Source organism: Patella vulgata, chromosome 9 (genome assembly GCF_932274485.2).
Source record: "Patella vulgata chromosome 9, xgPatVulg1.2, whole genome shotgun sequence".
NCBI classification, from domain to species: domain Eukaryota; kingdom Metazoa; phylum Mollusca; class Gastropoda; family Patellidae; genus Patella; species Patella vulgata.
The window spans coordinates 17,672,334-17,744,422 of record NC_065887.2 but is presented as its reverse complement, the minus strand read 5'-3'; the positions used below and the strand labels follow the sequence as shown (position 1 = coordinate 17,744,422).

Below are 72,089 nucleotides of genomic sequence, written 5' to 3'. Positions count from 1 at the left end.
AATTCGAAATAAGAATAGGCTATAACACACTATATGGCATATGGTCATTTTCAATAGCCCGGTCGGTGCAGAACAGCAGGGCGTCAAACCCCTATTTTATTTTATTTGTCCAGGAAGGAATAAGGAGACATCGCGTCGTACACGACAACCCCGCCACTATGGATCTGAATACCCCCCCCCCCCCGTGTGGAAATTTAATATGGGCTTTATTCGACATCACGAAAGCAAGGATCGTCTCGAAGCACTGTATATTATAACATCTATTTTTGTGATACGAGGGTGCCATGGTGACTCAGCGAGTTTGGCGTTGGCTCACTCAACAGGAGGTCCTAGGTATTTTTCAGCGTCATTTCCCGTTGGCAGGACGGAGAACCTTGCAAGGAGCAGCGTCGATGTCCGGGCAAAATGTCCCTCCTAATACATTGCATGTCGCATGCCCGTCTTCATTAGCCCGGTTAGTGCAGAAAAGTAGGGTGTCGAACCCTATTTCATTTCTCGTATACAGATACCCCACAGTTATAGAACATAAGGCGATTAAAATTGTTTTATTGTTATATGTGTCCAGAAAACATTTAATAGTTTCAACTGAAAATGAAATGCATAGAAACTTTCGAAAATGATTTATGAAAGACTTCTCTGGTCACAATAAATGAAAGTGCTGTAGTTCCTTATTTTATGAAGTATATCACCTTCAAGTAGCTAAAAAAATCTAGTCTTAAAAGTAATTTTCATATTGTGACGGTGCACTAATTTCATTCGATAATCACCAATTCAGCTGCCAGGTGATGTCTTTGAATTATGATAGGTTATCGCTATACCTATATTAACAACGGCGCTATAGAACAATGGTCGCCTTTTGCAAAATCGTCACACTATATACTTCATAGTTAACATCTTTGTAATATATTTTTATTTCACTAAACGCTGGACTACAATGGCTTGTCTTTCATCGTATTGCTCAATAGTCTTAAACTAGAGACGTCCTTCTACCTGATTAAAATACAGATCTATATTTCGTTTCGTTTTTTATACTTTCGATGGCCTACACTACATGAAGATCTAAATGGAAGGTCGCGTCGGGGGTCGTACGAGCGGCTTTTGACCCTATGACGCCAGATATTGATTAATCAATCAGCGTTGTCGTTTCTAGTGGTTTACCCAGAGTTCCGTGCATGGCACGCCAAGAACTCGCCGTGACAGACCGTTTCATTGGCTAATCCCTCACTTCAACCAGAACGCCGGTAATATAACAACTCTTCCAGATCCTAGTGTAGTAAAGACAAATAAAACGAAATTTTGAACTATAAAAAACGAAACGAAATAAGATCCGTGTTTTAATCAGATTGAGTCTTAAACTTAGGTATCGAAGTTTTAATCAAATATTCAGATTTCACCAATAAGATGGTGCTTAGTAAGAATCATAAGTACATTAAAGTTAGATAGATGCCCCATGGGTGAACTGTATATAAATAATATGTGAACATTAATCTGATGCCTCATCGGTGAACTGTATATAATATGTGAATCTGCGTCTACATATATTTTGTCTGCGACATCATCCATACGAATGAACGAAAGCCTACATATCGAACATGATCTAATTACGGAATATTTCGAGGAATGTGATTAGTCCTATCATCGTACGTACAATCACATTTCGCCGATGTCTTTGGTATTTATATAATATAATTTCCATGTCGAATGTAAAGAACTTGCTAAACTGTATTGGCCTGTTCAGATGCCAGTTGATACAGGGGTTGACTGGGAACGGTAGCCACTCCTAGATGGCTTGTATAATCTTCCTACAATTTCTTCTATAGTTCTACTTTTTGGAAGACCGCTCACTAACGGTAATTTTCTTTGAAATTCAAATTCGGATTCCGCAGAGACAAAAGGTGAACGGGGACAATTAACTTTTCCGCGGGATCTCGCAATGGTCGTTTTACTCATTCTGTCGATCAAAAAGTCGATTTCTTCCGGCGGAGCACACGATGTATAAACATATTCGTAGTCATGATTATTATAATTGTCACCCGTGTACTTGTCGCGATCGAAGGATTTGCAACTGCTGGCTGTAGTCGGGCGACACAAATCACTTAAAGATTTTGTTCGTTCTTCGGCAGTTCTTGGACGCGTGGAAGCACTATTCATTCGGGTCGGCTCTGTTGTATCAGTGTCATAATCCACTCGGCTTACACGAGAACTAACGGTAGGTTTTCTCAAACGTCTAATCATTCGGGTAAACTCTCTATCAGTGAATCGACGAGAATGTTTCGAATTATCCAATACAGAAGCAGTAGCTGGACGTTTTCGACAGGATGTTGGTGGTCGTTGTCGGGCATTTTCTCTCAGATTGATATAATTATAAAGACGTTTCTGTTCACGAATCAAGCTGCTACTGTATGTTGGTCGTGTCACTCGCTCTGTTATCTGATTCAATTCGTTTTGTTCCACCTTTTTGTTTCCGTACACTTTAGCTTCCTTTTTCTCCTGGGGAATTTTGTAATAGTAGAAACTCATCTTTTTACTGAAAATATCCAAATGGAAATGATACAACACAATACAAGAACTTTTTAAAATTAGAAATAAACCCCCGAATAATAATGTATCCAAAGTATAACATAGATTGCTGTATAGATAAACGTCTTGATATCAGTAGAGGTAACAGAAAGGTTAAGATAATGGCCTACCGATATCAGTATGATTTTCAGGTCGGTGTAGTTTCTTTAAACGCAGACACCCTAACATTAATCGTGAGCGAATTTCATTTGTCACAAACATTACGCGTACTCGTAACCATCTCCTTTGTGTGGTGTTTATTATTTCGTATAATGAACGTAGATTATGAATTATTAAATATAATAATCTGCTTAATATTTGGTTAAATCTAAATGGTTAGATTAATACCCATTGATCAGATATAATCATACAATTATTGGATAATCTGGAACCATATTAAAAGGATTATGCATATAACGAGTTCAGCTTACTGAGATATATTTATACCCGTAACCTTAGGGTTTAAGGTCACCTGAATAATCAAACACACTTTCATTGTTACTCTCGTAAGAGAAAGATAAGATTATTTTTCAATAAGCACACAATTAAATTTTATTTCAATAATATAAAGATTACCTTTTACAGAGTCCGTATTCAAAGATATTCTTAAAGTTAAGTAAAAATACTAAATTTTTCACTTAACTAAGCGTATTACTTAAACTTACCTTTGGATACCACTAAAAGACTAACACGTAAACGTTAAGGCAGCTTAATTTTAAGGGAAAATTTGATACTTAACATTTAAGAGACTATCTTAGACTTATGCTATCCTTTGAATATGGACCCAGGTCTACCGTTCTGCACCATTGATAGAATGAAATGATATGAAATGGGGTTCAAGGTCCTACTGTTTTGCTCCGACTGGGCTTATGAAGATAGACAAACGCAATACAGGGTGTTATGAGGGAAATTTTGACTGGACAGCGGCACTATGGCTATACCCTTTTTCGAATTCCATTTGCCAAAGGATCTTTGGCGTACACGGGACCTCGGGTTTTTGTTCCATTCGATTGACTACACGCGGTCCCTCGCCAGGCCCTCTGCCCTGCATCACTGACAAGGGGGGACTACGCCGGAAAATTCCGGATGAACTTTCTCGGCCAACGCAGGGATCGAACACTGACAAGATGAATTCCGTTTGAATCAAATCTTGTAAATGACTCCCTTTGTATTTGTATAAACATCACATCCCAGGTAACGTACTCTAATAATAATAAACATACCTTGCATGGCACCGATCACTATTTAATTATAGCTAATTGGAGCGAGGTGGGCGTGGTTCCTGAAGTTCAGGAGACTGGGCCGATTCGTTTTAAGATAAGCTCGTGGACTCTTTGCTCAAATGATAGATTTTGGAATCTTTTGGCTCGAATCACGGGTGCAGATTTTACAATTTTATTATTAGACTAAAATGATTAACGAAAATGAAGCAACAATGGAAGTGAGCTGACCTTGTTGGATGTTCAATTATTGCATTAAGATTTATATATGATTCACCTTATTGTTAAACTCTATTAATCTCATTTACCCGATCGGTTCAAACAACATGGTAACTATTTGTTTTATTCACGTAATCTTCGGTGAAGATAAGATTAACGATAGGCGGATTGTCGAACATATAAAAGGTTTACCTTCATTTCGACTACATAGACTAAACCTAGTAACTGCATTAACTAAATTTTATAACGCTCTAAAATCCCGTCCCCTGTAATCAGTATTGTTAAAAGAGCGTATTCATTATATATGTCGTTCCATGTTATACAACGGTCGAGTTCAAATTCGCTAAGATCCCTTGTATCGTTCATACCAGGATGACGTATACAATTAAACCTAGAACATAATGGTAAACAAATAATTCTAGTTTTATTTCAATGAAAATTTAAAATGCGAAAAAGATTTTATGATTAAGTATCATGTTCAATGAAAAAACTGAACATGACTTGTTTTATGAATTAATAACAACTTTGTTACTTTAATCAAAATAAGATATTTTTTTTCATATTAAAATATTATTTCTTTGTATGTTATTACGGCTATCCGGTTTACCCGTTATCCATTTGTATGCTATCTCTTGGTAGCCAACTCTGTTAAATAACATGTTTATTTGTATTAAGATTATATTCATATAAACGTGTGTCGTTACCTAGTGTATACTAAGTAAATACTCTTTATTAATATGACATGTTTATATGTTGAATTGTCCAGAGTTTTATATACTGTATGAACAATGAATTTATCTCTAGTAGACCATTAACTTACCAATATCAAGGTATTGCGACATTGATAAGAATCAAATATTGGCAATCAAAAAAGATATTAATTATTTTATGTACAGGGACTATATTCTGCAACACTAATGGTGTAAAGGGGTGGGGGTAGTGATTCCCATAACAAAGTCTTGCGACATTGGTTACACGTATGTGTAGATGGCCCGTGGCAATCAAGTATTGATTATTTCACTTATACAAATCATATTCTGTAACAGCAGTGGGGTAGTGGATCGTGATGCCAATATTGGTTAGACTACGATATAATATAGGAATATTGTGAAAATGGCCCGTGGCAATCAACTTTTGATTATGTTGCAAACACAATGGGGTGCGGGTGATGCCCGTATAATTATTTTGGTATGTTTATTCCTTTGAAATAGAGGGTAAACGTGGTCTGGCCCTTCTAGGTAAACTAAACCCCTATCTCTACTACATCCAGTAGTAAGGGTTGTGGTAAAGTTTTCATTCTAGGTACCAAATCCCCCAATTAACTTACCATGTGGACTATAACATTACACTATCCAGTACGAAGTATGGTAACTTAACCTTCTGAAATACATGAGAAGTAGAAGAGTGAGAATCCCATGTGTCGTTTGCATAGACATTTCTGATAATTAACTGAAAGTTTGCATAGACATTTCTGACAGTTAGTTGAACGTTTGCACAGACATTTCTGACATTTAGTCGAACGTTTGCATACAAGTAAACTGGAGTTATATATATACCCCGCTTACCCGAACATATGAATGAAAGTAATTTTTTAAAAGACTATACCTTACCATGAACCTTACTGTTATAAATCACAGTTTCTGTCGCACCACAACTTCTCAGCATTCGTCTAATCTTATTAATTTCCAGCTGTAATTTAGAACTATGCCATATATCGTCTGCTCTTCATGTACTGACCAACAATATAGTTCTCGCCCTAAGACTTGATATTCTTGTCCAAGTCCCAACCCTTGTTTATGAATAAAATAGAAAGGAAATGTAAGTGACTGGTCAGTAGAAGTCTACAGCTATTGTATATTTCCTTTGTGATACAGTCGTTAAGGATAACATAAAGAGGATTTATGAATGGCCGTTATCAGCTCAGAAAGGCCCATTCGCACCAAACTCAGCGAATGACTTACACGGCTTTTACAGTATGCATTTAACGCAAATAAATGGAAGGTGGCATAGTTTTTAGTTTTCTTGCTCTTTCTGAGACTGACATACAGTTATATTTACTATAATTATTTAATGTTCATGAAATCATCAACGAGAATATTTTTTTTCCCAAATATCGGCTTTTCAGCCAGATATTCATTAAAACCCACACTGGACTGCCATCTGTCTACTATGCTTAAGGCAAAAGGTCGTGTGGTGTGAATTCAGCTTCATGCAATTTGTAAATAATCGGTGTAAAGCACTTAGATCAACAGACGTTGCAGTAATAATATTCAGGAAAAGTTAATAATAGTTCGACTGAGCAATAATGCTTATATTTATTATACGACCTAAAGTGAGCGAAGCATGATGAGCTGAAGTAGTTCTTTAGAAAAAAATAATCTCTAACACTGGGTAGCCCTTATAACAGAAATCCCTTATTGTATATTTATATATCTATGATAACAGTAAGGCACTTGTAATGTAGAACAAACAACAAAAACAGCGGCGAATCAAGTCAACCTCGAATATCTTTATTATAAGCATCAAACTAGTCTACCAAATTAAGAAAACACCAGGTTTATCCGGTTAAAAACTGCTCCAAATAGTCATTTTAACTCACAAAAGGGAAACGGGTATGAATGCTAGATCAAAATGTTTCCTTCAAAACTCTTTAATACCTTTCAGTTTGACTGTTCATAATTTTTAGAAAATATTTACCCCCCCCCACACACACACACACACACAAACCCCGGCCCGCAACAATACAGACAGAACAAATAACAATAGAAAATGAAACTATAAACAGACCCTTACATATCTCTCTAAAGTATTTTTCTTGATTGCGAAATTTATTGACAACTTAGTGATCCTTACATTAACCTCTAGATTCGCCCATATAAGTAATAAAATCAGCCCGCGATGGCAGGTTATTCGTCTATGTTAATAAAACATGTTTACAAGCCACTAGTCGTTCGTTAGAAGAGAAAATAGGCAACTAGGATATTTTTAGGGCTTTCGAAAGGCCATGCTTCCTAATGGTTTGTTTTACAAGTCTAGATAGAGCTAAAGTCTTTTTTAATGTAATTGTGCGTGTTTGCATTTTTCTAACATGTACTCAAATTGATTATCTAACGTTTATCAAGAAAGCAAAATCAAAATATCAACGATAGATAATCACCCGCATTAATCGGATTAAAACAGATGGAGGCGGGGCTTGTTACATAGAGAGCTGCATAGATCAGTGGAATTTCAATTGATCACCATCTCTTTGTAAATACAGATCGGAATCGAACCATTTTAGAACTGATATTCTTATTACAGATTTAACTTTTATTATGGAGTCAATCTAATTAAAATGTAGCTCTATATTTCATTTATTTTTTATACTTTCGATGGCCTACACTACATGCAAGTGTAGTAAAGACAAGTAAAATCGAAATTTTGAACTATAAAAACGAAACGAAATTGGATCTGTGTTTTAATCAGATTGATTATGTAGTTTGCAAGGTATTCCTGTATCGCTCAAATCACGATCAGAAACTTTAACGTTTGTTTTCTCTAGTTTTAAAAGCAATTCCGGAAATCCGGCCGCTCATAGAGCGCGCTACAACTTGCAAAAAGTCAAATAGACCTACATTGCGCACACAAAGGAATATCTTAAGTTCAATAACAACACTATATGCACCCTTGTCTCTTCTGCAGACAATTTTGTCTGACGTGAGAGTTCGTCCAAGAGAGAAACTCCTTTTTGAAATATTGAATCGCGAATGAGAGTTATCAAAATTTACTTTGTGTTAACATCTGACTTTTCTGCACCAACCTGGACAGAAGAGTACTTGAGATATCTGTAATAAAAGATGGCTGATAAATTGTTTTTGGGCTAAGATAATAATAAAAAAATAATATCGGCCACTCAACATCAACTGGGTCATGTTTGCATGCACGCAGAGCCTTAGAGTGCATGGGAGGAACCCGGAAAAAACACGAGGTTGGACAGGTGATCCATCTTCATGGAACGTTCAAACTGGGAATCAAGACCACACCACTTGACTATATGCCAGACCATAATCTAACGCATACGCGTCAGACACCCCGCCCCCTTCATTTGAATGCAATAGGGACTTTTGGTGCACTTTCGCGAACAAAGGCCTCTACACTCAGCAATTCAGATTGTTATTTGGGCAAGTGTTAGCTGTAAATATGTCAGAGCGTATCTTCACCCAATGTTTAGCTTGTTTATACTGGAGTCCTGTCATCAGGTAACCGTCTAGTTTTCATCCTCTGAATAAATATTCTTAATAAGCTGGAAGCACGGTGGCTCAGTAATTAAGACGTTGGCTTGTTAACCTAGAGGTCCCGTTTTCGATGCCAGTCCGAGGGCTTGGCAAGAGACAGCGTAGCGACGTTAATAAAGATGGGATGAAAAATCGAAGTCACATGTATACCTTGGCGTGCACGTAACACAACTCTTTGGAAGTTAGATTTCGATATAAGAGTAGGCCATAGCGCCACTTTACGGACAAAATCTCCCTCTTGGCACACTGCATGGCGCATGTCCGTCTTCATTAACCCAGTGGGGGCAGTAGAACGGTAAGCCCCATTTCATTTCTTTTAATAATACTTATGGTACAAAACTACGACGGAACGATTTACCCAATACTACCCTTAAACCACTACATAGTACCCAAAACTACAACATTATGATGCAAAACGGACATATTACTTGAATTGATGTAATTCAGACTGTTTAGTCTGGAGACGTACATTCAGTGCAGTACATTATTAACCTATGGTTTTGATGATTTATTGTGCCGACAGTGAGGTGTAGGTTGGGGCGATTCCCCAATACTGCAACACAATGATGCAAAAGGCTATGACACCGGATCAAGTGGATCGTATACAGGTTTAACAGATCGACGTGTGAACGCGATAGAGGCTCCATTTTTTTTGACGGATTCTTTTTAAATTTTGTAAAGTATTAAAGTAATTGGAGAACGAACCCTATCTATATTTAAACTTGATGTTCATTAGGCGAATGTCTTGACTGAGTTAAATGATCAACATTTCCCGCTAAAGCTAAGCAGAGCTACGCAATTTCATTGGTCGATGATTTCGGACAAGATAACTGATGGAGAGTGATGACACTTAGTGTATAGTTTCACTACCAGTACCAGGTACATGTACTTCAAAACCTTGACTGAGTTCAACCGTGAACATTTTCTACTTAGACTATGTATAGATAGTTTGACTGCTCGATACTTTTCAAAAAGATAAATGAGCAATTCATTAATATGTGTCATCTATTTATTTGGGGATTTATTTCATTGTTTTGTTTAAAATGTATGCCACCTGATGCTCTTTATAATTGGTTTTATTTTATGATCAGTAGTGGAATACCGCGTTTTATCAGTGAAATAAAAGTGTTATTCCACTGGCTAGCAGTAGTCCATGTTGTTTTTACCTTAAATTGATTGTAAAATCATAAAATAAATAGAACATTTGTCGTTTTGTCGTGAATAACATATTTTATTTCATCTCTAAGCAAGAAAACGTTTATATTTTCACTCATGCTACGCATTCGTGAAAATATAAGTTTTCTTGCTTCTCGATGAAATAAAATATGTTATTCACTCTAAAACGACAAATATCCTCTATATATGTGTTGTATAAATGTAGGTAACAAAGTCAATATGAGAACATTAGTGGAAAATGATTATTATGTTAGCAAATAATATATCAGAACATTCACCACACGTGTGCGGTATATTTGGTTGTCCTTACAAAACAACCATACCAATAATGATTATAACACAAATATTTATAATCTCTTTTACGTATGACATCCTGTATGCTGCGTTATTTGCTGTGGAAATAATTGGCTACTCTTTTTATTTGACAGAGGAAATGAAACTAATGAGTATGAAACTAGCTTTTTAATTGTTGAGTAAACAAAAATCGGTCTCTTGCTAAGTAAGACCACATTTTTTCGCAATTTCAATTCTCTAACATGTTTATCTTCATTTGTATACGTCCGCATTTAATTTATGCCGCCCCTATCAACAATTAGCTTGTTAATGCGAACGAGGCAAAGGTGTTTAAAGAATCTTTTTCAAATTTAAGTGTGGATGGATGGTAGTCAGGAAAAGACGTATCCTTCCGATATCTAGAGTTACCCCCCTTTGCTGAAAACCTTATGTGGCGCTAGGCTACAGTTGTTAACGAATTTGTTTCAAATGTAGGGTGAAGCATTGGAATCCTATCGATATTTAAAGTTGATGCCCATCCCCATTTTCATCTGGACGTATATTTTCGTCGCTCTTGTCCGCCCTTCCTTGTATATGTTTACATTTTGTTTGTGGACACTCTACAGGTCACAATTTTTTGATTTTGACATGCATGGGACCGTAACGTCTTGGATTATGGCCCCTGGTTGTATGAAAAATCATGGTTTTAGTTTGTGGACACTCTAGTTTTTGTTTTATTGAATTTTCAGGAAACATAAAATATATGTTTATAACCCAAAGATCTCGCTTCGTTTCGATATTGGCGCATTTCGGACCATGGGCGTCCCCACCAATATTTTTAGTGACGAACTAAACATCCTATTTTTTTAGCTCAGGCCTTATATGCCTAATACAAACAGAAGGTAAATTATAAATATTACAGGAACATTTGATTTTATAATTCAAGAGAAAGATTCGCTTATTTATTGTATATATTGTGGCGCTGACATCTTCGGATCTTGAAAAACTTATGATCTAAGCGGAACACGTACGGACAACTTTACTTCCGAATACCGACATGTTGTGCCAATTTCCGGTTACGTGGGAATTTTACAGACTGTGCGAATTACTTGATCCGCTACCAATCCCACCAATCAACAAACACGATCATAGAATGGGTTTGGATAAAATTTCCCAATGAAGGCGATATCCGGGACGTCATATCCTTTAAAGATTTAAAAGAATCGCCAAATCAGCCTCCAGATATAGGTGACGAAATCATTGTAAATTGGAAGGATGAAAAGAGAAAAAAAAATAAAATAAATCAAGTACCAGCAGTCATCGCGCGATTTGCAGGTTAAATCTATTTTTATTTTGTTTACTCTTTTATTAGATCTATAAAGTGTAATCACAAGTAACACACATACGTAATTAAGGTCTTTAACAGCATCAATAATGAATGGGATAATCAAAAAGTGTATACAATAGCCGACTGCAGGCCTTACATCTATCCTAGTTTTATACCTTGCAAAGGGTGATAGGTGAGATCGTGTTGTAAATGTTTCAAGGCCAATAGTTTCATTCCGAATACAGTTTTTTTTCCTTGTATCTTTCTGGTTAGTTTTTAAAATGTTCTGTTTGAACACTTAAACATGGATACGTAACTAACTTAAAAGGCTACATTTAAAGGTGTGAATGTTCGTCAAACCCAAAAATTATTTTTCGGCACCATGAAATGGACGCTGTGGGACTGCAATGGCACAAACGCTAGAAATAGCACCAATTTTCTTTCTCCGAGGTTGACAGGTCTATAGGGATCGGGGATTCAGGGTTTCAATTACAATTCAAGCAAAAAAATAAAAGGAAGGGAGGAGATTCAAAATTAAGTAAGTTGATATTTAAATATCAAATTATTCGGCCTTCCTCTTAATAAAACAACCGCATGCCAAATAAATGACCAGGGATTTGTAATCTTAATGCAATACTGATGCAAGTTAACTTGTGTAGCCTCTACTTACAAGACAATACGACAGTAACACTGTAAGCACTTAGTTTTAATTTAAATGCAATTCAATATAAAGTTCTTTTCAAACGTCCAACTATAAACACATGTATGTATCCTAGTTCAGTATTGTTTGGGAATTTCATCGTTTTTGTCTTTCAGATTGATTGAAAGTAATACCATCATGAGAGAGAAATGGGGTTTAACGTCCACTCGATACAAACTAGGTCATTTCGGGACTAACATATGGTTTAAATTTTTTATTTCAATAATTCGCTTGCGCGTATGGGTCTTTAGCAGTGGGATGAAACCGGAGGAACCGGAGAAGACCCACGAGATTGGACAGGCGACCCTACTCCTTGTCACGTACAACCGGGGATTCGAAACCACGCCAGACGTGGCTAAATTAAAACCAGGTCTTTGTGAAGATTTAATTGGTAGGTATTCCTGCTTTTTGTAAATTTTGTCTTGAAAAAAGAAATCCATTTATTGGCTGACCCATGATTTCACAGAATTAATGGGATGGGAGTGGTTTGGGATCGAATGATCTAACGCATTCACATTAGATCATTATGATCTCCCATTAATGCAAGTGGGGTGGTTTCGATGCCAAGCATTACAACTACCCCAACAAGCAAGCAACTTATTAAAATGAAATTGTAGCATATGTTAGTCCCTAAATGACTGAGTTTGTTTTAACCCCGCTCCCCTTCTCACACAGAATATCTTTAAGTTTTTATATACTCACTTTTCAAAAATGGGGGAGTATATAATGTCGGCATATAATGTTCACAATTTTCCAGGAAGCCAGTTATTGACCGATCTTTATGAAACTGGCAGTTGCTAGCTCCGGAAAGGAATGTTTTCTGCAGAAATTGGCGAAATAAAGCCAAGAGCTAAGGAAAATTAATGAATAAATGAAATTATATTGCAATGAACAACAATTTTCTTATCTATATTGGTCTGTCATAATGTGGAACACTAACGTCACTGAACGTCATTTAAGGGATGGTGATATCCCTTGCAAACTTAAATATTGAATCTTTAAAATGGATATATGTCCAAATATGGTTCAGTTCGGTTCAGTATCTACAAAGATATAATAATTTGAAAACGGCATACGGTCAAAAGTGCCATCTATGACCTCCACAAAATTCTTTTGATGGACCTCATTTTAATCGGATTGAATCTAAGCTGGGACCAATAATTGAAAGTTTTGTACTACAGCACACTGCTTTATCCATGTTAGTCACCCGAACCACAAATTGTTAGTCTGGTTATTGCCGAAGAGAAATCGGGATACTTGTACGGTCATGATATAAGTTTCCGGAAAATTTCATAAAAACCTGATTACCACTGTTGTACTGACGGGAAGTGATTCCAATACACACCTGCATCATCATATGTGCGTATAATAAAGTATAATAGTATAGGGTTTATTTTAGTTCTAAGAAAGGTGTTCTGTTTAATACAGGAAATCTTTACCTACATGATGTGTGACGAAAACTAGGGTAAAAAAGTTGCTTGCATTATTCTACTACTATCTTAGACTTACTTACCGACAGTTATGTCAGTATCCATTGCTGGAAGCAGGGTACTGTCGTCCAGTCATCTCGTGTACAGATTAGTACAATTAACTAGAATAGTGTTGACATAAAACGGTGCCCATACGAAACACTAACCCAAACATGGTAATTGTCCCACCCTAATAGCTGACGAATTTACTTTCTATATAAGAAAGAGAGAGTTTTATTTCACTTCAGACATCATAGTGCAGTCCGAGAGGGGAACATCATACCCACAGCCGCCTTGGCGGAGAGGCTGGGAAATAGACATCATATGGACATCCTTTAAACACCACTTGGATTAGACCGCCGGGTTAAATTGTAGGAAACTTATATGATGTTGCGGGTCTCCGTCAGCTTGTCCTACGAAATGGTGGGGTCGAGAGGTTGAGAGAATGATGTTAATAGTAATCTATGCTTGTAATTTATGTATCCAACCCGACATAAAAATGTAGAAACGAATTGTGGTATTGTTATTCCTGAACATAACCTTTGTAGTTTGCTGTATTCGATATATAAACATAGCAACAACATAAACAGCGTTTCAGACTTAAATGATCATTGGAAATAGTTATCACAACGTGAAGTCATAGACGATAATGTCACAGCTAATTCATTTTTTGTGCCGTGACGAAGGATATTCACATCTGTCCCAAAAGTGTCACAAATGCCCTGGTTTTAAAAACTACAGACAATCCAAAATATTCCGAATGATAAAATCAGATCCTAAAATCTTTACATTGGCGCCAAATTTACTTTTGGTCTATAAAAAGTAGAAATACAAATGAGGATCTTTACTATTATTCAGATTTCCGTCCACAATACGAAAATTTAAAACAAAATAGTCCCTTGTATAAATGCTGTGTAAACATGATGACAAAGATTAGAATTTTTTTCAATAAGGAGAAGGTTGTTACTGGACGACCTTAATTGTCGACGAGGTTCATAAAAACATACACGATTACTAAGATAAGTAGGTGCAGTGGTATTTATACATTTAAAAACCAGGCTAATAATAAAATTTTATATACAATTCTAAAAATCCTGGGAAGCTAGCGTAGTTCATATAGAATGGGTGTGATATGATCGGCTGTATAATGTTCTAGAAATAAGGCGAGCAGTTGATATTTTTATCGTTTGTAATTTTTCGAGTTTACAGGCCAGAATTAGTTCGTTCGTTTCTGGAGTTTTACGTAAACTTCGACCAAGGGTGATATCGTAGACAAAAGCCAGAATTTAAAAGAATCCATTCTTTTATAATATACTTGTGATAAATGAAGCCACGAGAATATCAAAGACCTTAAAGATACATTATGGGAGATTAAAGATAAAGAGCTCGTAGTACTCACTATAATAGTTAAAAACTAGATAATGTAAAGGGAATTTGCTAATAATGTCAGTCAAATTAATCACTCTGAACCGAGATTTTAGCGATTGAATTTTGGGTCTAGCCCCGATCATCATTACTAAAGTCTGTACGATAAAGACAAAGTCTTGATTATCCATTTTCTGATTTAATTATCAATGAGCATTAAGCAGGAGATAGTAGTCTAATCCAGAAAATATCGCATCCTAGCGATGCCATCGAGAGTTGGTAACGGTCGGGATAAGTTAATTAATGTCTAATTAATAATTTAGATAAAGTTTCAGGTCTAAAGAACGACCTGCAATAGGCAGATTTAGCTCCTGCATAATGTATGTTTAATCTGCCTTTCGAGGTGAATTGACAATTTCAGGCCAATCATCAATTTGTATGGTTTCCACAGATCGTACGTGACTATCATTGAAAAAAACAACGGCAACAAATCACGAAGTATCAATTTTAGGCCAATCAACTTAGATCCGTTGATCGTGTAACCACTGGTCACTCAGCTAATCACGATAACAAGTATTTTTACTAATGACAAAACTTCAGCTTAACAGGCTTTGGAATACTTTTTCCTGAACTGATCAGTGATCCAGAATCATCTCACACCACCGGAAGTAGATATAACTTCGTTGTTATTGCAACAGTTTCGGACATGCGCAAGTGGCTAGGAGCAAACACACACTGGGAGTCAATTCAAACTGTCACATCGGTCTAAAAGACGTGAATTAACATTAAAGTCAACGGAGAAATCATTATTGATCTGTGGCCATCAATTATTACAATTAGTGGGGAGTTATATCCCTTGATTCCAAAAATAGTTTATTGTTCCAGAATAAAATGAAAGTAGCAAATACGGTTTAGCACAAAAACATTTTAAGATTAAAATATGATTTCTCATCGGGCTTTAATCATGCTTTTAGTGCTATAATATTATTATTATTGTAAATCGATATTTCAAATAATTATTTAGTTTGGACGATTCCACGAAGATAAATAGGAGAATTGATGATGCCATTAAAATCTGTGCATTTAATCGTAGATCTCCGTTACGGTTTTGTGTATATTTGACTTCCACTTAGAAGGATACCTAACGCATTTTGTAGAAACAGTGTGAGCTGCATTCAGTCATACCTAAAGAGATAAACCTGTATGTCGGTTGTGTTGATAGGAAAATTTAAATATGAATAGATGTATCTTGTTTTTGTTTCTGATTTCCGGAACTTTAAATAGCAAACCCTTTTTCATTTCCAAAACAATTTGGTCAAGTCACACAGCTGGATTCATACGAGAGGTCCTGGAAGTTTTAAAATGGGAAGAAATGACGGTCATTTATAACGATGTTGATCCATCAATGGCTTTGTTTATAGAAGATCTGCTAGAGATGTTGGATACCGTTAACATCAAAAGAACAGTTTACAAAATGGAAGCCGTCAATCTTATTACTTCTCTCTATAAAATACACAAAACACAGTTTCCTACTGTTCAGATTTTGTATGTAACCACGGATAACCCAGAAACGGAGTCTCACGTGATGAAGACTGTAAATGATTTTGATTTTAATTCAAATAGGACAACTGACTTCAGAATAAAATCAAAATGGCTATTACTGACGTATCCGGTTGTAATCAAAGCTTTAGATGAAATATTAACAGACTTATGTCACGTGACAGTAATCCACCAATCTGTAGATGGATGTTTTGGAGTAAATACTCTTATAAAGAAAAAAAATGGAAACTTCTGGACTTCCGTTCCTAACCTTTCGAAAGTTCAGGATATTTTTCCAAATGTTAAGTATCATTTCAACGGAAGGCGGTTGTTAATAGGATCATTGCCTTACCAACTTATACGAAAGAAAGTTATAAATGGTACATCAATGTATACCGGATGGATGTTTGATTTGCTAGAGGACATGGCTGCAGATTTAAATTTCACCTACCAAATAACAGAACCAAAAGACGGTAATTGGGGAGTCAAAGAAGACGGTAATGACTCTTGGGATGGGTTGATTGGTCAAGTACAGCGCCGTGAAATTGATATATTATATGGTGAGTACTTGATTACTGCAGAACGAAGCCGAATCATGGATTTTATATTACCTCCCCTTTTAACATCATCTGTATGCATAGTCTACAAGAACACCGGCGAAGAAGAAGAAACATGGACATCTTTATTGAAGCCATTAAACACCACTGTTTACATCCTATTATTCGTTTCGTTTATCCTATTTTCAATTTTGTATATAGCAACTGAGACTTTTCCTGTGCTTGATTTAGCCCTGGAACAAAATAGGGAATATCCGAAGTCTTGGCAAATAATTTTTGACATATTAGGATGTCTTTTTCTCGAGGCAGGCCATATTCACCCACGGACACGTAAAGGTCGAAACTTGTATGCGTCATGGTTAATATTTTGTGTCGTATTTGCGGCTGTTTATACCGCAAATCTAACATCTTCCCTTCTGGTGAAAGAACCTAAAATACCCTTTACTTCACTGGGAGAACTGGCTGAACAGAAAACATGGGGATATGGTATATTGAAAAATTCCGCCCTCCAAAATACTATAAAATATTCAACAGACGAAGAGTATAGAAAAATTTGGAAAGGAATTGTCAGACAAAATAAAACCGACCCCTCTGTTTTATCTGACGATATAGATGTTCTTATGCACAAAGTAATGAGTGAAAAGTTCGCGTTGATGTCTGTCGGTATTATAAAGCATTTCGTGCCTAAAAATGACTGTCTATTGTCAATCATTGACAACATTGTAACAGCACAGCATTCAAGCTTTGCTGTTCCATTAAATTCTCCCTTGAAGAATGATATAGACCAGTATGTGATACGACGATTTGAAGCAGGGTTAAATTTGGATGTTTATAAACTAAAGCAATCATCAACTTGCTCCAATGCAAACCTGTATGGGCAGGTGAAACCCTTTTCTATAGACAACATTAAAGGATCTTTAGCGGTACTTGGAATCGGTTTACTTGTATCTTTCTTGGGACTTTTGTTAGAATATTCACTTAAATTTGGAAAAGGACTGAATCGTTGAGACAGCGAGATGATAGTGCGCGTAGCTGCCGGGCACGATATAACGCACGTCACGGACTTAGCGTAACTATTACACATGGCATCCATAAAAATTTAGTCTAATATTTCAACTAAAAAACACTAGACGCTATCGAATAATTATTACAATGCGTTTACACAGGAATCTCGGTGAATGTGGCTGGTTTACAGATAATATATGGAATGGGGTTTAACGCCCTACTGTTCTGCGCCGACTGGGCTAATGAAGTTAGACATAAGCCATACAGTGTGCTACGGGGGTCATTTTGAATTATATCGAACATGTTGCACCAGATTAAATACAGCTTCGAGACCATATTAAATAACTGTCTATGCATATAACACCTTACTGCAATCAGTTTTGCGCACAAAAGAACATATGCCACTTAAAATTACTGCGGAAAGATATTTTCTGGATAACAATAGAGACAAATGAACTAATATGGGTCAAATGGTCGTGTTCAGAGAAAATAGTTTTTGGTTGAAGGATTTAAGGATACTAAATGCTTCTGGTTTTTGATTCGGTCGAATAGTGCCAGTCAGCCAACCGTGCTTTGCATGCATGCAGCCTGCTTGTTTTGTTACGGTAATTCGCAACTAATGTATTTCCCTGTTTTACATGCCAGTCAAATGTCAGAGCAAACTGTTACTGTAGTTTTGTAATTTTGACCGAACTTGCATCGGTCTAACATTGTGCCAACGTTGATACAATACAATTTACGTGTTGGCCAAATTACAATTAAGCCCCTCGAACTTATCTTCCCAAATGATCTCCACCGCCGCCTTGCTTATGTAAAACTTATAAGGGCTATATAAAAGTTTAGAACCTCCCATGCACTACTTATATCAATGTTTTTGTATATTTTTCATATTCAGAAAGACAAGTTAATTTAATTATCCACTGATGTAAAAGATCTTCAACTCTAACACCTACAAGGACCACATGATTTAGATTAATAATTACTACCCCAAACCTATGTTTAAAATTGGAAATTTATTCTATTAATTTTGTCGTTTTAATCAAAGAAATTTTGGCTAATATTGTAAAATTATGGTTTTAAATATATGAAATGGATTTGACTTCGAACAGTTGCAATTCCAAACTCAGAATGTACATGTATACCTAAAAGGGACTTTGACGGGCTTGCTCTCTCCCTCACTTCCAAAACTGTACCGAAGCCAAGACTTAACCCGCTTCTCGGAAGTGGTCTCGGTCATCTGCAGTTTTAAACTTTAATTTAGAAATAAAGGGCACATCTCTTAGAATGTAATGACGACTATTTAAAATAAATTGTTTACTTGACAGATAGGGTTAATTTCATCATCTAAGGTTCTAACATTTAATTCATACCAGTTCGGTGTTGTTCATAATAAATGGAGTAAATGTGACGTTTAATCCTTAAATTTAGGTTTAAAAGGTCCACAACTTTAGTTTGAGGTGTGAATGGTAAGGGGAGTAGCTTGCAGTATGGCTGATAAGGGGGTAAAACACAACATTCAACAGCTATCCCGAAAGGATGATGTCTAGAAATGGCACACTGTTTTACAGCGAAATAATTCATGATTGATCATATATTTTTGGATCCTCCCCTTTAGTGTTTTCGATATGAAAAAGTATCATATATAATTCTTGCTGATTAATCGAACCACACATAACATTTAAAAAGAGCTGACCGAGCGCAGAGCCCTTTGACATTGTCCCTCATAAGGATTGGTTGTCCTAGTAGCCGCCTCGGCTCCGGGGAAAGCTTTGGATCTTGCACTGTTAGTGCCTGAACAGTCATGTGGAGCTTAAGACTTGTAGTTTCTTGTATTATGGTTCTATATGAAATGAAATGGAGTTTAACGTCCTACTGTTCTGCTCCGACTGGGCTAATGAAGATGGGCATACGCCATACAGTGTGCTACGAGGGAAATTTTTGCACCATGGCCTACTCTTATATCGAATTCCAACTGCAAACGGATCTTTTACGTGCACGCCAAATTACCCGATGACCTGTCTCGACCAGCCCAAAGATTGAACACGGGACCGCCGGATTAGCGAGCCAACGTCCTACTCACTGAGCCACCAAAGTTCTAGAAAATACACTTTTCCATTGTTTCATTCGTAATTATAAAAGTACAGAGCGTGAAGTCAAAGAAATTAAAGAAAATGACACAGAGGCCCCTTCTAGCTAGCCTCATTTTACTGCGCATGTCCAGACATGCACCTTCCAACATTGTTTGTATGTATGGGTCACAACACTTGCTCGATACAAAGTTTATTTTTGCGCACATGATAAATCCTGTGCATTCTAGTATAAAGCTGTGTAATATACTATTCAAAAAAAGTAGGGGATATTTGATTTTTAAGTGTTATTAAAGTCACCTAATGAAACTGACGAAGAAACAAATGACAAAATGAAATGAAGTTCACATTCATCGATTTATTCCAAATGATCGTTAGACTAAGTAAGGCACAGACTGACCATTATAAGGGTAAAATGATACCCGGGGTCAAACAGCAAAGTTACCACAGCATCACAACCAAGTCAGTAACGGGTAAATCCTCCTCTGTTTGCCAAACAAGCATTGATCCGACGTGGCATACTCCTAATGAGACGTCTAAGGTCATTTTGGTCCAGATTGTCCCATTCCTGTTGCAACGCAGCAGCAAGTTCTTGGACATTGGCAGGACGTTGTTGACGTTGACGTAACCTCTGTCCAAGCATGTCCCAGACATGCTCGATGGGGGAGAGGTCGGGACTCAGTGCTGGCCAAGGTAATGTGGTGATGTTCTGTTGTTGGAGGTAACCTGTAACGATCCTGGCCCTGTGACATCTTGCGTTGTCATCCTGGAAGATGAAACGGCGGCCATGACGTCGTGCGAACGGCACAACATGGACTGCCAAGATGTTGTCCCGGTAGTACTGGCCTGTAACACGCCCTACAACAACATGTAAAGCCGTTCTTCCAGCACACCATAACAGAACCACCCCCAAATCGATCATGTCTGATGACGTTAACGTCTTGGAAGCGCTCGTTTCGACGACGCCACACCCTCCTACGTCTGTCCAAAAAATCAACAGTGAACCTTGACTCATCTGAAAACATCACATTGCTCCAGCGTCGATTATCCCAGTGTTGACGATCCCTACACCAACGACGTCTTGCCTGAATGTGATGATCTCTCAAACAAGGGATCACGCGAGGACGTCGGGCGCGAAGGTGACCCCTATGCAGTCGATTCCGAATCGTCTGGCCACTCACTCTCACACCAGTGTCTGTTTGAAGACGAGCGATAATCTGATTTGCTGTGATGACACGATTTCTCAAGGCCAAGGTACGGATAAATCGATCCTGGGCTTGAGTTGTCGCCCTGAGCGTGGACTGTCCTGTACAGATTGTGTATCACGGTATCTGGACCATAGCCTGCTTATGATAGACTGAGAAACATTCATCGTCCGCGCCACAACCGCCTGTGTTGTGCCGATCTGTAGCATGCCAAGGGCACGTAACCTTTCATTTTGGGTAAGCCGACGCATATCAAAATTTGTTTTCTGGTCACTAAAACAATTAAACTGATGTTTCCACCCTGGAATTCAATGCCACAATGACTGTAACATTCAAAGTCAGAGTCGTGCAAATCTTGGGTTGGACCCCCATGATGATCCCAAGCATCACCTGCATTCCATGCGGTAGCTATTGGTGCGTTTGGGCATCACATGTAACTGGAAATGTTTCTTCTATTAGGTTCTATAGTGACTTTTTTCGTAGTCATTTGCATATTTTAGTATTATGCCCCCAAAATCAAATATCCCCTACTTTTTTTGAATAGTATATATACAAATCCAACTTAACACCAACCCAAGTCTATCGTATGCTACTTATAAGTTTCATTCATGACTTGTCATAATCGTTCAGTCAGGAATGAGAGAAAAGGCGTGTTGTTTTTCTAAGATTTCTATGCTCTACCTACCGATCTCCGCTATGATCTCGTTCTGCTGAAAACGTACCTTCCCGCTAGTTTATTAAGTGACTTGGCGTCATCTTCCCACTGGGCGGAAGTCTCGCTAACGATACTCAAAAAGTAAACAAACACAGTATTAAAGAAAACAAATAACACTTGGATTTATAAACAACGATCGATTGATGATTGAATAGAAAATTAATGAGATGAAGGGTGATTATTGACGGTAGCCGTTTGCAATGTGAAAAAGTAAGCCACCCGTTTAAATTTAGGATTTAGAAGGGGAATTAACCTAAAGACGATCGAAATTTTCGGTCATCACATTACCCACGCCTCCGTCCAATGCGTCCCGAATTGCAGCTATGTAAAGAAAGGCTGGTGAAAATAATAAATAAATAAATCACAGTTAATTATACATAGTTTGCTTCACGTGCAAAAACTCCATTGCTTTGAATCCGTCTCCCACTCCTCATCGATAACCACTCTTCTAACCTTCCCATCTGTCAACCTTTCTTCCGTCGTGGTGATTCTCATTACTATCCCAGTCAGCGGCCTTTTCTCGTGGGGCTCCTCCACCAGCATACTCGCAACTTTCTTGGCCTCCTCTTTAACAGTCTCCCCGTGTTCCTCTTCTCTGAGCTAACGCCGGAATACAGTTTAATTTCAGTTCATCTCCATAGTCGCTGCCTTTTTCCTGTACGGTGACCGGATTTACGTTCATCTGTTGTGAGGCCACCTCTGGCTGCCTTCCACTGGCCTCGCATTACAATTTCTTTACTGCCATGGACTTCTCCTTTTCCCCTACCGTACCTTGCTGCTCCCTCTTTTCCTTCTCCAGTTCCAAATCTATTAGTTTATGGGGTTTCGAAATACAGAGGTTCTCATATTTTAATTTTCTTTTAAACACGGTGTCCTTACAGATGAGGCACATTCCATCCATGAAAGAGATAACATTCAAACTGCCCCCCCCCCCTTGTCACAGTGTATTTGGCGTGGTATACCAAACCAAAGCAAAAACTTTTCTGCCAGGACTTTTGCGAAAGTTTGAGCCTCAATGTTCTTAACTGGAAAAGCATCTGCAAATTTCGTAACTAATGTAGATCTCTCCCAGAACACTGGAATCCAATAGAAGTTTAGAGGTACCACCACAACTAATTCTTATTGTCGCCCCCCCCCCCCCATAGCTACAATGTATATACATTGCAATCTACAAACATGACCAATTTGTCATTTTATGACATATTTGATTATATTTTGTGTTATGAAATAGCTGAATAATACCTATTAAATATTATCCCTAATTTAACGTTTTTAGCCTTATCCGAAATTCTATCTAGATTATAGCCCTTACTATTGTTAGGATTTGTCGACGTTCTAACTTACGACGTCAAGTTGGAGACGACCGCCATCAATACTAGTCGCATATTTCTGTGTGCTTCCATTTATCCAGTACTAGGTTTTCCCTGTTTTAAGAAATATCGACTTGTGCCCGATCTTTGTATTTGATACACTTACAGTTTTTAACCGGGATATACGGGTTTGATCCCTATTGTGGCCACTATTTAAAGTTACAATTTCATATTTTCTAAGAAAGTCAAAACACAATTATTTCTATGTCTTTTGCTCAATAGGTTGTTAACTCACTATTATACGATCATAGGTGTCATTCTCACACTTAAAACTCATTTACACCATAAAATAATAACACAATTACCTCCCAATTACCTCCCTTGTGTTCTATTCTCCACCATGGAGTAGCTATCTTCAAACGTTTGAATTTGAAGAAGAAAATGATATTTTTGCCAATTTCTCAACTGGCAATAGTGAATTATAGGATTAATAGGATTATTCTTTAACAAGGTAGGACTGTTTATAGATACCATCTATTTTCAGGCTTTATTTTAATAAATTTTAAAAATGTAACTTAAAAATATGAAATCGCCACTTTAAAACCATTAAATTTTACTTTACATTTTACTACATTTCACGCAACTAGTTATTTATAAACGTTTGTTTATTTCAATGTGCTGACAGTGAGATGTCTTATAGCATATAGCACTGGCTAATCATGATTACCCAGAACATTCTTAGACCACCCGCCCCCCGGTATAATTATCAACTAAACCTGAACCAATCTCTCCACTTTTTGAACTTGTATTCCCCACATTCTCCCCAAAACTTAAGCTACCCCCACCCCAAAAGGTTGTAGGCCCAAAACGGACACTGACCCCAAATTAAATTCGGATGTAGCATTTCATTGTATGGAATTTTAAACATGTCTCCAACATTTCTCCCAGTTCCTCGTCGAACACCTCATTCACAGTCCTTTCTAGCAGATTATCTAACGCCGTTTCCAGCACCTCTAACTCCCTGCAGCTCCAACGCCAATAACGACTTCAACCAATCTGATTAAAATACAGATCTATATTTCGTTTCGTTTTTTTATACTTTCGATGGCCTACACTACATGAAGATCTGACAAGTTATAGCCATAGGTCACGTCAGGGGTCAAAAGACCGATTTATGACCCTATGACGTCAGACATTTGATTAACCAATCAGCATTGATGTTACTAGTGGATTACCCACAGTTCCGTGCAAAGCACGCCTAAAGCTCGCCGTAACAGACCGTTTCATTGGCTTATCCCTGGCACCATTCAAAACACGAGTTAAATAACAACTTTTCCAGATCCAAGTGTAGTAAAGACAAGTAAAACGAAATTTTGAACTATAAAAGCGAGACGAAATATAGGATCTGTGTATTAACCAGATTGGACTTCAACATCGATTCCTGCACCCCCTGCTCTTAAAACCTGTCCTACGTCTCCTTCATCAGGTGTCACCATCAATAACTAGTACATCTAGATCCGTTTGTTACTGATAAAACGACTCTATCAACAGTTCCGACATAATAACTTCGATTGGATGTAGAACTTCAGATTCAGAAGAAAAGGCAGCGCAAAATTTAAATTCATTTTTTCCAATTTTGTAAGGGTCAAAAACATGTTCTAATATCAAACTCTATACATCTGGTACAGCTGGCTGCATCATTGTTGTCTACTTAATGGATGTCAACCGTACAGTCTTTATCATGGTTGTCTAAGGAATGGTTGTCTATAGAATGGATGTGTTTTAGACTTGTCTCCCGCAGGTTTCCAGGTGAACGTGCAATTATGGCAAGTGTGTACGCACTTGGCTGTGTTTTGTTTTCATTAATTCATTATAAATATAAAATATGAATCAAATCAGGTCGGGCCTTATAATTAACAAATGACAGGCATTGAAATGATTATATTCTTTAATTCGGAATGACCAGTCATTCTAGTCGCTTCTAAGTGTCGGATAGTTCACAATTCGACGAAAGGTGCTCTCGTAACGGGGGCGATAATGATAAAATCGGACATTAAACCCCATTACGAAGAAACATTGCACGACTGAACACTGCAGCATTAACTTTCAAAAACTAAAAAGAGGTAATTAAATGTAGTTGTCTCCCTTCACCATGTTTGCTATAATGATAAATCACAATTATTTCCTCATTGACTTCAATGTAAATTCCATTTCATACGTCAACAGTCCATGGATTTTACTATGTATTTATACGTCCACTTTGTGGCGTGATTTACCACGCAGGAGTGTCTAGTAAGGAATGACCCTAGTCGGTACGATATTACGAAAACCCAAACTGTCATGTGTACACTTAGAATAACCCATAACAGGTGGAATTCAAGAGCTGTCCGGAAAAATATCCCTCATAGTACACTGAATACCATATGTCCTACTTCATCAACCCAGTGGGTGCTGATAATTGTCTACGATCTACAAAGTGTGTTAATTTAACATTAATTTAAAAATTATGTCTTGTGCCATAACAGACTTTTATTTGTATTGTGGAATGGTTAAAATTACCACTGCACGGTCAAAATTATTGTTCTTCCTCGCGTTGAACATATAACCATAGTATTACGGAATGGTTGAAATTACCACTGCACGGGCAAAATTATTGTTCTTCCTCGCGTTGAACATATAACCATAGTATTACGGAATGGTTGAAATTACCACTGTACGGGCAAAATTATTGTTCTTCCTCGCATTGTAAATATAATCATAGTGATAACAGTTACTAGCTCCAAATTAATCGTATGGTGTTGAAAAGAGGTTATTGATCATTTTCTTATTTATTTCTTTTAGTCATCAACATGACAATATCATTCACAGGTCATCAATATTCGATTATATTGCTGGTGACAGATCTTTAATTAACCATAAGGCATGAACTAGCGGATATCTGTCATCTCGTCAAACGTCTATTATTTGCGTATATTGTATTTATTTTATACACCGCAGTTAAAAAAAACCCATAAATAATAAATAAACTCCATGAGAAGTAATATTATGATGTATAGAATGGCTGGAATAAGTTTGACTCCTTCCCACCTCTAACCCCCTTAGTTATGGGGTCAGATAACAGTATACTTCGGTCATTTTGAGATTTTGAGACTAGATGCTTTTATATATTATTTCTATAGTTACATGTGCAATACCGTGGGTGGGGGATTTCCCTGGCTGTGTCGTTTCTGCCTACTATTTTTCTAATGGAATTTTCCGACGTGGTTTCCCCTTGTCAGTGGTGCAGAACGGAGGGTCAGACAAGGACAGCTGTCTAGTCCTTCGGATGAGACGAAAAACCGAGGTCCCGTGTCTATATTCGAATGCACGTAAAAGATCCCCTGGCAGTTGGAATTCGACATAAGAGTAGGCGATAGTGCCGCTGCCCGGGCAAAATTTCCCTCATAGCACACTGTATGGCTTATGCCCGTCTTCATTAGCCCAGTATAGGAGCAGAACAGTAGGACGTTAAACCCCATTTCATTTCATTTTTACTAATGGAACTGCCAAGGGATATTTTAGGCCTGTGGGGCACTACCCATACGAACACATGGCTTCGGGTTTTCGCCCCAATCCAAACAACACCTCTAACAACTACTTCTCGATACTGACGGGATAAAAAGTATTTCTTGATAATAACTCGTTATTAAGGAGACAGGGACTAAGGTTCTAATTTTATTATAAACTAACTAGTGTACAGGTTATATTTAATACACACCACGCCCCATCGAAATTCATTGTGTGCTCTTTTTTTTTTAAATCGGATAAAAATTGTGACGTCTAGAGGGACCATATTCCAGGAAGTTGCGTTCCGATATGCACGAATATCGAAAGAAACCCAAATCTTTGAGATATAAACATATATTTTAACTTTCATCATAATCTGATAAAAATTATGACCTCCAGAGGAGTGTTGAATACTTTACACTATTTGCGTACAAGAAGCGGCCATTTTGTCAGGCAGTTTCGGTCCGATTTTCACGAAATTCGAACTCAATCATCATTTTGGTGTAACGATGATATAGAGGGACCACAAGCTAAAAACGCGATTTTTCGTACACACAAGGGCCATAATCCAGGAGGTTGCGGTTCGAAATGCACGGGTATCGAACGGAAACGAGATCTTTGGGTTATAAACATACATTTCAAGTTTCATCTAAATCGGATATAAAACTGTGACATATATAGTGTCCACAAGCTAAAAACGTGATTTTTTCGTACAATCAAGGGGCCATAATCCATGAAGTTTCGATAGGATGCATGCCAATATCGACAGGAACTGGCATCTTTTTGAGATAAACCTATATTGCAAGTGTCCACAAACAAATTGTGGACGGACGGAAGTCCAGATGTCCGGACAGGGGCGACGACAATATACGTCTTATAAAAAGGGCTTTGAAGTGGAGTCGGAATATGTAACCACTGATAGGAAACTATATTGGAACTACGGAGAAAATTGTATTTTACTTTATAGTCGACAGTTTCATTAAAATCTCATCTCAAAATACGTGCTTCATGATTAAGGCTTTGTGTGCATTGGTAACGTCTAATATGTTGACTGCTGAATTCCACGCTTCTAAGATTACTATAGAGTAAGAATATAGGGGTATTATCAAACACGAAGAGTATCAAGCTTATCCGAGTTAATCCTGCTTGTGATTGGATATGAGACGAGTTCCAGAATATTGATGCCGCGATGTCCTTCAACTAATGTGAACTACGGATATCCTGAATATAAATAAAGCATTCGTAAATTGATAAATAACAAAATAGGTTTGTAACCACATTATTACACGATCAAGTGGCGTAGAATCGCCAGTCCAATCTTATGGGTTTCTCCGGGCCTTCCGTTCCTCACGGTACCATAAGTCAGTCCGAAATGACGTAGTTTGTGTTGAGTGAACGTTAAACCATTTAACACAATTACATGTTGACAATTTGCCAAGCTAAATCATACAGACACTTCTTACCTGTCAATCTAGGAAAAGGACCCAAACTCCCTGATTAAAATTCACTAATCCTCCCAATGACAGAAAGTCTCCCACACACAGCGTCAGACTGAGGTTTCTCTTAAGTTGCTTGTGTGGATTCAGCACAATTAAAACTAATAAAGAAATTTTATGGATGCATTAGGTAAGAGCTAAATCGGCCAATTGTAGGTCATTTTTTCTAGTTTCAAATGTATTATAAATCACAATTTAAACATTTATTCACATGACAAGCCCTTAATCAATCCTCTAGGACATCGGATGGCCACGATTTTAAATAGATTAAATGGATTGGAACACAATCCCCATCTAATTATCTAACGTTAACATGGATAATCGAGACTGTGTTATTATCGCACCAGTGGAACTTGATTATCAAGACTACGTTATATCTTGTCAAAACTTCAAACACTAATAACTTCGCTCTGAATTAAGTAATATGACTGAAGGTTTTAATATATTCATTTCCATTACCTATTTTTGAACTATTATAGCAAGAACCGTCAGCTATTTATCTAAATCTTACATAATGCATATTGAAGAATGATAGATTTTTTACGGAGAAGCCATAACCAGTGTATAATGCAGTCTAATCTTCCGAGGACCAGGAATAATCAGAACAAATATGGATAATATGCTCGTACTTATTTATTAAAGGACAATATTGGTGCCAGTCATTATCACATATGTGATAGAGCTGGTTAAACACATTCCAAATATAATTTTAACACAGAGATCATTGCTACGATAGCTGAGTAATACAAATTAACCGAATCGGAAGTGGCTGATGTGACGAGTGATAACGGATATACGGGCGAATGTCTGCTCACTCATAATTCCTCCGAAGACCAAAAGTTGTTGTGTGAGACTGTGAGAGGATATCTGACAATTCATGAAAAGAACTGACTGCCACTAGGTAAGTGAACACGAAAGAAAAACAGAAAAAGTCTGTGCATTACCATGTTTTTATAAAGTATAGAATGAATATAAACAAGGGAATGTACGGACTATTTCTATTTTTCTTGTGTTCTCTTATCTAATGACATTCAATTACTTTATTGAATTGTCAGGTATCCTCTTACAGTCCCATATAACAACTTTTGGTCTTCGAAGGAATTATTAGTGAGCAGAAATTCGGCCGTGTATCTGTTATCACTCGTCACATCAGTCAGTTATATAGAGAGATGACTCGTGTTTTCCTTTGGCGTTCGTCACTTCCGATTCAGGAAACCTGTATTACTCAGCTATCGTAGCTATGATCTCTGTGTTAAAATTATATTTGGAATGTGTTTAACCAGCTCTATTACATTTGTGATAATGAATGGCACCAATATTGTCCTTTAATGTCTCAGCCGATAAGATGGCGGTTCAGTACCAGAGCTTTTAAACCTCGATTTCCCGGAAAACATCAACTCTTTACAGCTAAAAATAAACGTCTTCTTTCACGAAATAAATAATTATACAGCTTAAATGGATAACTTAAAGAGGTTTTATTTTCACATTATTTGTGTAAAGCTGTGTTCTTATTTGGATAATAGGTCTTCTAGATGTATTGAACAATAGTTTCCATAACAACCATACTTGTTGAAAACTGGATTTAAATAGATGATATCTTAAAAGATCACCTCGAAGACCACAAGCAATACATTAAAAACCCATATTAGATTGTAAGCCTTTCTTATTCGATCAGGGAATTTAGACACACTCTTTCAGTGGAGTCTCATTGGTTTGGGTTAAAAATGCAATCGTCGATTTTGTTGATATGCATGTCTTGAAAACAAAATAGAAAGTTGTTAAAAAATTTCAGATCGTGGATGACGTCAGAGGGGTCGGGGGTAGTAGCTCTTTCATAATCTTTATATTTCTATCACCCATCTTCCGTCAATAAACAAGCCGTGACGTAATTTTAGTCCTTCTGCTTATAGAAATATAGACTAGAATATGACCAGAAGGACTAAAATTACGTCACACCTTGTTTATTGGTGGAAAGTAACGACTACTCACGGAGAACGGCGGAAATCTACCTGTTGAAATTTATCTGTCTGTGGCAGGTTACAATGACATTCGGGATCGTGTTTTACTTATACAAAGGATGTGTTGACTGCATAATTCCTTGCATTATTTGAAAAATTTATGAAGCTTTACTGGTGACCTTTAGGGTATATCTTAATGATAAAATCCCATAATTAGTATTTTAGGAATAGATGAAATAGGGTTTAACGTACTGTGTCTCTGCACCGACCAGACTAATGAATACGGCCATTAAGTTTTAAGGGTTCCTTTACGTGTACGCCAAGGCAAAAGTAGGTCTCGTTTATTTTTACCCACCCGAACCACTAGACCTTGTTCCTTTTCGACCCCTTCGTCTTACACCACTGACAAAGGAAAACTGCGCTGGAAAATTCCGGGGAACTTTCTCGGCCAATTCCGGGATCGAACCCCAAGACCCCTAGTTAGCAAACTGGCGCCCCACCCACTGCGCCACCGTGGCCCCCTTTTTGGAATGGCAATAAAATGTTAATTAACGTGATCAAATATTAACTGATGATCTTATTTCCTTTATGATTCGATTCGAGCAATTTAGCTGAAAGATCAATAGCTGCCATCTTTTTCATCTAATATTTGCGAGACTAATATAGATGTGCACGTTCATTATATTTTTATTACGATAAACATTTTCTTGCTTGAGTTTGTTTGAACGTACTCCATTTGAAGATTGGAAAGGTTGTGTGAGACCGATTTTCTTGATACTATGGAGATAACCAGTACCCTACTTGATTTGACCAAATATGGGTAACCATTCCACGATTCTACATCTTCCTTAGAAACCAGTCATTCACTGATACCGCCCCTTAGCCATACCTTAGAATCTGGCATCGGTTCTTTATAACTGAGATATTTACCTTATTGAGCAACGATCGGTTTGTAGCTTCCAGACCATCTGATAAAATTTGGATAAAGAGCTGGTGCGCTCTCGCTATAATATTTTAAAAAATAAATAATGCAAAATGAATATATTGAAATTTTCATTCAAATTATTTTGTTCTGGGCCAAGTTAACACTGTAGTTTTGACAAGATGTGTGCATTGATCGTAACAACCGCACTTGTTGTTCGAGGCTTTGCCTCGCTTCTTGATTTTTAAATTAAATCATTAAATTGCCGAACCCTTCTAATCTAATTAATTTCGCAGCCATCCGTTGGCTTCGATAGTTGATTATGGTCTTGTCATGTTAATAAATGTCTTATAATTTATAGAACATTTGTGGCCCAAATAAAGACCTGCAATAGGCAGATTTACCTGTTATATAATGTCTCTTTAACCTGGTGCCTGGATTAAACGGTTATAAATATGGTAATAGCTCCCCAAGTAATGTATTACGCATCTAATCTAAATTCTAAGCGTTTCTTAATATAAATTAGGCCATCGGCTCAGTGCTGGATTAACCATCAGGCAAATAAGGCACGTGCCTTAGGGCCAGCCAAAAATCCAGGCCACAAAATAATAAAGTAAAACATTTTTGATAATTATCAGGTGGTGACAAAAATGCCTGCCTTTATTTTTATGTAAATAAATTGCACCCTTCGTCATCTACGCGTTTGTCCTTAAAAGCTTTCCATACTCTGGCAAAGGTTTGACATGATGTTTCGTCCCTTTACACACGTGAGGTTTGTTTACATTTGTTACTTGAAAGAATCTCGTAAGTAATTTCATATTTTTTTAAAATTTTCATTGATTTCGCAATTGACATTAGATGTATTTCACGTAATTATTAACATGCATAGACCAACATAACTTCATAAAATTGACCTAAAAAAACTAACTGACGAATTTGCAGTCACAAAAGCACGCAAAGTCGTAATCTAGCTAGGCAGTGAATGGGAATATGTAGGCTACTTATAGTAAATACAGTACTGTCAATGTTGTTCTGAATTTGTTTGTAATACATTTTCTGTTGCTAAATTTAACTTAATTCCTTTTGTCAATGAGCCCAACATATCTGTATTTTCAGGCCACCTATCAAAATGTGCCTTAGGGCCAGCAGAGCCTTAATCCGGCACTGCATCAGCTCCCCACGGCCCTTGTCTACGATATCACCCATGGTGGAAGTGGACGTAAAACTCTAGGAACGAACAAACAAATCTCACGGCAGACGATTGGACGAAATAACGGAAGTAGATATCTTAGATATTAGCGCAGAAATTCTCATACCATTGATATAGAATTTTTTTTTTTTTATAAACATAGTTTTGCTATTTCTAACTTTTGGTTTATAAACTCAACCGTAGTTCATTTCTACTGTCATACCTAATGAAAGATATGTGCCTTTTAATTTTGAAAAACCAGTCTCGATAATTCTCATATAATATTATGTTGTCATTGAAGATAAAAGAAGCGTTTATACTGATAAACCATTCAACACGAAATATTTATAAAACTATAAAATATAAAGGCTATGATACGATCGCGTTTCGTGTTCTGTTTGATCTTTCATGTGTGACGTGACTGAACTTAGAGTGATATTAAACGGAATGGCAGTTATATCTAATAACTACGTGTCGTGATTGCCTGTAATTATCTTAATTGATTGCATGGCATTGTTAAATCGTTAACCACTTTACCATTACAACTAAGCGATAGCAAGCAGTCTAGTGTTACTTAATATTGCACGAAATCTTTCAACTGGCATTTACACAAATTAGTGGCCTGCTAGCTAGGTAATAGCTAACATCCGATTGCCTATTTTATTACCTTGGATACCAAATGGCGACCCATAGGGCCTATTGATTGACGGAAACGTAATTATTGTATTCGAATAATATGAAACTGTTGACCTACTTAGCGATAAATGGTAACGAGAGTAGTACAGGGGGCAAGGTATGCCTACCCATTTTACTTTCAATTCTTTTTGAAATCTCAGGTGGTATTGCTAACACAATGTATGTTGGCGAAATGGCTAAATAGTGAAGATCCATCCCAAACTTAGGCTGCCTGTCTACAGCTAGCTCCGCCCGAGAACAGGCCCTAAGCTAATTACCCGACATTTTAATTCCTACATCGACGATTTTAGTCGAAAACACTGAGTATGCTTTTGGTAATTTTTAAAAGTATTTATTTCTCTTCTGTTTTCATATTGAATGAAATTAAATGTTTATTTAGCCGCTGTGTGTATGAAAGATGTCAAACTAATCAAAGCCGAAATCACAAAATAGTCCTCTAATTATTCAATATGGCGGCGCCCATAAAAGATAATTTCACAGAGGCGGTTTTGTTTGCGAAGACAAATTTAGGAGTATCTAACCTTGTTTTGAAAGATAAACAGATTGAAACTCTAAAGACAGTTTACAATGGCAAAGAATGTATTGCAATATTACCCACTAGCACATATTATATATCGCTTTTACCGGATTGGCAGAAGTTGACATTTTGCTAAAGACATGTGTTTACATAAAACACGTGCGTGATCGGGTTATTTTTACTCTGTTGTGTACACAAGGCTGTAGTCCGGTCGATAAGTCCCACCCAAAAATGTTCACGTGAGCATTTTAAATGGCGGCTAACTAGGGCAGTGATCATAATGACGTATGACGTAGATGGATCACTGCGTGCAGTTTGGGTGAAGATCATGTTTTCATGAGACCGTTCATATTGTATATATATAGCAGTGAATAGTAGAGGAGAGGGGGTAAGTTGTGCCACTTGTCACATAAAAGATATGGAGCCCAAAAAATCAATATTTCCTGCCAAAATTGGTTTCACTACATAGTTTAAGAAGTTGTTGATCGTTAACAAGCATTTTCCGTCCAAATTACTATGCCGGAATAAACTGGTGGGGTCCCAAAAAAGTTGGTCAAATGGCACAATTTACCCCAGTAGCAATGAATAGTCGCTATCAGAGCACAAAACTACAAAACTACTGTATAGAATAGAATTTATAAACATATATTTTCAGTTTTGTATATTAAACTGCTGATGAGGATATCAAAAGCATATTATTCAGATATAACATTGTACTGGTTGTATAAGCTAAGGCCCAATAGCCCCAATAAAGGTCACGTTTTCTCCAGTGCTTTGATATATAGGCCTACAAATGGGTTTAAATATTTATAGCATCAACAGGATAAGTTCTGCCGTGGATCAACTTGCCCCTTTGAAAATTGCACAACTTGCCCCGAGCTGAACGTTACAATTAAGTAGGTCTCAGCATCGTCACACATCAAATCCAAGCAAAAGCAACATGCTAGGATTACAACCATATATGGGTTATCATTTGCCAAATAGTCTTTTAAGGAAGTCTACGCGTTTAATGAAATAGAAAACAAGAAATCTGGTTTCAAGAAATCCACTTTAGGGTTAAAAATTTTGATTTTTGTACGTAGCTCCATTGTTCTTGATGAAATTGACTTGTCCTATACACCAATAACTATCACTGGTTTAATACATAGCACCACCATTAGTGCATCTTTATTCATACAGGGTGGAGAGTTGGAGACTCAACTTATCCCGAGGATCAACTTACCACCTCTCCCCTATTGATTCAAAACATCCCCAGCTCGTGTTTTTTATGATTCCTTTTTTATTCAGGCAGTGCCGATTGCCCCAATGTTATACAAGAGCTAAATCTGCCTATTGCAGGTCTTTCTTTAGGCCTGTAATGTTATATAAACTATTAATTAAACATTTAGTTACAAAACAAGACCATAATCAACTCTCGGTGGCATCGAATATTCGTGATTTTAACTAGATTAGAACGGTTCGCCATTTAAAAATTTATTTTAACAAGATGTAGCTATAGACTGGCGTCTGCAGATATTAATATTCTACCAGCGGCTCTCAGGCAGGATACGCCCACATTTTCGAGAGATGGATAGAGAACAAGCTAAAAACGCGATTTTTCGTACAATCAGGGGCCATAATTCAGGAAGTTACGGTCTGATATGCACCAATATCGAAAGGAACCGAGATCTTTGGGTTATAAACTTACATTTCAAGTTTGAACAAAATCGGATTAAAATTGTGACATCTATAGGGTCCACAACCTTGATATACTATATTTTTAGACTATTTGAGAACGAAGGGCGGACATTTTGTCTGTCAGTTTTGGTCCGATTTTCACGAAATTCGAACTCAGTCGTCCGTGTGGTGTAACGGTGATATAAAAATACGGTTTTTTAAATCGGATAAAAATTATGACCTCTATAGGGTCCACAATCTAAAAACGCGATTTTCAATATTTTCATTTCATATCATCTATTTTTGAGCTATTATAGCAAGAATGGACAGCTCTTTTTGTAAATCTTACATAATGAATCTTTAATACTCTTATCAACTATCGAGGGTGATTGGGTGGGGTACATGGCGAGGTTTTGTCCTTACTAGAACCAATATTGCAAATATTATTTGCATAATACACACTGGATCTTGGCTTTCAAAACATATTTAACTGTGTTTCTCGATGTTTATGTTTGTTTGTTTTTCACTAGGCACGATTTCTCAGCATCTTACCGGAACTAGAATTCTACGAAACGTAAAACTTTAAAGGGAGTTAATTAACTAAAATGCACGATCATTGTGATATAGTTATGGGAATACTGACACACAAACAGCTTTTCCGTAATATCGGAGGGGGATGGGGTGGAGGTTGGTGGTATGTCTCAATGGATCTACCAATTGTAGCTGATAAGATATAGACGTTTTAACTGTCAATTTACAAGCCCTACGCATGTGTAGTTGTATTATCTTACTCTAAATTTACAAGTCGGTGTTTGGAGTGTCAATAATAAGGTGAGTACGTGGTTATTTTTAACATAACATTGCCCAATATTAATGGCGATTTTTCCTTGGTTAGGGTGACAATTACCTTTAACTTAAGTTTAGAATTCAATGATCGTGCCTATGTTTCACAAATAAAATTTACAAATAATAGACCAAACAGGAGTTGGAGATAATATCCGCATAACTCAAAACTATAGGTTGTATGGTCCTATCCATTATGTTATCTGATCTTACATATAGTTCACACAAAGTTCTGCTCCATATAACACAGGCTTTTATCGTTATATTGCTACAGAGGCTTGGGAGTCAATATAAAATAATTGACGACCGACATAGTATTGGGGTCATAAATTGACTAGAATTCATTACCTCTGTATAATATATTACTTCATAATTTGACTTTAGACTGTGCCACATTTAACGGATATATTTTGCTTTGTAATTTGGTCATGAAACTGTCTCGTTACAAATAACGCTCGAGACCTTGGAAAACCTGACACTGGGAACAGATTTTAGTATGTGCAAATGCATTAAATATTGGATATCAGGAGACCACATTTTCACGGTAAGATAAAAACATCAATTTTTATTGGAATGAGCCAAATTAAGTTGTAAGCTGGTATTAAGTTGTAATTCGTGTTTTTAATGTCGAAGATTATTGATAATATTTGAGTTTATCACCTGTGAATTCACATATAACAACTTCACGAGGTCTTATGATTTTTTATAACATATCAATATGGTTGGGTTGTTTTAATCTATAGTCGTCAATAGAATTTATATGGGTTTTAAAAGTGGATCATTGGGTGTTGAGATCGTTTTAATGGGCGAATTGCCATTTTGTATTTGCTATATAGCACATAAACAACCTACATAACCATCGGACAGAATATTGACCCCATTGGAACCACCAGAAAGAAAACTATAAAAGGACTCTACAGACGAGTAGAGGCTTGGTATTTTTAAACATCAATCTTGCAAGTGCACAGTGACTGGAATTTTTATGAAAGCGCGGGTAAATTGTAATTTACTCCACACACAGAATTGAACCCCAATATTGTGACAGACAAATCTTGATCATAATTAAGCATATCTTTAAGTTAGACATTAGCACTTTCTTGCCACGAAGAAGACCATTCTTGACTAAAGGGACAATATATCGATGTCATGTCAATGTACTGCATTATCACTATGGTCCATGTGGAAGTTAATCCCTTCTTTGGTTTTATTATTATTGTGTAGTATGTCTTTGAAAAACCATAATAGATGTAATTATATCATGTTATTTTTATATTTGCATATCAGGTCGCTTCTCGTGATACAACGAGATAAAGAAAATGCTGCCAATCGAAACTAATTTATGAACACGTGCTTTAATTGACATGCCATAATACAATCCATCAAAAATAGTTACAAATTTGTCATCTATAAATAGATTCTCTTCCATAACAGTTCTGCTATACTTACAAAATCACTTGTAAATCCAAGATTGATCAAAAAGAACACATTTTAGAAAAAATCAAATCTTCAAAATTATAGTCAATCTTAATTAAACTTGATCTGAACCGAAAACAGAATAGAATATGTAATTACTGTGTAATATGCGATGGATATTATTGATGGATGATGAACCCCGATCACGAATATTGGCATATGTTGAACACACAGAGTTTAAAGCAAATCAAAAGTCCACTTTTATCGAAAAACAAAATGGTTCAAAATGATCAGATCGACCAGCTCTAACCATAAAACTTACTTTCTACGGATTTCACGTCATAGTAAGCTTGTGAAATATAATTGATTTGACATTATCTAATACGTTTTTGTTTTCAGTTCTAATAATACTTTAAACTCATTATTTTTGCATGCGTTCACAAATAAATGATTTTATTGAGCTTCTGTCATGTAACTGCATATTTAACAAGATCGCAATATGGTTAGAACATACCATTAGCAAAGCCTGTTGACAACCTCAAGATAGTTTAAGACCTTCTGGGACTCGTCACATATTTTGCTTTTGGATATTTTCTCCTATTATTACATTGTAACCTCCCGAGTTTAGGCTTGGTTTCTACACACTTGACTTCGATAAATCCTTGATGGAAGCGGAAGGTATCCCTTAAAAAGTAGTAGTAGTGGCAGTAGTGTAGTAGTACTTTTATATACTTCCCAGATAACATACGCCAGGTTCTTAAACAATTTTTCTCCGGTTCAGTTTGGGTTTCAAATATAGCGTGATACGATAATATAAATCGAAGTTGAATATATTTACGGTTGCGTTACTCGGTTTATAGTTACCGTTATTGTGAAAATAATTTCAAGCAATCACGCAAATAATATCGTTTACAATAATTCAGTCCAGAATATTGCAGTGTGGGCAGATTAGTGGGGTAGATTACCTTGGCACTTGTTTTCTTTTATTATTCCATAATTTTCAGCATGATAAAAGCTTTTTGTGATTATTCTTTTAATTGTTCCCCAAGTTACAATACAGTCTAGAACATCTTTTGGACTGAGTAGACTACCTTTCAGTAATTATGGTTTAAGTTCGGTTGTGGAGATGACTTCAATGATAAACATTGGTCATGCTAACTCTCCAACGCGCATATCGGACAGCCGCACCACAAAAATAGAGATCAGTGCAGTACTAACACTGGCGTTCTCGGTAGTATTGGATACTCTTCCACAGCACGTCGGACACCCACCACCAAGGAATTGATTAATGTCAACGTGTGATCGGAAAGCCTAACAAAAGATTAATTACATGGTAAAGTCTTGCTGATAGTTAGAAATGCTTTCGTGAGAATGGCCTTCAGTTGAAAAAGATTATGAAAAATACATGCAAATGCTAGTTTCCGCCGGTAATTGTTATGCATACGGTAGCTCATAGTATTTATTTTTTTGTCCCCACAGCAGTTTGCACAGCGGTGGTATTTGTCAAACTTCTTTTTAAGTGGACTTATAGTTTAGTCATTAAAGTGTAGCTTGCATATGAACCTAGCATTTTAACTCACCAAAACCACATATCATCGTCCTGTGGTTTGACAGAGAAAAAACGAATCCAGTACGCTGTGTCTTTAGGTGGCCGAGTCAGTGGACCAACAAGCAGCTCAAGCGGATTATTGAACCCCCCCCCCTCACCCTCTCTCATATTAATATTACACATAGAAAACTAATCCGTATTTTAATAAGCCATATGCTACACTTCACTAAATCAATGTACTCCGATACACAACCATACCCTGTATCGATTGACATTACATTGGTCTATAATATATAAACATTGTACAGCTGCCGTCCACTTTAATGCAAATTATCAACGATTTCATACTCGATAAGAAAAAACACCTATAAGATCCTAACAATTAAATGTATGTTCTATAAATATATGAGAGATGTTATAGAATGAATCTGAAAGCAAGGGATCTCAGGCGTATTTGATAATAGGTTTTGAATCATACACAAATAGTGTGACTTGTGTGTTATGTATAGCCTAGAGTGAACTGATAATAACTCGAAAGCGCGTAGTATCCTGTAGGCGATGGACTATCTCTCCAAGTTTTCATCTTGGCCAAGAGAGATGGTCGTTATGATATGAGTTCTTAAGTCAGTTTCAATCTCACAACAGGTTTAGTTTCATAGTGGAGTATTATAATTGGATGTACTGTATAGCCCATTTCAGCAATAGGTAAGTCTATTATATATTTATTCTTGTTCGTGATATTGATAAATGGATTTCAGTTTCGAAAATGTCAAGCGCAAAGGTCGAACGGTTAACTGCTCAAGTAGATAAAAACATATATGGACAACTATTGTCATTCTAAATTCTGATAAATGGAAATACGTTTCGAAAAAGTTAAGCGCAAAAGTCGAACGTTTGACTGCTCATGTTGTTAACGAAATATGGACAACAACATTGCCTTCAACTATTGTTGTTCTAAATCACCAAAACGTTCTGATATTGAAGAATATATGTAAGTTTCGAAAATGTCAAGCTCAAAGGTCGAACGTTGGACTGCTCACGTAGTTAAAATATTGTCAAAACAAATGATAACTTACTCTTGTTATTCTAACTCATCAAAACAAATATGATAACTATTCGAAATCATCAAAAATAATAATATGATGACTCACTATTGTTATTCTTACTCATCAAAACAAATATGATAACTTACTATTTTAACTCGATCATCAAAAATAATATGATGACTCACTCAAAATCATCAAAACAAATATGGATAAAAATAATAGCAACATTGGCATCAACTTTTTGTTATTATAATTTTTTAAAAACATTCACTCGTTCAAGAAGCGTATTCTTCAAGAAATTAAAAATCTCGATAAGCATTCAGTTGATTATAATATTCATACCAATATTTGTTTATGTTATGGGTGTAGGTGAATAGAATGGTAATGAGAAATTATCCGTAGTTTAATAAGTGTTCAATCAGTTGTAAGTAAAAATAACTCCAAATATTCGCGTCTTGAACATAACAGTTTTGTTTTCGTGTAGTTCAATATGGTCAGAGCGTAATTTAACATTGATGAGACCAAGTGTGTAATATCTCCTGGGAAACCCGTCTATTTTTGTATTTAGCTATTACTTTCAAACTCATTAAAACAAAAATATAATATTCGTAAAAGTATGGTGTTTAATGTAACGTAGAGAACTTTATGGATAAATAATCTATATATATATATATATGTAACGCCATAAATCCTCAAACAAATTGAATCACATATAAATGAAATGAGACTAGAAACTCTACTTTTTTTTTAGATGCAAGTGTGTAGATACTGTCACTATATGTAAATTATGTAAGAAACCAGAAAAAAACAAAATTATTTTGAGGGGGGGGGGGGCTAAAATCCTAGGGTACGGTGCAACTACACTACTTGCATTGCGTTCAGGTTCTTAGATAGAGAATACCATCGCGAATATCAAACCTTGCGCTTTCCAGCTAAAATGTCTACCTGTGATAATTGAGTTGTAAAGTTCAGGTTTCGTGGAGGTCGCCATGTTTGATTCGAGTGTGTTTGTGCCACGTCCTCTGATTGGACAACACTATTGTTCACGTGTCTGTGGTAGAAGGAGATAACGTACCTATACGTTCAGCAATTTCTGACTAATCTAGCAACGGCTAGATGTTGTAACACTCATGGTCGTTGCTTCGGGAACATGTTATAATAAAAAAATATGTATTATTTAAATGTAAAAACTGTGGTAACTATAGAGTTCTGCATATCAGAGATTAAAAATGGGCCGACTTGTTAAAAAAAAGAAAATATAACTATTATTACTTATTCACGAATAAACTCCATACCACTATCTCATAGGCAAATATGTAGGCGCCTGAAAATAGCATGGGTTTGGGGAACTTTTCGCCATCCGCATAAAGAAACTGGAATGACAGAGTTGTAAACGGCAACGATAACGGTGTCTTGGAATTTTCCATGCACGATTTACGCATTTCATTCCATTTCAAGTATATCTGGGACGGCTCCGTTAACACTAGATAACTGCGTATGATATAAAAAATAAAACGCAGCGACCACAGAATTCTTGTAAAAAGAAAGTATTTATTATTCTTACTAGAACCCAGTGGTTAACAGTTGTTGTCACACTGACACATTCGGCATGTTACTGTCATTATGTCATATTCGGCGTGTTAGTGTAATTACAGGCCCGTCGGAGTGGGGGGCTAGGGAGGGCTTTAGCCCCCCCCCCCCCCCCAATAATTTGGCCACAAGTACTCTTTTCTCCAGGTTATTGCGGCCCCTGGACCCACGCCTATAAGGATCTAGGATGGAAGCCCCCCCCCCCCCCCCCCAATCAAGAATTACTTCCACCGGCCCTGAATTATGTCCCATTCGACGTGTTTCTGGCATTATGTCACATTCTGTGTGTCACTATTATTATGTGCCATTCGGCGTGTTAATGCCATTATGCCACATTCGGTGAGTTATTTTAATTATGTCACATTCGGCCTGTAACTGTTATTATGCCACATTCGGTGTGTTACTGCCATTATGTCACATTCTCTGTGTTACTGCCATTATGGCACATTCTGCCTGTTACTATTACTCACATTCGGTGAGTTATTTTAATTATGTCACATTCGGCCTGTAACTGTTATTATGTCACCATTCGGTGTGTTGCTGCCATTATGTCACATTCTCTGTGTTACTGCCATTAAGGTACATTTTGCCTGTTACTATTACTATTTCACATTCTGCATGTTAATTTGATATCTAGATGCGAAAACATTTACACCGCAGACTATGTACCCCACAGTAATGGATCTAATACTATATAATGAATAAAATATTAAAAAAAAGATGATTGGAATTATACTTTTAGAAGAAATTGTTTATTAATCGTAATAATATCCCTATGGACATATCCAGGATTGTATTGCCAATTCCATTTTCTATATGACGTGTTCTGGCGTGTTTTTTTGTGTCGATAATTTGTATTGGTTGTCTTATTTTACCTCATGTTTCATCATTAAGACGTTAATGGTGGCATCAATCGATTTGTTAGACAACATTATACATGACAGTTTTTTTGGGTTTATACTCGTTTTAGCTTAACAAACTTGCTATAAAATAATGGCTTCTCTTTTAGCGTTATACGCGGATTAGAGACTCCATGTTAACTTTACAGAGTTATTCATGGAAGAAATAGTTTTCGTCTCGTAGTATGGATAATGTTTTTTTTCCCCATTTTTTTTTTACTGTATTACATGAATGGGTTTTGTTATAACGTGTGCACTTTTATACAAGAAGTGTACCCAGTGATGTTAAAGGCTTAACCTATCAGATTGTTCGATTATATCTCAAAAGTTATAATTATTTGATGAAAAGACTAGTTATTATGTTTATCCCAAAACCTTCATGAAGAATGGGTTGGCTTGTACAAAAAGCCCTTACCTGTTACCGGCTCAGACGACTTGGGTGCTTGTAGTGTATGTTGCGTTGCCTGGCAAACTATATTTATACCTGTTGTGGTGTTTGTAAATACAAAACAATAACACAGGCTAAAACAAGGACGTTGGGCGTATTTGATAGATCGCTATCAAAACATGGCCTCGTTTATTTTCATTAAGATGTTTCTGGATGTAGTTATTTACTACATTCTTGATTTTCAAACTTTTTTGAACAAACGCACTTGTTCTCAAAGTATTACGTCTGTCATCTATTTAAAAATTTTGTTGTCATTTCAGACGTGAATGCAGATATACAGCCATTTTGCTAGTGTTAAAAAAACCAGTGATATAAAATTATAATTGAACAGCTTTGACAGATACATGATTTAACTAAATAACGAGAGCTACAGATATTAGATGAAGTGAATTAATATAAACAAAGGGTGATTAATATACTGAGAGGTAAATAATAATTCAAGATATTGTACAATTAAGATATCATTTTATCAGGATGAAGATTTGGGATATTGTAGAGAAATGTGTGGTGTATTTTATAGGAATGGTCATTGTTTTAACAGGTATGTATATATTAGATACAATACAAATACTTCTTTGTTTACGGTAGATAAATGCATAAATAAATAAAAAAATACGTTCAGGTAAAAAATCCTCCACTTTACTTCATTCTGACATACATTAAATCATACAAGCCAGCTGTCTGTCCGCTATAGGCGTTTTCAGATATTAATAATATATACATTGAAAATACAATACATATATTATATAAATACATTCTTAGAATAATAGATTTCCATGACAATGGATTATGAATAATATTAGGTAACGTACGACAAAATGTTATTAGTATATAATACATAACATGAATTAATTCACATAGTCTTGCTGGTACAATTTGACAATATCCAATACTGGAATATTGAGATGAAATCAATTTGCATAAACCAATTATGTAATCTGGCTATTAAACTTAACCTTTCATTAATTTACATATTCTTCCTGGTATAATCTGACAATAATACAATACCGCAATCTGATTAAAATACAGATTGTTTCATTCTTCATAGTTCAAAATTTCGTTTTATTTGTCTGTACTACACTAGGATCTGGAAGAGTTGTTATATAACAGGCGTTCTGGATGGCGTGAGGGATTAGCCAATTAAACCATCTGTTACGGCGACTTCTTGGTGTGCCATGCACGAAACTGTGGGTAAACCACTTGAAACGCCAACGCAGATTGATTAATCATAGTCTAACGTCATGGAGTCAAAAAATACTCATTCGACCCCTAACGCGACCTTCCAGTACAACTGATCGGATCTTCATGTAGTGAAGGCCATCGAAAGTATAAAAAAAAACCGAAACGAAATATAGATCTGTATTCTAATAAGATCGACAATACCAAAGTGAAGAGATTAAATAAATGTCAATAGATTAATATAATTTGGCTATAAACTTAACCTTTCCTTATCATTTATATCAATTTTATTCTCTAATAAACCGATAATAGAAAAAAAATAGGAATAACGGGGTTTAAAATCTCCTTATACAGTATTTATATACAAAGTATATTCTAAACAATAATCATTCATTAGAACGTATATACATGTATCGGAATATAATTACTTACTCGAATCATAGGCTAGGTCGGGACACACATACGAAACTATTGCGCGGAAATATATACCCGCTATTTGGACGTAGCGTGATTCTGTATTCTGAACTGCTCATAGAGTCATATAACATTCTGTTAGATGAAATGGAACAACTGAGCTAATAAAGACGGGCATACGCCATGCAATATGCTATGAGGGACATGTTTCCCTACTTTTATTTCGAAATACAGCTGTCAACAATTCTTTTATGCATTTGCATGCCAATCTGTATATGTGAGCTGGGTGTTTTGCCCTACACTACTAACAAGAGGAGACCACGCTGGGAGATTCCGGGAAATATTCTCGGCCAACACCTGAATCGAACCCTAGGCCATGCTGGTTAATGAGCCGTGGCCTTGCTCAGATCCCCCTGGCTGTAGTACCAGGTACGCCACAAAGAAAGGAAGAGGAAGCGGCTTCAATTATCAAGACATATTTCCAGCTGAATAATATATTTTAATGATACTTTTTTTCTGAATTCAAACTTTAGTATTCTCCTTAACTAAGCTAATTTACTAATACATATTATATACAAATCACACTTGCCTTGTATTAGCTAGGGTGACCTTTATGCAAAATCTCTCAAATCTACTTCTGACTCTCTCCGGAGCGACAGACATTACAATAAAAACCAGAATCAAGGGCGAATTCATAGACAAATTTAACAAAATATGTAATAGGTATCGTTCTTTTAAAGGGCAAATGTCAATAGTCTAAGAGGATTGTGCTGGTCCACTGTGGAACAGTTCTCCCAAAAGCCTATAGATAGAAGGTGTTTCAAGATAGCGACGAACGAATAAATGAATGCGATTATGTTTAACGTCCTAATTTTCTGCACCGACTGTGCTAATGAAGACGGGCTTACACCATGTCGTGTGCTTTGAGGGAACTTTTACCCGGGCGGCGGCGCTACCGCCTAGACCTACTCTTATTTCCAATTCTAAATGCTAAGGCAGTTGTTACCTGCACACCAATTGTGTTGACGTGACCTTGGTTTTCGTCCCATCCGAACGAATAGACACTATCCTAGCCGAACCCACCATCCTGCACCACTGGCAAAGAGAAACCTCTCCGAGACGAAGGAAACTGGGAATGTTATTTAAATTGGTAAATTGAGATGGCTGTGGCACGAAAATGTGATATTTTATTTTAGTTTTAGCATTTTTATGAGACAGATAATCAAGAATGATACGATTAGTGATACTAAAATAGTGCATAGATATGTGAAGAGTATACTGGATGAGTAAGAAAATTGTTACCGATGCCATTAAAAAAAAACATTGTCAAGTATATTATGACAAGAACACAAACCACGACCATTTAATAAGACGCATATTACCCTATAATGCATTTAAGATGACAGTAGTGGTGTATGTAGACGATTCTTGCAGTCCGTGATCAGGGACGCACTGGGCTTCGGAGGAGTTAGGGATCCAAGGGCCACTTTCTGGTTAGTGGCTCATCGACCTTCGATTGGAATTTTTGGTGTTTCAAAATAAACAAAATTACTCTTCGCATCCCCTGAAAATTACAATGACCTAATTCCGAGGAGAACAATAGTATATGAGTGGGGTGAGTGTGACAAAGTGATCTATAACTTGTATCATATTAAGACTATATTTTATACATGTAAAATATTTATTTAGATGCATCGAACCAATTTGAACCTCACATGTGCGAACCCATTGAACCCCACTTTATTGAACTGCGACATATGCTATACTGTCCACTGTATACATATACACACGTTCACCACTACATATATTATGCATGTATATATTTAATTACGAACTTAATTTCCGCATGTCGTGACAATGCTCTTGATTAAATAAAATGATGCACAATCAGCAATACGAAGGTAAATAAAACCATGACACATTAGAGGAGCAGAGACGAACGTATGGACCCACCCGTAATTGCGAGTGATAAGCGATATATATATTCCTAATATAGTAAAAACAAATTTCAAGCGAACGGTAAATGTTCATTAATACATTCGGGTAAAGCGCTATAGAGCCATTCATCTCATATATAACTTGTACCTTAGATCATAAAAATATGGAAGGGTATCGCTGCCAATATTAAATGCTCTGCTACAATGTCTTTTCCATTGATTATATGTAAAAAGTACAATGTACAAAGTCCTAATACCGGTAATGATAAAGTCAAAATACCTCTAAGGCAAGAGTTAAATGTAAAACGTCAAATGTTAAGTGTTAAATGACAAATGTTTTGTGTCAAAATGCTTTTTTTGACGAGCACATTTTACATTTCTCTCATTACATTTTACATTTGCCCTCTGTCACATCCCATTTGTCCTTCACGCATTCAAAATAGCATGTTTCGCACAGCATCAACTTTCATATGCAAATGTAGGATATCACGTGACTTATTAACATATACGGAAACCTGGCACACAATAAGTCGGAACAAGGAAATTCATGACACTATAACAGTAAATCAGCCTAGCACACAATAACAATTTACTTACCTTGACATTTTGGATGGTACTTTACCATGATTACGGGGGGGGGGGGGCTCTGCAAAGTCCTAATACGAAATTCCAGGCATCATGTTACATATTAGTGAAAAGCGCGTTCATTTCTGTTTGTAAATATGTAAATAGTTTTTTGGTACAATCGTATTTTCATAATTCAAATCCAATAAATATCACACTATTAAAGGGGTATTCAAGTAAAAATACTGGTCTAAATACGAAATTCCAGATACCATGTTACGTATCACTCATTGCTCTTTTCAAATATATACAAATAATTTTTTGGCACATTCATATTTGCTTAACTTTACAAAATAAGATTCAAGTTAAAGTTGAAGTAAAGGAAGGGTGGGGGGGGACTAAACTAAAATAAAGATACGGGGCTTAATCAAAAATTCTCTTATGTCCATACTAAAAAATGTATAGTCATTTCTCTCTTTAAATATATTATTTATTTGTTGGGCACAATGCTTATATATTGTTGTTTTTTAATGAATCAAAGTTAATTAGTTAATTTAAAATATCAAAATACGGGTATTAATACGAAATTCCAGTTATTGTGTTATAAATTACTGGAAATTATGTTTCTTTAGCTGTTTGAATCTATCAATTATTTCCTGGCACATTCATGATTACGCACGGTCGTCTAGATAGTTTCTTATAGTGTGCCAGCTTGATTTACTGTTATCGTGCGGTGAATATCCTTATAGTGTGCTGGTTTATAGTGTGCCGGGTTTCCGTATATGTTAATAAGTCACGTGATATCCAACATTTGCATATGAAAGTTGATGCTGTGCGAAAGTTGCTATGTAGAAAACGTGAAGGACAAATGGAATATGGCAGAGCGCAAATGTAAAATGTAATGAGAGAAATGTAAAATGTAGACACGTCAAAAAAAGCATTTTCCCACAAAACATTTGTCATTTAACACTTAACATTTTTGACGTTTTACATTTAACTCTTGCCTAAGAGGTATTTTGACTTTATCATTGTCGCAGAGCATTTAATATTGGCAGCGATATCCTTCCATATAAAAAGGAACTTTGTGAAAGATGTAACTCTAACAGGAATATCAGTCCAAAAATCGTTCCGTTCCGTTCTGTATGTACAAAGATGTGTGGAATTGAAATGCCACTCGCTATGCAAACCCGTCGCCATTTTGCTGTCCGCGACAATGTAATGATCGGCCCTTTTTGGTACATTATTAGCGTGGATTAAGTCGTCAGGAATTTGATTTTTTGGGCAAACATTTCCATGGCCCAACAAAACTTTAATACGGGTTTATTTTGTTTGAAGGAAGTGGTACAGACGTGTTCAATCTATTTTACCCCAAAATGCCCTTTCCAAGCAACTCCATGAGCAGTTTCGATCCTACATGAACTTGGCAAGTGGTATAGGCTCGCTTGCCTAACCTTTTGGGGCTTTCACCGGTTCCTCCGATTTCTTCCATTGCTAAACCGCATACGCCGAAGCGAACCATTGAAATGAATATGTACCACAAGTTAGTCTCGAAATGACCGAGTTTTGTAAAGTGGACGATAATGTCGAAACATACCTCAAGTAATGAACAGTATATTCCATAGAATTGTGATTTGTGTATCCCTCTCTCAAAATATACTGTCAAAATATGCTATTATTATTATTGATCGAGCTGATCTTTTTTTCAGAATAGATTTATATAGACTATGATCTCTGAGCCTATCCATCATGTCTTATTATAAAGTGTTTATCAGAGGTTGTCTTGTCTTAATATCGACATTGGAAGGATGTTATTAAACCAACTGAGATGCATATTTCATTTCTGCTGGATGTTTTCAAATATTGTATAAATTGGCAAGGAAGGCCTTCGATCTGTTAGAATGGAACAGCAACCCAAGGTTCATAGGCCCATAAAAGGACATTTGACAGTTGTAATTCGAAATAAGAGTAGGCCTGGCTAAAATTCTCTTAGTAAACTGCATGCCGTATGCCCGCTTTCATTAGACCATACGGAGCAGAAAAGTGGGACCTTCATTCATTTCCACGATATTTTTTCTGTAAAGTTATAACAAAATGAATAAACGTGTCCTAACATTATTTACATCTCAGCGACCTTGCCGAAAGTTGAGGTGGCCTTAACAAATAGATCTAGCCTCAAGTTTTAGCGCCCAACCCCATCTAATGTGATGACCTTGACAATATATAGCATCACGTCTGCAAGGCATGCTGATATGAATGCCATCCACGTATAGAAACATGGTATAGTAGGGTGAATTTGGACTCAATAGTAAATGTTTAATACGTCATGCTAATCCGCACAGTATTACATAATTCAGTCAATTATATTTTAATGGATCTTAATCCACCTTAATTACCCACCATTTATATCTACTTCATATTGTCTTATATATTTCATTAATCACCTGTCTCCAGTATTCTTTGTTTTAAACTTTAAATTGAGCTTATAAATTATAATTAACGTCTACGGGCTATAGCGTTTAGTTACCAGGGTATATTGTTTGTAGATTTATAGGATTAATGCCCTAGGCGATGCATGGGGATATATAGACCCAAAATGACAGAATTTGGGAAGAGCTGGCTATACACGTGTCTTGGGAGATCAACTTAGATCACATACCTAAGGACAGACCTTATTTACCTGTATTTGGAGACATAAGTTTATGTCATTTCCCATATCCACATTGGAGCTTATTTACTATTAAGCATTGGACCAATAATTGTTATATTAATTGTCTGTTGTGATATATGTTGATATTGATATGATGTATTATGATTGTTTTTATATGTTGCCGATTAATATTCGGGACGAATATTTTTTTTTAAAATCTGGGAGTATTATAGTAGGGTGAATTTGGACTCAATAGTAAATGTTTAATACGTCATGCTAATCCGCACAGTATTACATAATTCAGTCAATTATATTTTAATGGATCTTAATCCACCTTAATTACCCACCATTTATATCTACTTCATATTGTCTTATATATTTCATTAATCACCTGTCTCCAGTATTCTTTGTTTTAAACTTTAAATTGAGCTTATAAATTATAATTAACGTCTACGGGCTATAGCGTTTAGTTACCAGGGTATATTGTTTGTAGATTTATAGGATTAATGCCCTAGGCGATGCATGGGGATATATAGACCCAAAATGACAGAATTTGGGAAGAGCTGGCTATACACGTGTCTTGGGAGATCAACTTAGATCACATACCTAAGGACAGACCTTATTTACCTGTATTTGGAGACATAAGTTTATGTCATTTCCCATATCCACATTGGAGCTTATTTACTATTAAGCATTGGACCAATAATTGTTATATTAATTGTCTGTTGTGATATTTGTTGATTACTGTTTACCAAAGAATATAGAGAACTATTAACAACCATCAACAGTCTTGTCTTCTTTTAATCAACAACGAAGATTCCAGAAAATACACGAAAAGTGCACTTGTACAAAGGCATTAGAATTTATTAGACACCCACTAAGATACTAATATTTGTAACTGTCGTTTGTCTGTCTATTCAGGGTTGTCGGCTACACTAGGGCTGTCCCAGGGCTGAAATTTGGTGTATAGAGGTAGCTCGGACCGGGGAGTAACATGGGCTAGTTGACATTGGTCTACGACTTCCGGTTCGGAGTTTAAGGCACAACCCGTGCAGCACCGGGTCACCCGCTTTAGTACCAAATAAAATACGATCTTGCCGATTCCTGTCTGTGATTAACAGAACCAAAATTCACCCTTTTTTCAATCTTAAACAACTACATGAAGCAGAATATTCCAGGGTACCTAATTTTAATCCCAAACCTAGTTACCTCCAAGACCATTAGTTTAATGTATTTATTAATCAATCAATATCAGTCTTGATCACACATACACACATACACACATCAGTTTCCATGTTGATTTCTCTTGATCAAATTATTTCCTACTCTGGGAGAGTAAAATATACATCAGATATTAATTCGTATTATGTTGTTTCTGTCTCTCTTCATATCCCAAGACTCCAGTTTCTGACTTTTATACCGCTGGTATTTAATAACGTATTCCGCTGGTTGTTTTCTGTTCAGTAGATTTTCAGAGAAGTAATCTTAAGTAGTCGTCTACTGCACAATGGGTGCCACGGTTACTCGATGAGTAAGTGACTCGCACACTAGCCTGGGGGTCCGGGTTCGATCCCAGTGTTGGCCTAGAAGGTTCCACGGGATTTTCCAACGTGAGTTATCCTTTATCACTGATGCAGATCGAGGGACCTGACAAGAAACAGTATCTAATCGTTCAGATAGGACGAAAAAACGTGTACACCTTGGCGTGCACGAAAAGGAGCAGGACAACATTTTTCCTCGTAACACATCGTAGGGTGTATGTCCGTCTTTATTTATTCATTCATTCTACTGCACTATATTCATATTCTTCCTAGATTATATCACCTTTAAATATTAATGTTTTGTTTCACTGTAACCAGCATTCGGATATAATCTAATTTTAAATTCAAATATTTCTTGGATAAGCTTGAATCTATTTGTCATTGGTTTCTTATAATTGAATGATGAAACAACATCTGTATCGACAAACAGGTGCTAAAGAATAAATGGATGACGGTATCATCTCTATGCAGATTCTAAAACTATTCTTTGGTAACAATCTGTCATCTTTAATCACTAATAATTGAAAAATATCGCCTTGTTCGGCTTGCACTAATCCAATATTTTATATGAGACACGGCCCCCCTGTGGGTGTCGAACAAAACTGAAGTAGTATGGGATCCGAACAGCATTCTGATATACATAAGTAAAACATTAAAACTAATTTAATCTGTTTGTGAATAGCATGTGATACCGTTGGACAATATTCATCCTACACCTTTTACATTTAAATAATTATTCGATAACATAGACCAGCCATGTCGGTGGCAAATTGCTAGCGGGTGCTAATACAAATATAGCCAGTCAGTATAACGTGAAAGATCGGTGGCGTGTATAAGCCAAACCGGCTCGAATTAATATAACAAAAGAGCATTGCAACCTGGATTGACAAATAATTACTCGTCACCCCTGATAATTGTTAATTGCAAATAAACACGACAGTCTTAACTCAAACTTCAAACAAACTTGTAAGACACCGAACAATTTCCGAGTATTACCCACGTACTCATCCCCAAGATGAGCACAATGGCAACTGGAATTTGGGAAATTTAGGCTCACGATCGCCCTTACAAATACCAGAATAGAAGAAAATGCTAATTCGTCACCTTCGGTATTCTTTGTCATCGTCATGGCCATCGTTGTTGTTTAAAGTGTCCCAGCTAGCCTTCTATTCAAATTGGGAACCATGGTGGTTCAATGAACAAGAACCTGGCTCGCTAATGAGGAGGTATCGAGTTGGCTTCCAGTGTTGTCCGAGAAAGCTCCTCGGTATTTTCCTGTGCGGCTTCTCCTTGTCAGTGGTGCAGGACGGATACTGACAAGGACAGTGTCTAGACGACAAATTGAGGTCCCGTATACGTCTTGACAGTTGGAATTTGAAATAAGATTAGGCCGTGGCGCCGCTGTCCGGTTACCCCCCCCCCCCCATATCACACTGTATGACGCATGCCCGCCTTCTTTAGCCTAGTCGATGCAGAAAAGTAGAACGCTAAACACAATTTCATTTCTATTCATTTCTGGTGTTTGACAGTAAAGAAAAACCATTATGCTTTGATGATGTTCATGTTTTATGCATTATATGCAAATATATAAAGGGATGGAATTACTTCATTTTGTTTTATTAGATTTATTCCACGGATTATTTCCACTTTTATTCCATGTTAATTTAGTTGTTGTGTCATGTTTGTACTTTGAATTTGTCATATTTATGGAGTGTGGTTATATTTTATGTGTATTTCGGTATGAGTTCTAAGATCTAATAACACTGAGAATATTTTCGGAAAATCTGATTCTTTTAATGCTTCAGGTTAGATTCAAGATTATCAAACCAAACAGAGTATGCTTATTTTTTTTAGAACATCCTATACTACATCTCGTTTGTTGAACGTGTGGAGGGGCGGGGGCATTCACTTGATTTGATTTGATATTTGATGTGTGTTGTTTATTGCATGCAATGTCTGTGTAGTTTATGTCTTGTCCACAGGTTTGTCTTTCCGGTTTGGTTTGTGTGTTGTGCGATCCGCCTGCATTTACTATTTAGGTATAAATATTCTTGAGAATATTTCCGAAAACAAAACAAGTCGGTAAATCCAGCTGTTTTAATCGTGTTCCTACCAGTTCCATCTCGGCTGTGACCTTTGACACCGATACCAAGCTCCATCTAGACATTCATAATCCACCAAAGAATTATTCGTGATAGATGTCCGATTTAATCGAAGAGTATAAAGGAGAATTCATCGGAATCATTCGGTAATACCGGGTCAAATCTCATCAACCTTCAAGAACACCATAAGTCAAATACAGACTCGTCAACAATCAATTGATCCGATAGAACGGGGATAATTGAAAACAGAGATGAGTAGGATTACTCCGTAGAGGAACGAATTGTTTCTAATGAATAATTATATCATTTATTGACTGATAGCAAAATCTACTGTCCAAGACGTGCCTTACGTGATTCTGATATGATTGAACTTCAGTTGTTGGAACAAGAAGAAAGGTTTTCAGTATGTCTATCTTTAGAAGTGGATAACAATATGGGTTAGCTTTCAAATAACAGTGAACAGGTGTTTACGAGTGATATTTCTTTGTTAAAATTAGAAAAGAATAAGTGGTAAGCCTGATGCAAACTCCTTGTCTGCATATCGAAAATCCAAGCATAGGTGTCCTTGAAGACCTCGACCCCGGTTACGAATAATTATTATAAAAGTTTGAATTTCCAAGTAACGACGACGTCATTGTCTCCTCAAGAGGGGGCAGAAAGAAATCAGCCCTTTGCCGTAGCCATATATATTTATGTAATGGAGTGTAGGAAATCGGTCCTACCATTTCGTAATGAGACCGATTCTGTTGGACTCTTGAATACCCGGTTAATCATATTATGAGATTAATTTAATATCCAGTTCAACTCATCCTGTATGTATTAAAAAATATCAAATTAGCGTATTTGGAACATAACAATATTTTGAGGCTTCTGACGTCAGTAAAGTCTACCTGGGGATTTCAAACAAAGCATAGTAAGTTTCTTGAAGACCAATATTGCCTATATTGTTTGCGACTGGTAATGAATCCAAATATAGATGTATCCCAGGGAAGTCTAAAATTTGCATACAGTCTGATTTGAACATTTGCGTAGTAATAAATTCAGATATTCAGATATCAGTTAAATTGTACCCTGTGTTAAGTAACTGTGTCGTTATCATACCGACGAAGATGTCGAAAGTTCTAAAGTCTCTTTAAATATGACTTTATGTCCCGAATGTGTAATAGCGACATATGTATTACAATTATTTAAGCACAGAGAATATTCTAAAAACACAGCATGTCAAATTAAAACACGCAAACTGTACACTTAGTGTTAATATTAATGAAATTGCTATCGAAATCGATTTTAATTTGCTCTGATAACAGGTTTTATACTGATTTATTTGAACACAAAACTAGAAACAAAAACATCTGGTAGTTGATGATTTAATCAAGGTACGGGTACGGTATTAATATTGTTTAATATTTTAATTTAAAGGGACAATCTCAATTATATTTTGGAGAATAAAACTGCTTAATTTTGTGTGAAAAGCCCTTAAAAATGTTTACCTTAGGGCCGAGCATCAGAATTCAATATACGTGATACGTTTGCAAACAACTTATACACGTCAGTCTTCGTCTGGAAATAGAGACCGGTGTCCCAAGCTGTATTATTTGGTGTTATAAAAATAACGTGTAGGTGAAATTTACCGTTCGTTATCAAGTACAGCACATGCATCACACACTGTTCTGACCCCTAAAAGAACGGAAATAGATTATCAGGTCGCCCAGCGAAAATATTGACCCGAAATCTTTAGAGGGAAAGCGATTTTGACGACTCAATAATTTGAGCTGATATATTGGTAAATACACCAATCCTCCATATTTTGGCGTTTAAATTTCATAAGTACACGGACTTTTATTTTTGTTAAAATCGGGATGGTTCCTTTAAATAGACAACCAAAGCTGGAATCTTTCAGAATTTTCCGTCGTGTTTCCCCCTTGTCCATGACACTTTTTGTCAGATCAAATTAATGGTATGAAGGTTACAGTTTCACTAACAAGATAATAACCAGAAACCTTTTATCAACTTTATGTCGCACATCATCAATATTTAAATTTTACTAGCTGTGTTACCCGACGTAGCGCACATTAATGTCTTCTGTGGTTTTATTTTGAGCTAAACATTTAATAGAAAAATACAGACTTTTCTTGAAGGTAATGAACCAGTCTAGAAACATATGACATGGAGCATTACTGCGTTAATATGGCTTTTATAACCTAGACACATTATAGAACAAATCATACTTTCCTAGACTGTCTCATTAGCTTTCTGAATAATAGCGAATGCTTAGCCAGAAATCAAAACTATAGAAGACACCCATCCGTGCCACGTGGAATTAATAATCTAGTAATGATAAGTAATCAATTTCGTCATTAAATACTGTACCGCACAACAGAAATAGATCATTAAATACCACACCAACTACAACATAAATAGATCATTAAATACTGCACTAACTACAACATAAATAGATCATTAAATACTGCACCAACTACAACATAAATAGATCATTAAATACTGCACCAACTACAACATAAATAGATCATTAAATACTGCACCAACTACAACATAAATAGATCATTAAATACCACACCAACTACAACATAAATAGATCATTTGGTTTTCTAAATTGAACTAGGATCCACGGTGACTAAATGGATAAGACGCTGACTCACTAACGCAGGAGGTCTCGGCTTCGGACTCATCTTCGTGTTCGGCGGGCACCAAATACAAATTGTAGAAAAATTCCTAGTAATTGTGAAGTTATTTTTTTTTTAAAAATTTAAAAAAAAAGAAAACTGCTTGTTTTTTGTATAGGGCAATGAGTAGCAACCCTGTCCAACCTGCCCCCCCCCCCCCCCAACGGGGAAGCGAGTTATTGAAATAAGACTTTTAAAAATATGTTAGTCCTGAACTGACCTAGTTTGTGTCGACTGGATGTTAAACCTCATGTCAATCTCCCTGTGTGTTCAATAAAACACAGTACACTACTATATAATGTAAAGACCGTATCAAAAGATAAAACGTGTTCCTGGTTATTACCAGAGAGGTTATCATTATTCATAAGGACAATGGCGGAATGCGAACAAATAACTTCTCATAAACCGTCTAGAAAATATACTTCGGTCTTTTATGTATTTTATGAAATGAATTGATCAGGAAATTGAAAGTATTGACCTAGAAATTTAAGCAAGGTTAAGAATTCTTCCATCACATTAGTTTCATGGTAAAGAGACCAAACGTTTCATCGCTCAGGCGATTAAATTCTGTAATGTGTATATTTACACATGATCGGTTTTTGTTAAGTCAGTTCCACAGTTTCGTAAACCAGTAATTATTCTTGTTGATCTAAAAGTTCGAGCTAATGCAAAGGATCTCACACGAGAAGTACTCTAATCTTTTACATAGGATCTGGCTCATGTTCACTGAGGATGAATCGTTATTCAGAGATTTGTCAGTCGATCAGTTTTTGTAAAGTCAGTTCAACACTTTCGTAAAACATCAATGTTGATCTACAAGCACCAGCTCATGTAAAAGATCCCACAAGCAAAATACGTTGATCTTTAATCCTGGATTTGGCTGATGCTCACATACTGAAGATGGATCGTTATTCAAAGAACTGTACGTCGAAGATTCTTGTTTTGTTTTGAGTACATTTGATTAAAATAGTAAACCTAGTCTATCGTTTAATGGATTCCGCTTGACTGCATTGTATTTTGGTTATAATTTTTTTTATGAATTTATTTAGAATTGAGTCATTGGTGAAAGTGATGGTTGGATGCAGAAATAGTTTTTGAATGAAATAAATATCTTTATATGAATGAATCATTTCCTCCGCAGTTTTCAACTTTACGTATATAAGACTACATAATGGAGTATCTCAGATATGGCGCAGGCACCCAATTTGTTGTCCATACAATTAAGTTTATTTGGAATTGCGTCTGGTTTCCAAGTATGATTTCCCTCAGGGTAGTATTTATCCAAGTGATTAATACTAGGAAAATTACAATTGATGTGGATGGCATGATTGTTTGAAGATTATGTTGAATTAGTAGAGTAACTGAAGACACTCGTAACTAAAGATGTCTAGTAATTCTTAATTATTTGCTCAATATTTACCAAAACTAGGTAGATGCATTAATAAATTTAATTTATCTTTTTAATGTGTACTAACAATGTACGCTTGGTCACTTTGAATATATATTTATTCAGATGATCTCTATATTTTAATGCCCGCAAATCGTAACTAAAGATGTTTAGTAATTCTTAATTATTTGCTCAATATTTACCAAAACTAGGTAGATGCATTAATAAATTTAATTTATCCTATTAATGTGTACTAACAATGTACGCTTGGTCACTTTGAATATATATTTATTCAGATGATCTCTATATTTTAATGCCCGCAAATGCGATTTCAGCATATTAAAATAGGACAGAAAATGTCAAAAATGAGTGTATGCGTAAAATGACAGTCCAGATCACGTTATATCATTAAATCTTTTTATAATTCCATTTTCTCATCATAAAAATCTAAACAGATGTCTCATAATTTTAGGTATTGGACTGGAACTTTTGAATGTCATTTTCTCAAATTAGTTTAAATCATGAAATGACAAACGGTATTCACATTAAATTTCAGTCTGTTGACAACATGTTGCCCACATTAGTTTATAATGATGAAATAGTAGGCAATAACATTGCTTCAGCTTGTAAAATGTTTGCCCAGATATTGTGTTATTGAAGGTGGGTGATTTTTAATATCGGTGTTCATCCGATTAATATCGACCAGTTGGTACCAGTTACGAACTTTCTAAACCTTCTAAATACATTATGGTTCTTCATTTTCCACCTCATTTGTGATAAGAAAATCTTGTTAGCCTGAACAGAGCACGACATGGAATGGTTTATCTGTCATAGTAACCTCGAAGAAAGATAGATAGTAGAACGCAAATGTCAATCAGCAACTAAATACAAAACTGGAGATAAATATCCACCCACATTATTTGCGTGGACAGTAAATACACTTGGGATTGTCTTTGTGTCGGCTTTAAAGATATATTCCTTCGAGATTCCGATTACTTTGTTTGAATTAGGAAATATGTCTAAATCGCCAGGAAAAATACATTTGCAGAGACCACATTTCATTTCATTTGCAGAGACCTATGTGCGGGTTGTTTGTTTAAAGGTACTGCCTTCACCACGACCAGAAACGGTTTTAATCCGAGACATAGTTAAATAGGCTTCATGGTAGCAAGTCATTTCCAGTAGACTGACATTATCTTCAGAATACGTTTACAGGAAACACATATATCTTCTCCCTCTGGATTGATTGTATTCGTAGCTTGACATATCCAATTAACATAACCGCACGTAAACTGTGCTTTGGAGACAAACGTTTCCTCTAGGTAGTTCTAGCGGAGCCTATATTTCTAATCTATGGCTATAAGGTTTGTCTATATTTTTTTATTTTTCTTGGCAGTTTTAAAAAAGAGATTGTTTTTTGTTTAGTTTTTTTATATTTTCTGCGGTGTTTTTTTAAAAAAAAAAAAAAATTGTTGAGTATTGGGGTGGGGCTAGGAATATTGTCTAGTTGTTCAGATAGGACAATAAACCGTGCACGCAAAAGAATCCTTAGCATTTGCAATTTTGAGACGATTTTCAGTGAAAGGTTGTCATTAATGCACACGACTTGTAACACGACCGTCTTCTTCATTAGATTGGTCGGTGGCGTCAAAACCCATTTCATTTCAATTCATTCCACGAAAGTAAAACCTGAAAAAATATTTTACCTATAATGAGCGAAGTATTTAGTTGACAGAGAGTCTTTCATTTCCTTTAAAATGCAATATGTATTCCTGCCCACTCTGTCTCTTGTTTTAAATCTAATATTTCTTGAATGTTGTCATGATCTCAAAAGATCATTGCACAACTCACTAATATTCAACATCACGAAATATCACTTCTAATCCTATGGGCTCACACTCTACTGTCACTGACATCCCTTGTGTTTCTCCCCCGTGTGCCATCAATACAGATTATAGCTGATGGAATTATATAAAAATTATTCATCCTGGGTACTGCAGTGACAGACCAATCTTCATTTCTAAACAAGAAAACAGAACTTCCCAAGATTGATTCACCACATGTCGACAGAATCATCTAAAATAAAACCTGCGTTAAGTCCCATGTGCCCACCGGCTATTGAGTCGTTTCGCGAATTTAATCTATTTTCGGTTTTCACATCAGATTCTCATTGTTTAGTTGGAATGTACGTCTCGGACCAAGATGAATCTACAGCTTCTGGTGATTGGCACCATCAATTTATCATTTAAATATATTTGAAATATTCCCGACATAGCGTATGAAAGAAAGAAAAAACCCGGCGACATCTAAAGCTGTTAATCCAAATAGGGTGTATGGATTTACAATACACTGTCTATCAAGACAAAAATGAAATCGGCACAGAACACAATGCTATTTGCTATAGGATTACGTCCCGTGGAATTGGTGATTCGAAATAGGCCTCTATTGAACACCTTTTTATGGTGCCATTTTTTAAAAATGTATATTAGTTTTGCTTTTCGGATACATTTTCCAGTTAACGAATATCGTAAGGTGATTGGTTGTTCGTGACCAGTTAATTACTCCAGTATATAAATACCAATAGATATACAGTGTATTCAGGGCGGTTGGGATTACCTAGTGGTCTAGAGAGGAGATAGGGACGCCTTCTCAACCTCCTGGGTTTACTCCGGGTAGTCCGGTTGAGAAGGCGTCCCTATCTCCAAGCCACATACGCACTACCGTAAGCCAGAGGTGACCGGTCAGCTAGAGGTAGAAGCGAGGCACTCTAGACCACTAGGTAATCCCAGCCGCCCTGAATACACTTTATATCTTGAAAATAAGACAAGAAGAAGAAGAAGAGTGTATTCTATAAGTGTAGTTTAGTTCGTGATCGTAATTAACTATACATTGTTCTGTGTGTTGCGTGACATTGCCTAACTAATCTATAAGGATGCCGTGGACATGAATTAAGTCTGGTATAATGGGTCGAGTATTTTGTCTGGCTTTTTATACATTCCAATAGCTGACGTACCCCTCATTAATCACTGTAATCGGGTTGGCGTTTTATTCAATTACATCCTTTACAGAGTAATATTCAGCCTGAAAGTAACCCTGCCATCGTCAAATTATAGTACACATAGTAGAAGAAATGCCAATGGCCTACACCCGCCTACTAAATCCGCCATTGATTGCAATACTTTCTGCTTTCTGTTAGGTAATCTTTATTCTGGCAACCATCTTTTAAAGCACGCTGATGCATTACCATGTTTTTATTAAGTATAGAATGAATAAAAACAACGGAATTTGTACGGGCCTTTTCTATTTTTCTCGTTTTCTCTTATCTAGTGACATTCAATTATTTTTTTGAATTGTCAGATATCCTCTCAGCGTCTCATATAACAACTTCTGGTCTTCGAAGATATTATCAGTGAGCAGAAATTAGCCCGCGTATCTGTTATCGCTCGTTACTTCAGTCAGTTATATAGAAGGATAACTCGTTTTCCATTTTTTGCGCCACTTCCGTTTCTTGAAATCTTCGTTACACATCTATCGTAGCAATGATCACTCTTTTAAAATTATATTTCGAATGTGTTTAACCATTTCTATCACATGTGATAATGACTGACACCAATATTGTCCTTTAACGTTTAGCGTGACACTCTAAATTCATCAAAATCCTGGACAGCATAGACATCTAGAACAAAACAAAAAAAAAAAAAAATGCGCTTTACTGGTTTTTTGATTTTTTTTTAAAATATGGATTGGTTGCTAGTCTCTTGAGCAACCTTAACGTTTACCGTGACACGCTATCTTCATCTAAATCCTGCACTGCAATGACCCCAGTTCATAAAACCGAAGTATAGCGCCGACATCTAGAACAAAAAAACCCCAAATAAACCCCAAAAAACCCCAAAAACATGCGCTTTACTCATTTTTGAAAATGTTTTATATAGATTAGTTGCTAGTCTCTTGAGCAACCTTAACGTTTAGTGTGACACTCTATCTATATTTAGTGAATTGTCTAATGGTTTATTTCTTTTTAAAACGGCGGAAGGTTAATGGCAATGCTTAACTGTGAATAAGATCGTTAGAGCTAGGTTATTTCCCTATAGAAATGCGATGCTACTTCATCACTATTTCAATGAAAACTGTCTGACATGAAAATCAACGGTCTTATAATTATGTTACCCTCCAAACAAATGACTTCTTTAACACATCGATATTCAATGGCTTTCATTTGAATGTCATTAATTATTTCCAAAATCATTTGAGAGGAAAACTGTTTTTCTATTTCTTCATGTGAATAAGGCTAGAATGAAAATGAAGATGGTTAGACCTATATGGTCAAATTGAAGTTAATAAAATATAATATCACAGTACACAGAGAGATAGGGGGGGGGGGGTCAATACCTTAGTGAATACAGAATATTTTGGCACCCAATCATACGCCCACATTTAATGCTAATGTATTGGGAAGCTTCACTCTATTGTTTCATTTCGTCTTATGTGATTTGATTTGGAATCAATCCAAATTTCTCTATTTTGAACGCCAACAATGATCGGGGCTTCTTATACTCTTTATATATGTACATTTAAATAATATTAAATGATCAAATTTGAGCAATTTGTTATTTGAGAATTAAAGATATATTATGAGAGATTAGATAAAGAGCTAGCACTTCTCACTATAATAGTTAAAAACTAGTTAATGTAAAGGGTATTTGCTGAATATATCGGTCAAATTGATCCACTCTGAACGGAGATTTGAGCAATTGAATTTTCGATCTAGCCTCGATCATCATTACTAAAGACGGTACGATTAAAAACATAGTCTCGATTATCCATATCATGATTAAATCATGACTGAAAATTGAGCAACAAATGGGATCCTAATCCAGTAAATATCGCAGGCTAGGGTTGACATCGAGAGTTTAAGTTCTCGATAAGTAAATTAATGTCTAATTAATAATTTAGGTAACATTTCAGGCCTAAAGAAAGACATGCAATAGGCAAATTTAGCTCTTGCATAATGTATGTTTAAAGAACTGTATACACACGATCTAGCAGAATACGTTTACACGGTCTTCTATGCAAACTTGAACAGTCGTAAGATATTTCAAGCTATGTATATTATAACGAAATAAATGATTATTTGTGTTGACACGTCACGGATTTGATCAGCTTCATATGATTAAATTTCTATTTTCATATTGTGAGATTTGAAATGTGTATCAATGATGAAATCGGCAATTACATACGTCATTAGTGACCGAAATATGACAAATTCGTGACTCCTCGTCATGTATCGCGTGATCAAAACATTATTATTGTTGAAAGTAAGACATTAGTTTACTCAGGAAATTCTTTGAGGTGTGAAACACTTTGATGTGATAAACATAATTATGAAAGAGATCTGCTCGCTTTAAAAGAAACAGCAATTTTCATAAATGCGTATTTTCTAAAATGATTTAAAACTGCTTTTCATTACATTAAAGGGGATATCCAAGTGGATTTCGGTGAATCAAACAGGTTTATTGTAGATGACTTCCTTGAAAGCTTTATCCACAATTATCTGAATCTATTTGGTACTTTTTCGCAGAAATACACACTTTCAGTTTCAATATATTATATGGCAGGCAGTAAGTTCCCACTGTTATGATAATGATATTCGTGATAATCACGTCACAGTTGAACGATGGAATTCCGGAGACGATCATATTGTTCAGTGTTTATATCAAGTATTCGCTTGCACGAAGGTGTCTTTAGCAGTGAGAGGAAACCCTACTTCTAGTCACACAATTGGAAAGCGTGGGCTCGAAACCACGCCACTTGAGTCAGTATTACTCAGTAAAAGACTTATGATCTAAAGCGCACGCGGTATACCACTCAGCCACCCAACCCCGCTAAATAAGTTACGTTGCCCCAGTAAGGTAAACTAGCAACCTCTTCCGTGAGGGTCAACTTTTTTTTTATATATATATCTGAAATTCACTTTTTGAGGTTGTATAAAAACACATTAATTGACGGACACACTGTGAAATATGTAACAATCGCTTTTATCAGCAACTAGAAGAATGTCCGGCTTACTCCCCGGTCCGAGCTACCCTTATACCCCAAATTTCAGACTCGGGGCAGACCTAGTGTAGCCGCCAACCCCGAACAGACAGACAGACAGACAAACAGACATACAAACGACAGTCACAAAAATTAGGATAGATTTACATAAAATAATGGTGGGATTGTGATCACCATCTTTTAAAACATTGGTGAAAAAATAGTAAATGGTAGACTCGTTTGCATACTAAGAGGACAACATCACGACAACCAGGTTTCATACCGATCGTACTTGATCTAGTGGAGCTTGAGGCTTTTTTTTCTAAGAGCGTCTTCCATAGTAAGAAAAACAAGATGAGTTGCGCTTAGGGGCCAGTTCCTAGTCCAAAAATTATTTTTACAAGGTAGTCTGAATAATGGACTTATTTGTCCATGCTGGTATTTCTGCCTATTTTCACTTGTTGTTCCCACTCCACCCGATGTAGACTATCTTCGTGTCTGCTTCTGTTTTCAAATCTAACGAGCAGTGTTTTCTCTATCAATACAATTACCTCGTCGAAAATAGAAAATTAATGAGCACGTCATTTCTTGAAAGAGATTTTTCGGATTATAATTCCACTTAGTGTAGTATTGATGGCGTCGACTTTGTTTAGATTGAAATCAATCACAAAACCTGTTGCTACATGATTATTTACTGCGTAAATTCCCACTCATATTTAGTTCAATATGACTGCCCTCAGTTTATCATTCAATTATTGAATTATCGACACATTTCTCTTCTTTGATGCCAGTTGAATTTTATAGATTATTTTCCTGTTGTTTTTTTTTTATTTCTATTAAAACCAAGAAGAACGCAATATCGGCAATATTTTCACGAATTCTATGGAAACAACACTATTTTAAAAGAAATAGAAATTCGTGGCTATTTAAGCCCATATATTACGAAGTTCTTCGGTTTAAAAGAGGAGGTGGGTGATTGAGCGGTCTAACACGTACGTTTTAGATCTAGGCCTAAATCGCAAACTAGTCGCCTGTCCAGTCCCCACCCCAGTGCTAATGATCCCTATGCGAAAAGGGAATTGTTGAATAACAATTAAATGGCATAGTTTGTATCGAGGGGACGTTCAACCCCCATCTTCCCTTTCTCGAAATGAAATTAAATCATGTTAGTCCCACAATGGCCTATTTTTTTAGTCGCGGTGACGTTAAGAACCCCTATCCCCTCTCTGTCTCCATCTCTTTAAATTTCTAGAAGGACATGGTATGACTGCCCTCTTTAAATAATGAATGATGGTTGCTGATAATAGCCCCCTGTAGACGACGTAGCGACAGCCATCAATCTTTTACTTATAATGAAGAAAATGCAATTGTTAGATAAAATATAATATAAATTTTTATGTATGATAAATCACGTTTCAGTCAGTACATGAATACAAAATCATTCAACTGTAATATCATGTTCTAACATTCGACAAGTAATTGACATTGTAAACATTGCTTTAGACGGGCATATCACTTCATCGGAACCGATCCCTTTCAGAAATATTCTATAACATTGTCCAGTTCTATAAAATGCTCATGGGTCAGTAAGATGTCATATTGCTCTATCCAAATACGTCATAGGCATGCGCCTTACCCAGTTGGTGCAGAAAAGCAGGACGTTAAACCCCATTTCATTCATACGTTTCTAGGGTATTCATATTTGCAATACTATTTCTTGGTTTCTTAACGTGTCGGCATCAGTGTTCCCGACTCTGTTCTGTTCTGCTGCTGACGGGTTGACTCGACCCCAGTGACCTTGGCTGACTACTGATGACGCCTAAATAAATTAATAATTGATCTTTCAGAACTATGTCTTATAATTTAGTTTTCTTTACAATTATTAAATGTCCCTAAAAGATTTCTTTAAAATTATTAAATGCCCCTAAAAGATTTTTTTCGTGCCTTCTCAGATGGCTTTGGTATTAACTTTGCTATTTTCAAATGGCTGTGCATTCATGTACATTTATTTTGTTCATAAGTCTACAGATAAAACTAATAAGCAGTCTATAATCTATTTTGGCATAATTTCAGGATGTCTGTCTTATCTCAAAAAAAAAATTGCGATATTTTATTCATTGAGTTTGAAGTTTCAGTGTAAGGCCGAAGGCTGTGGGATTTCAGATATAGACATATCTTAGATATATTATTCGTATAAATATACATTACTTTTCCATTTTCAATAGACACCGAAATGGTATCAATAAACACTATAACACCATTGCTTTAAGTGTAGAAGGGGTACTGAGGAGTTTGCTGAAATTCTAAAGAACGCACAAATTTCTATTTCGCGCATCATCCACGAATTCAAATCTTATGTTACATCACAGAACCCGAAGACGACCCCAATAATGACCCGTGTGGTACATTACGATGCTTGTTATTGAAAATGTGCATATCGATTTCAGTAATCTCATGCAAACCTCATTTATGTTCAAGTGTCATTAATTTAAGTCAATAAAAATAAATAATGACCTCGCGTCGTTTATTATTCATGGAATTATTAACGTATCCTAATCGATGTATCGTATTATATTTATCGCTTTAATTGTGTAGAATGTGATATAGTATGATATTTATGATTGTTAAATCTTCGGGGAAATAAGAAATAAAATATCTCCTTTTTTACACCATAAGCCTTTGTCTTCCACTGAAATTGATCTCTTGGGATAATATAAAATGACTTGAACATATATAGTTGCTGATATTTATAATAAATCTTAACGCAGTTACGCGTACAGACCAAATTCTTAGCTCGTATAGTACTTATGCAGAAGGTTTTATCCCAAGATCGAATGTTTTAAAAATATGTTTACTATAGAGACATCAGATTAGAATGTGTTATCTATGGTGTACTTAAAGGTAGCGTGCTTGGGTCTTTAATATTTTTAGTTGATCACGGACCAACGGTGCAGCTAGTGTAAACATGTAGCCAACCATCATTCACGCCCATTCTATATGTATCTCGACAATAGTTAGTGTACTTCGGTTTGCTCTTAATCTTCAAATACATGTATTTGGGGATGAAATAATATTGAAAAATTATCTCTTAAAATTAATACATAAGAAGGGCTAATACAAAGTTCAGGTATAAATTTAATCAAAATATTATAATTATTTATTTTCCAGGTATGTGCGATGGATTACGGTGCTGGCATTGTATAGCAGATAATTGTGATGAAGATCCTAGTAGTAATTATAAAGCCAGTCAAAAAGATTGTCTACAGGGACAAATTTGTCAGGTAAACTATAACTTGCAATAGACTGAGCCGTGAAAGTTCACCAGGATTTTCCGACGTGGTTTACCCTTGTCAGTGGCGCATGGCGGAGGGCCTGGCAAAGATAGCTGTCTAGTAAGCGGGTGGGACGAAAAACCGAGATTCCGTGTATACATTGACATGCACGTAAAAGATTCCTTGGCAGTTGTAATTCGATATTAGAGTAGGCCACAGTGCCGCTGTCCGGGCAAAATTTCCCTCATAGCACACTCTATGGCTTATGCCCGTCTTTTTTAGCCAAGTCGGAGCAGAACAGTAGGACGTTAAACCCTATTTCATTTCATTCTATTTTTGCATTAGACTGACATGTAGGATTTTCAAGATGGTTGCGATGACGTCATGCTCGAATCCTCAGGCCTTATTCATAAAATATGTTAAGAATGCTGCCTTTTCATTGGTCAAGAGCTAAGGTTTATACTAGGCTTTTAACGCCCATCCAAGGAAAAGGCTTCATCTCTAAAATATTTTAGGTTAGTTGTCGTGCATAAGGCCATAGCGGATGTTTCACAGTGGTACCACTTTCCATTAGGATTATATTCGCACGATTTCGCTAATTTGAACATTATATTTAACCAAGGGCAAGAATAGACTACGTGATTTTATCAATCTGTCTGTCATGGTAAATGTTTCACAGCAATATGATAACTTTCTCACGAATTTGCTAATTTGAAAATTGTGTTTACCACTGGCTGGGATAGATTGCGTGATGTACATTTCATAACCACAGGGTGGGAAAACCAAATGCCTGATAATTAGTGAGCTTTAGATATATTGTTAGTGAGTTCAGGCGCCATAGTTCCACGAAAACGGTAGTTATTCTGTCATGACACATATCCCACCACCCACGTTACATTCAGTCATTTTGTAGACAATTTACCCCGATCAAACAATGAGGATGAAACAACTATGCCATATGCTGACTTAATTTTGGTCCATTATCAGCTCCAAACGATGGCTTTTAAAGTTACAATTTCATATTTTCTAAGAAAGTCAAAACATAATTATGTCTATGTCTTTTGCTCAATAGGTTGTCAACTCACTATTATACGATTATAGGTTCACACCGGAAATAATAACACAATTACCTCCCAATTACCTCCCTTGTTTTCCTATTCCCCGCCATGGAATAGCTATCTTCAAACGTTTGAATTTGAAGTTGAAAATGATATTTTTGCCAATTTCTCAACTGGCAATAGTGAATTATAGGATTAATAGGATTATTCATTAACAAGGTAGGACTGTTTATAGATACCATCTATTTAAGGGCTTTATTTTAATACATTTTAAAAATATAACTTAAAGATATGAAATTGTAACTTTAAATCTGTCTCCATGGTAAATGGTGTCGTTAAACATGACAATATCCCCTTAGATTAAACAAAAAATCAATTACAGAATGTTTTTATAATGTACTTGTTGGGTTTTTTTTTTACAGAAGGTACATTTTGAGATGTATAGTACCACGGATAAAGTGGAGTACAAGTCACTAGTTAGAAGTTGTGCCGAGGAATGTACTGTTCATAATGACTTCGTGAATTGTACGGATGATTTATTTACAACTCGGGGCTGTATAAAACGTTCTTGTTGCAACAACGAAGATTTATGTAACATTTCTACTACAGTGACAGCATTGACATGGAATTTATTATTGGCTATAACGTTTGGATTTTTTATTAAATTGTGTAAGTGAGTGTGTATAAATAATGTGTACAGTGCGCTGATATGGTAAATAACCTTTTCTGTTCTAGTTTGTGAACGTTATAACATTCCTTGTGTCCAAAGGTGTCAGCTGTATCTTTCCATACTTATAGTATCCAAGAATAATCACTAATCGTAATGGTCATGGATTTACTTGAAGAATTTGGACACGATTGCGTGGACAGGTGGTTACGATATGCAGTAGCTATTATATTACAGGGTACGAAGTGGTATGCAAATAAGTCTAACTAATGGAATTTCGGGAAAGATCATTTGTTACAACTAACATCTGTATTGAACTGACGTGCAGATAACTTTACGTATGTTTCGTGCTACGTCGACGAAATCCATATCAAGACAAAAGTAATATAATCATATTACATCCCTACTAGAAACTTGAATTGGCGGCATTCTGAGGAATCACTGGGAGAAATGCATTGTGCCTAGATCATGACTATTAAGAAATGGGCGAAAACAACACAATTTCAGTTTATAGACAATTACACATCTCTTGTCGTAAGGAATGCATTTAATAAGTAAGGGTAGCGGTTGAACAGTTGCGCATATCCAATGTTAGAATCTAATTATGTTAAAACAGCTGTACATTGGTGACAATAATACTAACAAGCATTATTATCTTGATTAATTCAATTGATAAAAGTTAATAAAATTTGTGTCTGTACAGATAGATTTAAAAAAATGGGTATTGATCCTTTAGTGTATCGCACATGTAGGTAGTGTTAAAAACACTACCTACATGTGCGGTACAGACATTACATATTAATAACACAGATAAGATTAATACAGACCATACATTACATAATAAATATGTTATTAAAATAACACAGATCTACAGAGAATAACACAGAATATAATTATAAATATTAATGTTCAGTATTGATTTACAATACTTCTAAGTTAAAACATTTATTATTATCGTTATATCGAGGGAATAAAGCTAAAGTTATTGATATTTTGAATAACATTGAAAACTTTCACTTTGATTTTGTTGTAATATACACCTATTAATAATGCACATTCTAAAGATATACTGTAAAATATTGATATCTTAACATTGTACATATTTTATGTTTTTAACATTCCAAATTACATAAGCGTATAAAAAATTTCCATCCATTATTTAATACTTTTAGATAATTGCGCATCGATCTACGTCACAATTCCAAGATGGTGGCGATGATGTCATGCTCGGTTCATATTCCATACAATACGCTCGTATTTGTTTTAACCTTTCGTTATCGTGAAAAAAACACCCACTTATTGTATACAGAGAAACGTTATAGTTGCTATATGCCATAGTTTTGCGATATATGGGGATGGAAGGACTGGACGAATATTTTTTTTTTAATTTCCGTTTATCTATTGATTTGACAACCGGTCGAAATATTATTTATCATTCGTTTCTTGTATATAAAAACGTATAATTAATGTTCATCTTTACCATTAAGCCGGTTGTCGTTCGTGGGTGGGGTGGTTATGCAGTATTTGTAGATATTCTAAAGCAGGCTTATCGTTCTACAGTTTTTAATGGCCGTTTTGCCAAAGTTCACTAATACAAAGAAAGAAAACTGAAAGTACACACGCGGTTATTTAAATAGCCACTGTATAAATCAAGCAAATATGTAGTTGTTGATGAAATTACCGTTGATGGTGGAGTATCACAGAGAGAGAAATAGAGCTGCGTTTGCTTAAGGGTATTGTTTTGTTCGATATCAAATGATATCTACAACGATATGTTCTTGCAGGTATCGCTGTATTTATTTACTGGTAGCATTGTTATTGAAGACGTACGAAGTCATTAGCCCGTTCTGTCTAGAGAAATAAGAAAGAATGAGCTTTTTTATGAGTTGTCATATCTAATGAAATCTGTAATTTTCTTATTCAACAAAAGGACACTCCGTCGATGGTTATTCCCTCTCAACTTCTTGATTAGGCCCATTCTCTTGAACTCTCTAAGCACACATTATGTTTTCTCATAGCGGACGAAGGTCGTTTAGTAGAGAGAGAGCAGAAGATTTTATGAAAAAAATAATTGTATTATCAATTTGATATTCTTTGGAAAGATTATGATACGAAGTTACAATTGGGTCCTCGTCGTGTATATATGAAATTCAAACAATAGTCACTATTACAATCAATGTTCATACTATGATTTGGGTTGTGTATATTTGAATTGTAAATATGAATAAACATGTTTAAAATACAAGATGTGTATTTCAATCTTAAGCATACTAGGGACAGGGTCACGGTTTATAAAGAAGGTGGAGGGGGGACTGGGGTTTAACGCCCGATCGACACAAACTAGGTCATTTTAGGTGGGGATTGATGCGAACACTAAAAGTGAAAGTGTACTCGTGGGGTCTGACGCTATCCTAAGCTTCTCTTAACCAGAGATGAGACATATTAATGGCTTTTTTGTGCTCGGTTTAATATATCTGAACTGGTATTTATAGACCGGATTTTAGATATTTAGGAGAGATCTATATCATGGCCTATTATATTGTGAATACAAATTATTCAAACTTAAGTACATTCTTTTTCTTAGTGATATTGATAGCGTATCTTTAATCGGTGTTCTGAAATGTTATGCAAGTGATTATATTATTGTTATGTCTTAATAACAGAAGGATTAATAAATAATCAAGTATCCAAGCAACAGTAATCACTGTTATTAACGAACCTCATAAGGTAAGCCCGTAAGCTCTACCTTAGAATGAAATTTGGTATTAATGACCATTTCATCGGTTTTCTTTAGCAAACAAGACTTTTCTGATCGAAATTACATTGACATTGTTCTCGGGTTTCTGTGTGATGCTTGATTAAATTCCGTCTATATAGACTTGTTTATTACCATATCACTAAGGCACGATGTAATTACAATCGCAACGTTTAGTGCGAAACTATGGCTTCAGTAATTCAATCACATCCCGGGCTGTCACTATAATGGATGCCACAAGGAGAATATCGTGTTGAATTAGTCTCATATTGTACACTTGATGGTTGCTGATACAGGCTACAAATGCCATTCAACAAAACAATATCCCCCCTGTATGGTATTTTGATATAAAATCTAAAGGTCATTTACAGATATATACGAGCCGCAGTGGCTTGGCGAGTAAGAAGCTGGTCTCGGGTTTGGGATTTTCCGGTGTAGTTTCACTGGTAAATAGTGTAGGACGGGGGAGGGGGGGGGGCTAATAAGGAACAGCGTATAGTCGTTCGGGTGGGACGAAAACCCAAGGTCTCGTGTACACATTGGTGTACACGTAAAAGAACACTTGATAGAATTTGAAATAAAGAGTAGGCCGTAGTGCCGCCGTCCGGGCAAATTTTCCCCCATAGCACACTGCATGGCGTATGCCCATCTTCATTATCACAGTCGGTGCAGAACAGTAAGACATTAAACTCATTTAATTTCATAAGGAACGATTACATCGAAATATTGAAATATACATACTTAACAACCTGTTTTGTAAGTTTGTAATTATTGTATTGGTCTGTCGTGTGCAGTACATCTCTCAAAAGGATTTTCCAGAGTTTGCATCCAGACATGAGCAAAGGCGAGACACCTTTGTTTTTTTAAGCCTTGTTTACACTTTGCCTGGGGTAACGTCTGTGGAATCGACCGGATTTATCAAGGGGGTATGTGAAAGAACCCCTGTAGGTTAGAATTTAAAGAAATGAAATGGGGTTTAACGTCCTACTTTATTGCACCAATCGGTCAAATAAAGACGGGCACACGCCATATATGCTATGATGGAAATTTTGCACGGACAGCGGCGTTACCGACAATA

General features: G+C 36.1%; 1 protein-coding gene and 1 long non-coding RNA gene across 3 annotated transcripts; one reads left to right on the top strand and one right to left on the bottom strand.

Moving 5' to 3' along the window:
• Positions 1 to 542: 542 nt before the first annotated feature.
• LOC126832368 (uncharacterized) lies at positions 543 to 5,750 on the bottom strand. Of its 2 annotated transcripts, XM_050563120.2 has the most exons (3): positions 5,609 to 5,750; positions 5,326 to 5,378; positions 543 to 2,527 (listed from the first exon to the last, which is right to left on the bottom strand). In XM_050563120.2, exon 3 carries the CDS (start codon positions 2,518 to 2,520, stop codon positions 1,735 to 1,737), a length of 786 nt encoding a protein of 261 aa, XP_050419077.2. In that variant the 5' UTR covers positions 2,521 to 2,527; positions 5,326 to 5,378; positions 5,609 to 5,750; the 3' UTR covers positions 543 to 1,734. The 2 variants fall into 2 exon arrangements, with proteins under 2 accessions (XP_050419077.2, XP_050419078.2); XM_050563121.2 differs by lacking the exon at positions 5,326 to 5,378 and having other exon boundaries at positions 5,609 to 5,749.
• A 33,359-nt stretch (positions 5,751 to 39,109) lies between these two features.
• Positions 39,110 to 66,540, top strand: LOC126832370 (uncharacterized). The gene is made up of 3 exons (XR_007684689.2): positions 39,110 to 39,490; positions 43,029 to 43,309; positions 66,428 to 66,540. It is a non-coding gene; the product is annotated as an uncharacterized LOC126832370 (long non-coding RNA).
• Positions 66,541 to 72,089: the final 5,549 nt, after the last annotated feature.

Bases quoted from the DNA above. Each gene is read 5' to 3' on its own strand.
- LOC126832368 (XM_050563120.2), bottom strand. From the start codon at position 2,520: ATGAGTTTCTACTATTACAAAATTCCCCAGGAGAAAAAGGAAGCTAAA.